Source organism: Artemia franciscana, chromosome 2 (assembly GCF_032884065.1).
Source record: "Artemia franciscana chromosome 2, ASM3288406v1, whole genome shotgun sequence".
NCBI classification, from domain to species: Eukaryota; Metazoa; Arthropoda; class Branchiopoda; order Anostraca; family Artemiidae; genus Artemia; species Artemia franciscana.
In genome coordinates this window covers 26,422,029-26,494,117 of record NC_088864.1, presented here as the reverse complement: position 1 = coordinate 26,494,117, position 72,089 = coordinate 26,422,029, and the positions used below count along the sequence as shown (strand labels likewise).

General features: G+C 35.1%; 1 protein-coding gene and 1 long non-coding RNA gene across 2 annotated transcripts; one reads left to right on the top strand and one right to left on the bottom strand.

Moving 5' to 3' along the window:
• Nucleotides 1-20,338: 20,338 nt before the first annotated feature.
• Nucleotides 20,339-27,546, top strand: LOC136039354 (toll-like receptor 7). The gene is made up of 2 exons (XM_065723019.1): nucleotides 20,339-23,517; nucleotides 26,793-27,546. The coding sequence occupies exons 1-2, from the start codon at nucleotides 20,443-20,445 to the stop codon at nucleotides 27,414-27,416; spliced, it is 3,699 nt and encodes a 1,232-aa protein (XP_065579091.1). The 5' UTR covers nucleotides 20,339-20,442; the 3' UTR covers nucleotides 27,417-27,546.
• LOC136039388 (uncharacterized) lies at nucleotides 25,084-54,286 on the bottom strand. The gene is made up of 3 exons (XR_010620433.1): nucleotides 54,114-54,286; nucleotides 26,841-26,958; nucleotides 25,084-25,518 (listed from the first exon to the last, which is right to left on the bottom strand). It is a non-coding gene; the product is annotated as an uncharacterized LOC136039388 (long non-coding RNA).
• Between the last annotated feature and the right edge of the window lie 17,803 nt (nucleotides 54,287-72,089).

Below are 72,089 nucleotides of genomic sequence, written 5' to 3'. Positions count from 1 at the left end.
AAAATTATTATATAGCCCATGCCCCATGACTATCCATACATGGACCCTTCTTGCCCCCCATACAAATGCTTCAGCTACTCCTCTGGATAGACGCAGAAACAGGCAAAAGGAAGCTGAGAGACACGGGTGCAGAGAGAGAAAGAGAGAGAAACACAAGCACAAAAGCCAGACACACAGGCTCGCAAACAGAAGCAGAGACAGGTGGACAGACGCTCAGACGCACAGGTACACAAAGAGAGAGAGAGAGAGAGAGAGAGAGAGAGAGAGAGAGAGAGAGAGAGAGAGAGAGAGAGAGAGAGAGAGAGAGAGAGAGACACAAACATAGTCTTACACACGGGCATGCAAATAGACGCAGAGATAGACAAATAGACGCTCAGACCCACAGGCAGAGAGATAGAAACAAAAACATACACAAGCAAACGAAGTCCGACACAAAGGCATGCAAACAGATGCAGAAAAAGGCAAAAGGACGCTGAGACATATAGGTACAGAAAAGGAGATAGAGAGAGAGAGAAAACACAAATACAAAAGTCAGATACACAGTCAAGCAAACAGAAGCAGAGAGAGGCAAACAGACGTTCAGACAGAGAGAGAGGGAGAGAAAGAGAGAAAGAGAGAGAGAGAGAGAGAGGAAGAGGGAGAGACAAAAACACATACAAACACACAAAGTTAGACAAAAAGGCATGCAAACAGAAACAAGGAGAGAGAGAGAAAGAGAGAGAGATGGATAGAGAGAAAAAACACAAACATAAACACAAACAAAAACTCAGACAAACAGAAATGCAAACAGACGCAGAGACAGGCAAATAGACGCTCAGAAAGAGAGAGAAAGGGAGAGAAAGAGACAAAAACACCCATAAACAGACACAAAGACATGGAAAGAGACGCAGAAACAGGTAAACGGACTCTATGATACACAGGCACAGAGAGAGAGAGACAGAGAACAAACAGACACAAAGACATGGAAAGAGACGCAGAAACAGGTAAACGGACTCTATGATACACAGGCACAGAGAGAGAGAGACAGAGAGCGATAGAGACAAACACACACACAGACGAAGTCTGACACACAGGCATGCAACAGATATAGAGACGGGCAAACAGACGCTTCGGCACATAGGTACAGCAAGAAAGTGAGCGACAAAAACAAACACAAAAAAAACTAAGCAGAGACAGGCAGACAGACGCTTAGACGCACAGGTACACAAAGAGAGAGAGAGAGGGGGGAAAGACAGTGAAAATATTTTATGCATATTCTAGGAATGATGCTAAAAAGTTACCCGAAAACGAAATAGTAATAGCATTTACTATATATCCTACTCCAACTGAGAGATCGATTGCACAATGACTTGGCACGCAATAGTGATGCGTAACACCATCTGGTTTGTGCCCAGAAAGAATCCATTGATTGCCTAGAATGCGTTTCTAAGAACATAATATCATCAATGACTTGTTGGCTCAGTCGAGTAACGTTTTGCTCTTCAACCATTGGAAACCATGGGTCTCACGCTTGATTCCTACACCAGGAATAAATTACATAAAATCAATGGAAAAACTATTTAGAAGCTAAAAAACGTTTCGTTGGAAAGGAAAACTTTTCGTCTATATCTACAACTCTACTTAACAATAATACCGTCTATGACACTGGTTAAATATTTGGCATTTTAAGATACCCATCACCGGAAGATGAAATTACGCCATGGTACGGGATGTCGCGGTATTTGTTGTATTTTTTCACTTTTAAAATAAACTTGGCATGTTTCCAGGTTTGTCGATATCTCAAAAGAACAAATATAAGGCCTGTAATAGGACGCATTGTATTGTTGCATTAACAATATGAATGATTACACAATTTGGGATAACGCATCATTCTTGAAATCCTCGGAAATCGGGAGAGGGCTCTGACAGCATTCAAAGGGCATATACCAGTAATGTTTATCGGGACGGGTTTACTGTATCAATATGAAAATTCCAGGGTATTATGATATTATGAATGGAATGTTCAATGGACCAAAAGGCAACATATACACGCTACTACTGTTATTAATACTACTGCTTCTATTGATACTACAACTACTAATAAAACGGTACTATTGCCACTAGATCTACTATTACCACTACTGCTATATTACTAGTACTATTAATGCTAAGTTTATGAAGGTGAAAGTTTGACAGATTATTGTGGGGAAATTTGAACTAAATAAAAACACTTTGTGTATGCAGATGGTCAAAAGGACAGATCTTAAGAATGGATTTGGGTATTAAGTAGGAACTGTCAGAAAATACTTAAAGGGGAAGATCAAATGACCAAAAGGCAATACATGCACGATACCACTAATATTGCTGTTATTTTAGAAGAAAGAGGGTTGTATTAAAGAAATAAATACATTAACAACAAAGCCGAAGTTTTTGGCCCTCAGTTGTTGGAAGCATTACCTCAGGCTGCTTCGACAGATGATGGGCTACATGAATTTCGCTGTGAACTAAAAGGACACTGTTTCTCTATATATGAACTTCAATCCCTACTTGGTGAATTTTCTCTGGGGCGATTGAGATATCTTTTTCTAAGGAGGGGGACAAGGAGGTAGAGCAGATGAATGAGTTTTCATTTTGTGTCTTTGACATCCAGTTAGCTCGTGTATTTGTTAATATTTACATTTAATTTATCTCTTTTTTATTTATTTATTTATTTTACTATTGTTTTTTAGGAGAGGGAGCGGTAAGGATGGCTGGTAGTGATTGTGTATATAGGGTTCTGTAAAGGGTGATGTCTACCCATACGAGTTTATAAACTTCGGGTTTTTTGTTAATGTCTTTATTTTTTTTAGCAAACCCTTTTCTTCTTCTTCTTATAGATTAGGGAGTTCTCAGCTAATGATTCACAAACAAAACGGAAAATTCGAGTCAATAATGCTAACCTCTCCCTTACCTTACCTCCCAATAGTGGTGATTCCTCCTTGATGCCAGCGCTAAATCTACGATGATTTCAACAACACGCCTATTGTGTATTACATCTGTCCGTGGAGGACCAGCTTCTAAGGTAACTCGCACAACTACTTGATTTACACTCACTAAAATATTTACGGAACTCTTTAAATAACTACAAACGATGTAATATAAGAAACAGCAATGAAAAGAAGTTGAAGAAGTGAACATAAAGAACCATAGAGTGAGGGTAACCCTCTTAAATGAAAAGGGGTTACAGGTAAAACACAACGAGTTAACTACTTTTGAGGATTCGCAGCTATTTGCTGTACTATTGAATTCTTTTTTATTTTCAAAGCGAATTCGTAGACACAAACGTTCGTCGGAGCAGTTTGCAGGCGGGCACCAGCCGACAGTTAACTCCGGATTGCATGAGACAATAAGGCAATAGACGCGACACTCTAAACATAGGGATATTGGGATAATTTACCTGCCTCACCAGCACTCCCGGAGCCCCTAGTCCACCACTGGACGACGGCCTCACTAAAATTACGGAAAATTAGATGGTCGACGGTGGCGCCCTAACCCATTTAGAGCGGGTGACCACCACGTTGTTTGTCCACACAGAGTACTTGAGTCCCAAGTTCATGCTAACTAACGGAGACCTTAGATTTTAAGGCAGAGCCTACCAGGCTATTAACCTGCCATTGAAATAATAGTTAACTCCCTTTGTCTTCCGGTTAAGATAAGAAAAATAAAGAAAGAATACCTTAGATAGCGCGTACGAGAACTCACCCAGGCGAGCTCTCGTAATATATCGGTTGTAAAAAAAGAGGTGAGCCTTTTTTAAAATTAATTTCGACAGCGGAAACTATTATTTAAAATGTACACCTCTAAAAATTTTGGTTGTACTCGTCGGTTATATAATAGACACTCAGGAAGTGAAGTTCGATTAGTGCTAATGAAATGGAACAAAATATGATGAATTTATAATAGTTTATAAACAAATTTGGGCTATACATTTGCACATTAGGGGGGGAGGGTAAAGTATAGCATATATTAAATACGTAAACTAACCATTGCTGTATTTAATATATGCCATGCTTTAGCCTCACCCCCTCCTAATGTGCAAATATATAGCCCAAATTTGTTCGCATAAACCAAACCAAAATACAAAATAAATACTTAAATTAAATATAGCTACAATTTATTTTGCAACCAAACCAAAGCTAATTGTGTGGTATAAAGAAATTGCTTGATCAGTTTCTTTTTTCATGCTCGTATCTTTCTCGAGTGTCTATTATATAACCGATAAGTACAATTTCGGTATTGAAATGAAAGGCGCTATTACTTTACAAGAACAGGGGTACACCGGGACTTTGTCGATGTCCCGCCGGGCCTGCAAGTAACAAAATAAAAATGGAATAATTAAACTTACATCCCGATATGGAATCGCGACAGGAATTATTAAAGCCCGTGGTACTAATTACACCCACAAAATATACGATTGGTACCCAAGTTGACTGAAACAACTAATCAAGTCTTCTAATAGAAAAACTTTAAAAAGTGATCAAAATGAGAACAATAACTTCTTTTCAAACTGAGGAGAAAATAAAAAACAGATTTTACGTCGCATCCTTGTAGTTATTAAGTAACCATATTCTTTGTAAACATTTGAAGGAATAAGAAACATATATTTTACGCTTGGTTGCATGTAATTCAAACAGCGTTCCCTGATGTTACTCAATCTCCTGTAAACAAGAGACCAAAGCATATTCCACTGATCTCCAGGTTCGCTAGAATTGATTAAATTAGAAAGTGGCTCTACGGATTCGTTTTACAAATCAGGAAAAATTTGGACATGTGTCCACCCCCCTACGGCCAGTTTTCTGCTTCGTTAATATTGTTCTGTCAAAACTTTATCATCCGCTAAAGTGAACTCCTAAACCTGATTGTGTTTAACCAACTGTAATACAAGAAAATTTGACAAGCGTTATATTTGAATAAAAATTTAAAATTCCTCTGATACTATCTTTGCTCTCCGACTTGAATCGTGAATATCCGAAGTAGTTAAGTAGGAGAATAGTTCATGGGCGCCTTCTGTTTTTGGGAGAGCAGAAATTTGGAAAGTTTTTCATTTTCCCCTGGTGCTAAAAACTATTGAGTGTTTTCGTGTGTTTTTAAGGCACTTGGTATTAACCAAGTGACATATAGCAATCGCAAATTCTGTCGGTCTGTCTGTCTGTCGGTCCCGGTTTTGCTACTTTCGGCACTTCCAGGTAAGCTAGGACGATGATTTTTGGCAGACGTATCAGGGACCAGACCAGATTAAATAAGAAATAGTTGTGTTCCCAATTTGAATATCTGGAGGGGGAGTGGGTTCCGGTTAATTCGGAGAAAATAGAAACAATGAAGTATTTTTCACTTACGAACGGTTTATCAGATCTTAATGAAATTTGATGTTTGGAAGGATATCGTGTTTCAGAGCTATTATTTTAAATCCTGACAGGATCTGGTGACATTGGGAGGGGGAGAAGTTGGTAGGGGGAAACCTAAAATCTTGGGAAACACTTAGAGTGGAGGGATCGGGATGAAGCTTGGTGGAAAAATAAGCACAAGTCTTAGATACATGATTGACATAGCCGGAACGAATCCACTCTCTTTGGGGTAGTTGGGGGGGGGATTCTGAAAAATTAGAAAACATGAGGTATTTTTAACTTAGGAACGGGTGATCGCATCTCAATGAAATTTGATATTTAGAAGGATATCGTATCTCAAAGCTCTTATTTTTTATCCCGACAGGATCTGGTGACATTGGGGGAGTTTGGGGGGACCTAAATCATGGAAAACGCTTAGATTGGAGGGATCAGGATGAAACTTGATGGGAAAAATAAGCAAAAGTCTTAGGTACGTGATTGAAATAATTGGAAGGGATCCGCTCTATTGGGGGGGGGGTTAATTCTGAAAAATTAGAAAAAATGACTTATTTTGAACTTACGAAGGAGTGATCGGATCTTCATGAAACATCATATTTAGAAAGACCTCGTAACTCAGATCTCTTATTTTAAGTCTCAACCGGATCCAGCGTCATTGCGGGGGGGGACCGAAATCTTAGAAAATACTTAAAGCGGAGAGATCAATATGAAACTGGATGGGAAGAATCAATACCTGTCTAAGATACGTGACTGACATAACCGGACCGGATCTGCTCTCTATGGTGGAGTTGGGGGGGGGGGGTGTAATTCGAAAAAATGAGGTATTTGTAACTTACAAACGGGTGACAGATCTTAATGAAATTTGATATTTAAAAGGATCTTGTGCTTTAAACCTCTTATTTGAAGTTCCGACCAGATCCTGTGACATTGAGGGGAGTTGGAGGGGGAAACCGGAATTCTTGGAAAACGTGAAAATTGGGGTATTTTTATCTAATGAACAGGTGATCGGATCTTAATGAAACTTGATATATATATATATATATATATATATATATATATATATATATATATATATATATATATATATATATATATATATATATATATATATATATATATATATATATATATATATATATATATATATATATATATATGTATATATATATATATATATATATATATATATATATATATATATATATATATATATATGTATATATATATCTTATGTCTCAGATGCCCCATTTTCGACTCGAATTGGATCCAGAGACATAGGGGGTTGCAGGAGGGAAACATAAATCTTGGAAAACGCTTAGAGTGGAGAAATCGGGATGAAACTTCATGGGAAGAATAAGCACAAGTTCTAGATACGTGGTTGACATAATTGCAACGAATCCGTTCTCTTTGGAGGAGCTGGGGGGTGTTAATTTGGAAAAATTGAAGTTTTTTAACTTAAGAACGAGTGACTGGATCTTAATGAAATTTGATTTTTAGAAGGAATTCATGTCTCAGAGCTCTTATTTCAAATCCCGACCAGATCTGTTGACATTGGGGGGAGTTGGAGGGGAAATCGGAAATCTTGGAAAACACTTAGAGTGGAGGAATCCACTCTATGAAGCTTGGTGGATAGAATAAGCAAATGTTCTATATACGTGATCGACATAACCGTACTGCACTCGCTCTCTTTGGCGGAGTTGGGGGAAGGGGTTCAGTGATTTGGCGAGTTTGGTGCTTCTGGACGTGCTAGGACGATGGAAATTGGTAGGCGTGTCAGGGACCTGCACAAATTGACTTGATAAAGTCGTTTTCCTAGATTTGACCATCTGGGGGGCTAAAGAGAGAGGAAAAATAAAAAAAAATGAGGTATTTATAACTTACGAGTGGGTGGTCGGATCTTAATGAATTTTTATATTTAGAAAGACACCGTGACTCACAGCTCTTATTTCAAATCCCGACCGGCAATTAAGCCTCTGATTTTCCTTTTAAATCAATCTATTGATTCTTAGAATTTTGTTAAAGCTCATACCATATGAGCTCTTGGCTCTTAGCTCTTCAGAGAGTAGTAAATGTACTTCCTATTTCCTACGTATAGGTACCAACGGATATATTACGTTTCGAAGACAATTGAATGCAGAGAAAAATAGTTATGGACAAAAACCTAGACCCATTCACAATGATATGTTATTAATACCAAGATATAGATAGCGCTAATTTGAGTCAATCAGAATTTTCAGAGTTTACATCCAATCAGAAAATTCTATGAAAAATCTAATTGTCTCAAATTAGCGCTAAATAGAACTCTGCATTAGTAAAATCTCATTGTGAATGGGTCTTATGCATGATAATTAAAAAAAGAAGCATCTCTGAGGGAAGTAAAGAGCAAAGTTGAAACTTAAACGAACAAAAATTATTTCATAATAGTCATAATATCATATTCAAAATTATTTCAAAATTATATATTTCAAAATTATTTCATAATAATCATAACAGTCTAACACAGGCAACACTACAGGGCACTTCCTGTCGAAGGAGTTGCCGTAGAAACTTCAAACGGCTCATTCAATTGGAAATTGAAAGAGCTAGTACCCTTTTTCATAGTCATAGCCTTATCATAACTTTATCAAAGTGGTTTGAGGGCTACGAAACCCCTTCCACACCTGTCAATTCCCCAAGCAAATCCAATCAAAAATTTTGAGATAGTTATTTTGTTCAAGCTAGTTTAAAAGTTCGGAAATTATGTCTTTGAGGATGACAACCCCCCCCCCCCCCCCGCCGACCTCAGTGCAAGGGTTGTAATTTATGCTCTGGAGGCATATAAGGTTCTTATAGAAAGGCTGGACGCATAGACTTTGGTGGGGCTCATTGGATTAGTAATCAGAATTTCTAGTGTCCATTTTAAGATTCAAAGAGATCGGGGAACAGATTCCACCTCACACCTCATATTTTCTCGAAATGCATCTGATAGAAATTTTGAGATAGCCATTTTAGTCAAAATCATCCAAATATAATATAACAAGGCATTCGGAGTTGAAACAAACTCCCAGAGCCTGGGATCAAGGGCTGTAAGTTATGCCCCGGGGGCATTTTATGTTTCAATGAAAGGGGTAATTGTATAAATCTTAGAAGAAGATTATTTGGTTGAAAATTGGAAGTTCCAGGTTCCTTTTTAAGAGTCAGAAGTTTTTAAGGGAAATTACCCCCCCCCCTCAAACAACCTCCCTTTTGACCAAACGAATCTGATTGAAGTTGTGAAATAGCGATTTTGTTCAAAAAAGTCCAAAAACATACAACAATGGCTCTAGGATTGACATAACCCTCAAGTGTCCTGGGGACAGGGTTGTAAGGCATGCCCTGGGGATATATAAGATTTTATGGAATGGGTGGTCGTGTAAACTTCAAATGTGGCTCATTTGATTTCAAATTGGAAGTTATAGGGCTCTTTTTAAGAATCTTAATGAGGATCACACCATCAGATTTAGCGCATATAAGAATCATATCGTCGAAGTTTCAAGCTCCCAACTTCAAAAGTGTGGAATGTTGTACGTTTTGCCAGAAGAAACCCCATGGATGCGTGATAATTTAATATTTTTTCCAGGGGTGGTCACGTTGCCGTGAATGTCCAAAATCTGGTTAATGTTGAAAATCACTGGTGAATGTCCCCGAATTCCTTTTTGTCTGTTTGGATTCAATTACCTTTGCGAGTCAGCCTTTTCAGTCTTGTGTAAGCTATAGTAGTAAAAGTCAAAGTTAGGTTAAATTTGGCCATAAATATAAGAAATGGATTAAAAACCTAAGTTAACCCAACCTAACCAAACCTAATCTTACCTAACCTGTCATCATCAAACCTAGCATTAAACTGAAAAAGTTAGTCTGACTGGCAACACAGACTAAATCCAAGGAAAAAAAGGTATTTGAAACATTCATAAATTTTGGACCTATATTTGTTTTAAGAAAGCTTGGTTTTACATAACTTAAACAAACTTGTTTGAATAAAATTATTAATATCAAACAGTTCGTGGTAACGAACTGTAGTAAGGAGCGATCCGGCTCAATAGTAACCAAAACTCTAAAAAATTAAATTTTGGTATCAATAGCTACATCAAAAGAATCGCATTTTAATGCTGATTTTAAATATATAAGTTTCATCAAGTTTAGTCTTAGCCATCAAAAGCTACGAGCCTGAGAAAATTTGCCTTATTTAGGAAAATAGGGGGAAACACCCCCTAAAAGTCGTAGGATCTTAACGAACGACAATGACATCATCAGATTCAGCGTATCAGAGAACCCTACTGTAGAAGTTTCAAGCTCCTATCTACAAAAATGTGGAATTTTGCATTTTTTGCCAGAAGACAAATCATGGGTGCGTGTTTATTTGTTTTTTTTTTTTTTTTTTTTTCCCAGGGGTCATCGTATCGACCAAGTGGTCCTAGAATGTCGCAAGAGGGCTCATTCTAACGAAAATGAAAAGTTCTAGTGCCCTTTATAAGTGACCAAAAAATTGGAGGGCATCTAGGCCCCCTCCCACGCTCATTTTTTTCCCAAAGTCAACGGATCAAAATTTTGAGATAGCCATTTTGTTTAGCATAGTCGAAAATCATAATAACTATGTTTCTGGGGATGACTTACTCCCCCACAGTCCCTGGGGAAGGGGTTGCAAGTTACAAACTTCAACCAGTGTTTACATATAATAATGGTTATTGGGAAGTGTACAGACGTTTTCAGGGGGATTTTTTTTGGTTTTGGGGGTAGGGTTGAGGGAGAGGGCTATGTGGGAGGATCTTTCCTTGGAGAAATATGCCATGGGGGAAAAAATTCAATGAAAAGGGCGCAGGACGAATCTGGTCACGTTAGAAAAAAACGTCAAATTAAGAGCTTAATATACAATGCTGGGTGTTCGGAGCCTCTCTATTATGGAGTATAATTTGAAAATAACACAACTATACGAGCGATAAAACATATATACCACAACCATAGCTCAACTAACGAAAGAACTGCTAACAGATAACACAACTATAAAGCGAAAACAGGTGAAAACTAACGGGAAAATAAACGGACTAAGAGGTGGAAGGGGCCCAGAGAAAAAATATAATCCTTTTTCAATTTTGAGCCTAACTTCCGCAAAGGAGTAATAATGTCAGAAGCCCCGAAATACCGAATTATTTTCTTTTCAAACAGTTCGTGGTAAGGAACTGTAGTAAGGGGCGACCCGGCTCAATAGTAAACGAAACTCTAAAAAACGGAATTTTGATGCTAAAAGATACATCAAAAGAATCGATAAGTTTATAAGTTTCAATTAATTTAGTCTTTGTCATCAAAAGTTACGAGCCTGAGAAAATTTGCCCTATTTTGGAAAAAAGGGGGAAACATCCCCTAAAAGTCATAGAATCTTAACGAAAATCACACTATCGCATTCGGTATATCAGAGAACTCTATAGCAAAAATTTCAAGCTCCTATCAAAAAATGTGGAATTTTGTATTTTTTGCCAGAAGACAAATCACGGGTGCGTGTTTATTTGTTTGTTTGTTTTTGTTTTTTTTTTTTTCCCAGGGGTCATCTTATCGACCAAGTGGTCCTAGAATGTCGCGAGAGGGCTCATTCTAACGGAAATGAAAAGTTCTAGTGCCCTTTTTAAGTGACCAAAAAATTGGAGGGCAAATAGGCCCCCTCCCATGCTCATTTTTTTCCAAAAGTCAACAGATTAAAATTTTAAGATAGCCATTTTGTTCAGCATAGTCGACAACCATAATAACTATGTCTTTGGGAATGACTTACTCCCCCAAAATCCCTGAGGGAGGGGCTGCAAGCTACAAACTTTGACCAGTGTTTACATATAGTAATGGTTATTGGGAAGGGTACAGACGTTTTCATGGGGATTTTTTGGTTTGGGGGGTGGGGTTGATGGGAGAGGGCTTTGTGGGAGGATCTTTCCTTTGAGGAATATGTCATGGGGGAAGAAAAATTAAATGAAAAGGGCGCAGGATTTTCTAGCATTACTATAAAAAAAACAATGAAAAAATAAACATGAAAACATTTTTTCAAATGAAAGTAAGGAATAGCATTGAAATTTAAAACGAACAGAGATTATTACGAATATGAGGGGTTCTAAAAATACTTTAGCATAAAGAGCGAGGTATTTAGGAGGAGATAAATACCTCGCTCTTTATGCTAAAATATTTTTAGTGATTTCAACTATTTATTCTACGGCCTTTTTGATTCAGGGGTCATTCTTAAAGAATTGGGACAAAACTTACGATTTAGTGTAAAGAGCGAGGTATTAACGAGGGTACAAACCCCCTCGTACACATAATAAAAATATAAGAATATAAAAGTTTGTTACGTAAGTTAATTCTTAAGTTACGTATATTTTTTACTAATAAAAACGTTCGTTGAATATTAAAAGTTCTAGTAGCCTTTTTAAGTAACCGAAAAATTGGAGGGCAGCTAGGCCTCCTTCCCCACCCCTTATTTCTCAAAATCGTCTGATCAAAACTAAGAGAAAGCCATTTAGCCAAAAAAAAATTAATATACTAATTTCATTTCAATAATTTATGTGCGGAGAGCCAAAATCAAACATGCGTTAATTCAAAAACGTTCAGAAATTAAATAAAAAAAACTAGTTTTTTTAACTGAAAGTAAGGAGCGACATTAAAACTTAAAACGAACAGAAATTACTCCGTATATGAAATGGGTTGTCCCCTCCGCAGTCCCACGCTCTTTACCTAAAGTTTTTAATTGTTTTAAAAAGTAGAATTGTGGCAAAGAGTCAAACTTTAGCGTAAGGAGCGAGGGACTGCGGAGGGGACAACCCATTTCATATACGGAGTAATTTCTGTTCGTTTTAAGTTTTAATGTCGCTCCTTACTTTCGGTTAAAAAAACTAGTTTTTTTTATTTAATTAACACAATAATACAATAGCGCAAAAAACGTAGAAGAAAGATGAGTAATGCTTATTTTCTAAATTGGTTTCCTGTATTTTTAGATATCAGTCTTTTCATACAAATAATGTTTAAAATAAAGAAAGAGAAAATAATAGCAACACAATAGGCTGTAGCTCTGAGATTTTGATTCTTTTTCGAACATTATTCAAATTATGGTCATGTTTTTGCTCTGTATCTGGAGAACAGAGTGATGTTAAAAAACATCTTTACCAGTTTTGCAACTGGATTTAAACATTCAAAGAGAGAATTACTCATCTAGAGATTTGCCTTAGGATAATCGTCATTTCTAAGTAAATTAGTATGCTGGAAATATCAACTAGAATATTAAAAGTGCTATGTAAAAAAAAGGAACGATTGTAAACATACATCTCATTAATTTAAATTGTAACAGCGTACCTTCATCATAAAGACCATGCTTTTGTACCTTTAAGTTTCGAATTTGACAAAGAGTCACAATATTTTTTATTTGTGATTGCTGGTCATTTCTTCGGCTCAATTAAATATGTTGGAAGCTACAGTGATGACAGTGGTCAAATATGGCTCTGAAGCATGGACACTCCGAAAAGCAGATGAAAATTTACTAGATGTTTTCCAGAGAAATTGCCTACGGATTGTTCTGGGTACCCGGCTGACTGACCGTATTTCAAACAGTAGGTTGTACGAAAAGTGTGGTTCAATCCCGCTTTCTGGGGCTATAATGAAAGAAAGGTTGAGATGGCTAGGCCACGTTCTACGGATGAAGGATGACAGATTACCAAAGATTGTCCTTTTTGGCCAACCTTCTGGGGCTACACGGAAAGCAGGTCGTCCTTGTCTGGGTTGGGAGGATGTCATAAATAAGGATTTAAAGGAAATGGGAACTTCCTGGGAGGGTGTAAAGAGGGAGGCTTTAAATAGATTAGGTTGGAGGAGGAGCGTGCGTAGCTGTGTTGGCCTCAGGCGGCTTGGTGCTGCAGTGAGTTATTAGTAGTAGTAGTAGTAGTGAATTAATAACACTAGCACAGTAGATACTTAAAACTCCATTACTGGCATGAAAACTTCAAACGAATAGAAATTATTCTGCATCTGAGAGGGGACCTCAACCTTTTAGTACTCTGCTTTTTATGCTAGAGTACATTTATTGAAAGCATTTTAGGGCGCCAGTTGATATTTTTAGGAATGTTATTAACCTATTAAGTGATTAAAAAAATTAAATGGAAAGCTTAAAAATATGGGACTAAAAATGATTCGTTGAGGGCTAAGAAACCCTTCCCCAAAAAACGATCCGCTGACCTCTATCCTAATAGCTTATGTGTAACTAGGCAATACTCTTTTACCGTTAGTTTTACTGGATCCAATATTAGTAATAACCTTGTATGTTTTATAGACTACATTGATAGGTATCCAATAATGAAATAACTTATTTCATAAATTGAATAAGGAGTACCCATAAATACGAAGAATTTAGTATTTTCGGGGGGTCGAGGCCCCTCCTGCCTACATGGCAGCAAATTCAATTTTAAGAAATAGTGTTTTACCAAGTACCAATATTGTCTCTTTGACTTTGGACATTGACTTTGACATTGGATTTAGTTTAATACCCCACTCTATATTCCCGGGAAGTTCTAATTTCATACCCTAAGCCGTTCATGAGCTACTGCAGTTAGGCCATTTTGACTACATGGATATACTTAGTGTTTTCAGGTTTAGGTTACCACCCTCCTTCAATATTCCTTGAGATTTTCGACGTAATGCTCTTAGCCGTTCCTGAGATATTTTAGATATGTCCTATTTGAGGACCTGTAAGGACATAGAGCCTCTTGATTTAGTAAAAAATGTTCGAAAAGTTTCAACTTTTGGCTGTTCCTGAGATATTGCAGATATTGAACGAAATGTATAGTGAATATTTTTTTTCTATTATTTAAAACAACGAAAAACAAAATAAAAATCCTCATCAGAATCAAGATTACTGTAAAGAACTAACGAAAGCGAATTGATTGTTTATTATGTAATGGAATTTTCCTGGAAGGCTCAGCTCTTTTTCGGTTTTAAAGTTGTTAGAATTTAAGAGAAAATGTTTAAAATAAACTTTAATGTGAATGCGGTTTTATATATAATTTTGGGTTTCATTTGACTCGTTATGTTTGGATCGTTGTATTAGTTTGTATATGCTCGTCTTAGGTTTTATTATGCTCATCACTTTTTTTTAAATACTTCTTGTTTGAAAAACGCCTTTATAAAAATAAATGTTTACAAAATTCATTTTAATCTATTTATATTGAATGTTATGGTATAATTGTCATCAAGATCCCACCTTTTTTTGGAGATATTTTACCTTTTTTCTAAAACCGTACAAATTTGTGATTACTTTCGGTATGTAAACTTTACTTAATATTTACGTGGTTTAACAGTTCGTGGTAACGAACTGTAGTAAGGAGCGACCCGGCTCAATAGTAAACGAAACTCTAAATAACGGAATTTTGATGCTAAAATATACATCAAAAGAATCGGATTTTCATGCTGATTTTAAATATATAAGTTTCATCAAATTTGGTCTTTGTCATCAAAAGTTACGAGCCTCAGAAAATTTGTCTTATTTTAGAAAATAGGGCAAAACACCCCCTAAAAGTCACAGAATCTTAACGAAAATCACGCCATCGCATTCAGCGTATCAGAGAAACCTGTAGCAAAGTTTTCAAGCTCCTATCTACAAAAATGTGGAATTTCGTATTTTTGCCAGAAGACAAATCACGGGTGCGTGTTTATTTGTTTGTTTTTTTGTTGTTTTTTTTCCCCAGGGGTCATTGTATCGACCAAGTGGTCCTAGAATGTTGCAAGAGGGCTCATTCTAACGGAAATGAAAAGTTCTAGTGCCCTTTTTAAGTGACCAAAAAAACTGGAGGGCACCTAGGCCCCCTCCCACGCTCATTTTTTCTCCAAAGTCAACAGATCAAAATTTTGAGATAGCCATTTTGTTCCGCATAGTCAATAACCGTAATAACTATGTATTTGGGGATGATTTATTCCCCCACAATCCCTGGGGGAGGGGCTGCAAGGTACAAACTTCGACCAGTGTTAACATATAATAATGGTTATTGGGAAATGTACAGTCATTTTCAGGGGATTTTTTTTCGGTTTTGGGGGCGGGGTTGAGGGGAGGGGGCTGTGTGGGAGGATCTTTCCTTGGAGAAATATGTCATGGGGGAACAGAAATTCAATGAAAAGGGCACAGGATTTTCTAAAATTACTATAAAAAAAATGAAAAAATAAACATGGAAAAATTCTTTCAATTGAAAGTAAGGAGTACCATTGAAACTTAAAACGAACAGAGATTATTACGCATATGAGGGGTTCTAAAAATACTTTAGCATAAAGAGCGAGGTATTTAGGAGGAGATAAATACCTCGCTCTTTATGCTAAAGTATTTTTAGTAATTTCAACTATTTATTCTACGGCCTTTCTGATTTAGGGGTCATTCTTAAAGAATCGGCACAAAACTTACGATTTAGTGTAAAGAGCGAGGTATTAACGAGGGTACAAACCCCCTCATATACATAATAAAAATTTAAGAATATAAAAGTCTGTTACGTAAGTTAATTCTTAAGTTACGTATATTTTTACTAATAAAAAAATTCGTTAAAAATTAAAATTTATAGTTGCCTTTTTGTGTAACCGAAAAATTGCATGGCAACTAGGCCTCCTTTCCCATCCCATATTTCTCAAAATCGTCTGATCAGAACTAAGAGAAAGCCATTTAGCCAAAAAAGGAATTAAAATGTAAATTTCATTTTAATAATTTATGTGTGGAGAGCCAAAATCAAACATGCATTAATTCAAAAACGTTCAGAAATTACATAAAAAAACTAGTTTTTCTAACTGAAAGTAAGGAGCGACATTAAAACATAAAACGAACAGAAATTACTCCGTATATGAAATGGGTTGTCCCCTCCGCAATCCTTCGCTCTTTACGCTAAAGTTTGACTCTTTACCACAATTCTGCTTTTTAAGACAATTAAAAGCTTTAGCATAAAGAGCGAGGGATTGCGGAGGGGACAACCCATTTCATATACGGACTAATTTCTGTTCGTTTTAAGTTTTAATGTCGCTCCTTACTTTCAGTTAGAAAAACTAGTTTTTTTTTATGTAAAAAAGATAAAAAGACATGAAAGCTTTGTATTTATAAATGGAGGAAATGTTGATAGAAAATTTGTAACAAGATTTAACCAATATTTAAACAAAAAAAAAAAAAAAAATACTACACGCTATAATTACTTAATTTCACAGATATTTATTCTGAAAATTTTAACTTAACGGCTACCTCAAAGTTTCGATGCCTTTTTATTCTTTTTTTTTACCTGGCAAGCAACGTCAGCCTCTCTACTCTGTATGATTTTATTTCGAGCTGCAGTTTACGGGCGGAGGTTGATTTTAATGAACGGCGAAGTCAGACGATTATTATAAAAATTACGAAGAATTCTGGTAAAAGCGTTGGGTTAGTAAGATTTTAGAGATGGAAAAAGGGAGATGAAGGGCCAAGCCTTTTTTAAATCCTGTGTATAAAATTAATTAGATGGAAGGGGAATTTGAGATTGGGGAAAATATATAAGCCGGCATATTACATTAATTTTATACTACAGGATAAATCATAAAAATCCTGAAAGACGCCCCACATACTCGTAGCGCCTACACTTAAACAGGACCCCTAACTACGGACAGAAAACAATTCTACTATAAGTGGATGTCGGTTTGATATTTCTTTAGCTATTCCGTTTAATATATTCTGATAAGATTTTCCCAGTACAGCAAGCTTTGATGGTAAATTATTATTACTACAAGTTACTTCATGTATGTCGTCAAATATTTTTTTGTAGGAAGAGGGCGGGGGGGGGGCAAGCCCAGAAGTAATTTACATGTAAGTGGGGGAGTGCGATTTGAATGAAGGATTTTTTTCTAACAAATCAACATTTTGGATGAATTTTCTCAACTTACCCCTTTTAGGTCTTTTAGAAGTAGTGTAAATGTTTCGTTTGTCAATCTCCCCTATGGATCCCCACAAATAAGTAATTATCAAGGGAAACAAACAACCACAAAACCGGCCCTCCTGTCTCCAATAAAATAGCATATCCACACACAAAAGTTATTATTTTTACAAATCGAATGATTTTATTTAGCACTTGATGCTTAAGATATAATTTAGGGCCATTAAAGTTATGATTATGAACGTAAGTTTATTTTAAATAATATTACATATTTTATTCGTTTAAATCTTTGAATTTAAATAGAAAACCATCGAGCGGAAAGCTTAAAGAACCTTTGGCACTTCCTTGGAAAATTGTGAAAACTGTGTCATATGTGCTTTCTCATTTTGCGTGTGCTCATGTAAGGTGAGTACCTCTGGCGGCACTAAACATTACGAGCAGCAATTCTTTAGGAGCTTGTGATCAACAGAGATTACTAATCAAACAGTTCGTGGTAACGAACTGTAGTAATGAGCGACCCGGCTCAATAGTAACCAAAACTCTAAAAAAGTGAATTTTGATATCAATAGCTACATCAAAAGAATCGCATTTTAATGCTGATTTTAAATATATAAGTTTCATCAAGTTTAATCTTACCCATCAAAAGTTACGAGCCTGAGAAAATTTGCTTTATTTAAGAAAATAGGGGGAAACACCCTCTAAAAGTCGTAGAATCTTGACACCATCAGATTCAGCGTATCAGAGAACCCTACTGTAGAAGTTTCAAGCTCCTATCTACAAAAATGTGGAATTTTGTGTATTGCCAGAAGACAAATCACGGGTGCCTGTTTATTTGTTTGTTTGTTTTTTTTCTTTTTTCTTTTTCCCAGGGGTCATCGTATCGACCAAGTGGTCCTAGAATTTCGCAAGAGGGCTCATTCTAACGGAAATGAAAAGTTCTAGTGCCCTTTTTAAGTGACCAAAAAAATTGGAGGGCACCTAGGCCCCCTCCCACGCTAATTTTTTCTCCAAAGTCAACAGATCAAAATTTTGAGATAGCCATTTTGTTCTGCATATTCAAAAACCATAATAACTATGTCTTTGGGAATGACTTACTCCCCCACAGTCCCTGGGGGAGGGCTGCAAGTTACAAACTTCGACCAGTGTTTACATATAATAATGGTTATTAGGAAGTGTACAGTCGTTTTCAGGGGATTTTTTTTTGGTTTTGGGAGTGGGTATGAGGGGAGGGGGCTATGTGGGTGGATCTTTGCTTGGAGAAATATATCATGGAGGAATAGAAATTCAATGAAAAGGGCGCAGGATTTTCTAAAATTACTAAAAAAAAACAATGAAAAAATAAACATGGAAAAGATTTTTTCAATTGAAAGTAAAGAGTAGTATTGAAACTTGAAACGAACAGAGATTATTACGCATATGAGGGGTTCTAAAAATACTTTAGCATAAAGAGCGAGGTATTTAGGAGGAGATAAATACCTCGCTCTTTATGCTATAGTATTTTTAGTAATTTCAACTATTTATTCTACGGCCTTTCTGATTCAGGGGTCATTCTTAAAGAATTGGGACAAAACTTACGATTTAGTATAAAGAACGAGGTATTAACGCGGGTACAAACCCCCTCATATACATAATAAGAATTAAAGAATATAAAAGTTTGTTACGTAAGTTAATTCTTAAGTTACGTATATTTTTTACTAATAAAAAAATTCGTGAAAAATTAAAGTTTATAGTTGCCTTTTTATGTAACCGAAAAATTGCATGGTAACTAGGCCTCCTTCCCCATCCCTTATTTCTCAAAATTGTCTGATCAAAACTAAGAGAAAGCCATTTAGCCAAAAAATGAATTAATACGCAAATTTCATTTTACGCTAAAGTTTGACTCTTTGCCACAATTCTACTTTTTAAAACAATTAAAAGCTTTGGCGTAAAGAGCGAGGGATTGCGGAGGGGACAACCCATTTCATATACGGAGTAATTTCTGTTCGTTTTAAGTTTTAATGTCGCTCCTTACTTTCAGCTAAAAAAATTGTTTTTTTTTAATTTAATTTCTGAACGTTTTTGAATTAATGCATGTTTGGTTTTGGCTCTCCGCACATAAATTATTAAAATGATATTTGTATATTAATTCTTGGCTATATGGCTTTCTCTTAGTTTTGACCAGACTATTTTGAGAAACAAGGGGTGGAGAAGAAGGCCTAGTTGCCCTCCAATTTCAACATTTTCTAATTTTTAGAGAGAAAGATGGGTTTATTAATATAAATAACAAAACAAAACAAGCAAATGGCCCGAAGCAAAGCTTGTTTGGGCTTACAACCCCAATACACATACAAATAAAACAATACGAAAAAGAAGAAAAAATAAAAAGAAAAGAAAAGGAAAAGAAAAAAGAAAGAAAGAAGAAGAAATAAAATCGATTACCCTGCATAATAAACTTTTATGTTTGCTAGATAACTAGTATGTTCTTAATTTTCCCAATTACCCCCTCCACCCGAGAGTGAAATTCTTAAGTATGCGACATCTAAATAAAATTACCACTACAGTCTTGCTCTAGCACGCAGACATAGAAACTTAATTTTTTATGGGGTGTGGGTGCTCCTTGTAAATACCAAGAACAGGCAAATTTTGCAAGAAAAGGATCAGATCTTAAACAAAATTAAAATCCTGACATTCTGGGATTGGATACATATCCAATGGTTTCCTTCCTTCCCAAGGATGTAGCTCCAACAGTTTTCTTGGGGGTAAGGGGTCCACATCCGGAGGGTCATGGGGCATGGGCTACATAATAATTTGTTCTAAAAATTATGTGGATAGGGTAACTGCCCCCATCCCCAAACGATACGATTTTTCCTTGCATATGCCCCTGTCCTTTTTATTGAAGAAACTATTTCCTTGAAAAACTTCTCTAAAGCGACAACAAACCTGGCAACATCACTGTTTAATTCATAAGCAAATCACATCTATTGCAAATCGCCTTCGAATATTATAATACTAGAAACGAGTAAGTCGCGTGCGAAAACGTTGGGCATGTGAGGCCGCGCCTTCATCCTTCCTCTTTCTTGATGCAATGTTCCAGCCTGGTTCCTCTCTTCAGTAGGCTTTGAGAGTCAGAAATGAATCGAGTGGAAAACACGATGGGTGTTTAATGGATAAAGAAAGTATATAGAGTTCTTTGAGGTGAAACAATGGTCAAGTTGTTAGCTTTTGTTCTTTTCAAACTTATAGATTTGGTTGTTAGTTTTAATAACGTTTGTGAATGGAAATCTTTTGAAGATAAAAATGGTGCTGAACTTTACTGTAGAATCCGGACTTTACAGCATTTAGATAATGCTGTTGAAAGAATTGGACTTAGTGCTCATAAAGCTTACCAAACTATCTCGATTTCCATCGAGTGTAGTGATGTTCTACTATTTGAAAGTGTAGTTACAAACAATGGTATTCGGCGATTACCAAAGCTTGAAGAAATTTCTATAACGGGTTGTAAAGTCAAAGAAGTGCAGCCAAACGCTTTTATGAACTTGCGTTATCTGAAAGTGATCCGAATCACCAGCAGATTAGAAAATTACAATTCTCTTGCATTAAAACTCGAGCCTCGTTCTTTTCAAGGCTTGACCCAGCTCCGTGAATTAGAAATCAGCGACTCAGGTCTGTCAGACTCAGCAAACAATCATTTTTGTGATGTTCACGCATTAACTAAACTAAACTTGACGAGCAATCGATTAACGAACATTACAGCCTTAAGGATCGATTGTCTTCAAGAACTGACATTTCTCGATTTATCAAAGAACAAAATCGATAGTGTAAGATCAAATTCATTTGTCAATGTAGCTCAGTTGAAAAGCTTGGACCTAAGCGAAAATATGATAAATAGTGTGGAAGATATGGCATTTTATGGTGCTTACAATTTAAAAACGTTGAACCTGTCATCGAATAATATAACCACTATATCTAACGAATTGTTTCATCATTTATTCGAACTTTCTTCCCTGGATTTGAGCCAAAACCAAATCCTGTTTATAAAAGGGAACACATTTATGAATCTAAGTAACCTACAATCGTTAAATATCTCCCTAAATAATTTGGATGAACTTGAGCATGGTATGTTATTTAACCTCGTGCGTCTTGTTGTCTTAGATTTACATTCTAATAAAATAAGATCACTGGAAGCAGATATTTTTAAAGATTTATCGAGTTTACAATCATTAGATTTATCTTCCAACAGGCTGTCAGCTTTAACTGATTCTACATTTTCCAGTCTTTTGAATTTACATACCTTAAATTTAAGAGATAATGACTTGACCACGATTAATTCGGCTCTTTTCCAAAGTCTGTTCAGTCTTGCATTCTTGTCAATTAACGAGAATCAAATATCGGACGTGTCAGTATCAGCATTTCGGAATTGTTCTGGTCTCCAGAATTTACACTTGAGTGGAAATAAACTTCAAAAATTTCCTTCGGCTATTTCTAATATTCCAACCTTGAGAAACTTAGACTTGAGTTCCAACCAAATAAGTGCCCTGGAGGACTTGCCGAGACTACCGACTCTTGTCGGTCTGAACTTGGATAACAATAGTATAATGAGCACTATACGCCGTCAAACCTTTGACGGCTATCAAAGTTTGATAGGTTTAAGTCTATCCTCAAATATGATTTCATATGTTGAGCCAGGGGCATTTGAGAGATGTCCGAATCTTCAAGTTTTACGACTCGACGAGAACAATATTAGTGACATTAATGGGATTCTTAGTGGACTTGTCAATTTACAGTGGCTAAATTTATCGTCAAATGCAGTATCAGTTTTTGATTATTCATTTATACCGCCTCAATTGGAATGGCTTGACATTCATAACAATTTAATTGAAGAACTTAGCAATTATTTTATGCTTGAGAATCAGATTAAATTGATGGCTTTAGATGCTTCTCAGAACAAAATCAAGGAAATATTTGCCGAGAGTATTCCTGATAGCATTGTATTTCTGCATTTGAGCAGTAATAGCATCCATTCGATAGCTCCAAACACTTTCCTTAGAAAAAGTAACCTGACAGTCATAGAATTGGAAAATAATCTGATTACTAAATTAGAGCCATCTAGTCTGTGGTTATCTAATATCGCAGAAGAAAAAGAATTGCCAAGAATAAGATTGGGTGGAAATCCTTTTTTATGTGATTGTACAATGGAGTGGTTGAGCAGAATTATCCAACCCCCTCCAAAATCTCGACTTCAACCCATTCTCGGAGATCCAGGTGATGTTTATTGTAATACTGTAAATATGAACATTTCTCGCCCTTTAGCTGAAATCAAATCCGAAGAATTTCTTTGTCCTTATAGTTCCCATTGTTTTGCTCTTTGTCATTGTTGCGATTTCGACGCCTGTGATTGTGAAATGGCTTGTCCTTCTGGCTGTTCTTGCTATCATGACGCTACCTGGTCCAATAATATTGTGGACTGTTCAGCATCATCCATTGAATTTCTTCCCTCTAATCTCCCAATGGATGTTACAGAAGTACGTCTGGATGGCAATAATTTTGCTGAGCTGAAAAGTCACAGCTTCATTGGTAAAAAGAACCTAAAATATCTGTTTATCAACTCTAGTAATGTTGAAATTATTCGAAATCGCACATTTCATGGACTTAATTTCCTTGAAGAGTTATATTTACAAAATAACTTTCTCAGTGAACTGAACGGCCTTGAATTTGGACATCTTCAGAGCTTAAAACTTTTAAACCTGCAAAACAACCGATTAGTAGCAATCGAACAATTCACTTTTGAGCAACTCCCCCTCTTAAAAGTTTTGAAACTTGACGGAAATCATTTAACCAGCTTTCCCCAGTATTATGGCCCCAATTTGATTTCTCTGTCTTTGGGGAATAATCGTCTAATTTGTGATTGCGAATACTTGCCTATTGTATCTGCTTGGCTAGATGAAAGGGCTGTTATCCTTTGGGACAGATCAACTATAGACTGTCAAACAGAAGATAATTTACATAAAAATATAACTGAGGCCACCAAAGAATGCAATATAGCTTCTGCAGAGACAGTAACCAAGGCAGAAACGCTTGAAGAAGACAGGAATTTGGGGATGATTTTCATTCTGTCAATTATCAGCATTGCAACGATCATAGCTGCAGCATTTCTAGCAATGCGACGTAGAGCATTGAAAAATTGGATTACCGGTATCAATTCCAAACATGCAAACTTTGAGGCACTGTTTGACGTTTGTGTTTTTCACAGTTTAAAAGAAGCTCCATTTGTCTCTCAGGTTAGTTTTTAATAATGACTAATTCTTAGCTCTTAAACTCTTGCATAAACCTATTGGATAATTATATAAACAATTGAACCATGGTCAGAAAAATAATTACTTCGATATTACTTTTTGTGAGTACATTTGTTAATTGGAAAAGCAAACGAATAGAAATTATTACGCATATGAGGGGGATTGCCCCTTCCCCAACACCTCACTCTTCATACTGAAGTGTTTAGTACTTTTAAAATAGCTCCTTAATGTTCTAATTAAACGAGCCTTGTGTTTCAGAGGTCGGTCTTTACAATTTGGGACAAAATTCAAACTTTAGCGTATAGAGCAATTTGTTAAGGAGGGGGCACCATGAAAAATTCCCTTAGCAGAAAGTTCTACCCCACCCGAAAAAAAGTAGGGTTTTACGCTGAATCTGATACTGTGATTTTCATTTAGATTCATTTACTTATATGGGATGCTTCTTCCATTTTTCAAAAATCGGGCAAGTTTTCTTAGGCTCGTAGCCTTTGATGGACAACAATAAACTGAACGAATCTGATATATTTGAAATCAGCATAATAGATAAATTATTTTGATATATCTATTGGTATCAAAATTCTAGAGTCTCGGTTACTACTGAGCAGCGTCACTCCTTAATTACCGTTCGTTTTGACGAACTGTTTCATCCGCGCATAGGTACAGAGACTTTTATAATCCAGTAAATATGTGTGCCTGTTTTTATTGTTGCACAAAGCTAAAATTTTAAGGGGATAAACTAGAGGATTTTCTGAGGGAAGGGATTTAAAATTTTAAGGAACTATAGTTTTAGGCAATAACTTCCCAATTTTTCCTTTTTCATTAGAGATTAATCCCCCCACCCTGTCTCCATGTGTGTATTGATATTCAGTAAGCCTTTTTTTTCTCTTTTTTGCGTCGACACAAAAATTTAGCACTTGCGGACTTCAATTGCATTTGTGCCTTGATTTATACTTGCAAGTTCAAATTTTAGTCATTTCTTAGTGGATGAACTCTTAAATTTTCTTACAAAGAACATTTTTCATAAGACATTTTTTTCATGGTCAAGTATTTTTTCTTCTAAGTTTAACCCTATAATCGTTCTTTTATGCTGTTATTTTTTTCTAATCTGCACTTTTTCATACAACTGGGCACGGTCTAACTAGACTAGTTATGGTTATTGCCGTCCTATAGTGTTTCAGAGGCTCTTTCATTTATTTATTTTTGAATCCATTAATATTTTGCCCAACTATTTCGGCACCTTTAACTTTAGGCTATTATTATAGTCTTTAGATTTATTTCGGCGTGTTATTTTATTTCTGATTCTTTGTTTACTAATTAACCTCTGAAAGTTAGTAATTTTTGTATATTTAAGAAGAATTTAAAGATTTGGTTGTTAGTACCTTCTTTTGCAACTTCTTGTTATAGTGGAATAGGTAGTTGGTACAAACTATTTTTACCAGGTCGCTCTGCACATACAATTTTAATACAAAGGGACACTATGGTGGGTCGGTAGGTCAGCAAGGCTTCCCTAGCTTTTCAGATTGGACAAAAAATAAATAGCAATACAGGAAATAGTATGAATGACAATATAATGAAAACTGACAATAATAGTATAATAGTAAACAGTATTTACATTAACAGTTTCACGTCATAGCGAACGTCTTAGTTTCGTGAAATATAATGTTGTGTCACCGTCTTCGTCAACACTCTTGCCTTTATAACCATGTCTGAACGCAGGAAGAAAGCACTCCTGATATTAATTAGAAAGTCCAGAAACATAAAAGTAAAATAGAAGTTTAAACATATAAATAGATATCACCTATCCCAGGAACCATTCTAATCTGTGCTCTTGTCATCTGACCTTTGTGGACCCGTGTTTTGACCTTTATTTTCGTGAAATATAGCGTTCTGTCACCGTCTTCTTGTACACTCTTGCCTTTATAATCATGTCTGCCAGCAGGGAGAAAGCACTCATGAGATTAATAAGAAAGTCCAGAAACATAAAATCTAAAAAGAAGTTTAAACATATAAATGGATTTCACCTATTCCATGAACCATTCTAATCGGTGCTTTCGTCATCGGACCTTTGCGGACCTATGTTTGCAACATCGGTGCTGTACTTAAGCATCCTTCAGTCATAATGTTAAAAAATAAGATGGAAAAAAAAATATTTGGGGTTACTTCAGTATAGGTAAGGATTAAACCCATAACAGTAATTTCTAAGTAAAATACGTTTATTTTTTTAATTTTCAACAAAAATGAATGACTATAAAACCGATCCAATTAGCATGAGAACTTTTTGACAAAAGCTGAGTACACAAAACGAAAACATAATCAGGTGGGGATGGTTCAAAGTCCGAAGTTTACGCTGAAGTATGACTTTTTGTCACAATCCTTTAAGAAAGACTGCTCAAGCAGAATGGCCGTGTAATTTGAGAGAGAAATGATTTAAAGAACTTTACGAGTTTAGCGTAAAGAGCAAGGGTTTAGGAAGTGGTAGTTCCTTTCATATATGGAATCATTTCTGTTTTTTTAAGTTTTAGTGTTGCTCTTTACTTTCAGTCGAAAAAGCTTACTCTTTTATTTATTGAATAGAGTGTAGCACTTTTCAACCATTTGGATTTCTACAGCAACATATACTAGTGCTATGATTGACAATATTGAAATTATTAGTAAACTACTCTCCACATTAATGTATCTCTGGTCTTTGTAGACAGTAATACAGGATTTGCGGATGTGGCTTGTAAAATATGACAAAAACCCTCAAAATACAGTAAACATTAAAGAATGCCGAATTTTGCCATTCGCCATGTAATCAACAGCAATGAATCATTATTATCATTAAAATAGATGTTTCATTTTTTAAACGGCTTATATTTTCCAACACTCTCCTTATTTATCTTCGGTTTAAATTTAATAGACTATTTCCAATATCAGTTATAAAAGATGCTAACTTTCTTTGACAAATTTTCCTTTACAAAACTGAAAAGAATTTTCGATAGTTTCTGCGTGTGTAGATGTAATAATTAACACATCCTGTTCCTCTAAATTACTCTAAAAAAAAAGAAAAAAAAGAAAGAAAAGAAACATAACATGCATTCACTTTGGAATAGTTTTGAAGGCAATAAAAAGTGATAGAAACTTGGCTCAATCTTAGAAATTATTTGAACTTTATTCGCTGATTTAAAAAAATACAACTGGGATCTGTTATTCGTCTCTGAAAGAATTCTGTAGCAATTCTTTTTTTCTTTCACAAGGTAAGCGTCTTTTTCTTTTTTCAGATCCTGTCACCTGAGTTAGAAAGTGGAGCTCTGCAACTCCGTACTTACTTCCAGTATAGAGATGGTGGGGCTAGTCCTGAAGAGTCCTTGAACATTGCTGTTGCCACATCTAGAAGAATTCTTGTTCTTGCGTCCAAAGCATTTGTGGCCACTGAGTGGCAGCGTCCTGGAATAAGAAAGTTAATTACTATTTCTGCTAGGTCGAAACCAGTAATCCTTCTTGTTCTCGAAAAAGATGTTGAGAGTGAGCTCAAGTCTGAAATAGGCAGCGTTGTCATTGTACGTTGGAATGACCAGAGATTCTTACGAACTCTTAGAAGGTGCCTTCCTTCTCCAAAAATTAATGAGAACAACGAGGAGAAATGGAATAATACGCTTCCAGCATATTCAAATTCGGCGCGTAGGTACACTTCCACTCCTTTAAAATATTTAAACCCAGAGAACAATGAGCATACTTATAGTTGCATAGACATTTCAAGTAGTGACTCAAGCCATATATATACAACATTAGATCCAATTACGATAGTACAACCTTTTTGCGCCCAATGTACTTTGGAGCGTTACAGGCCCATCACAGTTACGGATGCAAATGCCCTTACTGGGGGTAGGACCTATCATGTTTAAGTGAATTTTGTTATTCCATGTATTTCAATTGCTATTCAACTGTGATAATATTAATGATTCAGCAAAATAACTATGGTGTTTTTATCTGCTTGTTTCCTAGTCAATTAATAAATTGATTTTTTACTGTCTATTGGTGTGTAGTAATTTCTTCCACGAAATAACTGCTTAGTTTCCAGATGCAAAACGTGTGCAGGCAAGACAAAGGGATGTATCTCTCCCATGCCCCACCCATAACCTGAGATTGTTACAACTTTTTATTGGTTCCCTAAACTCATTCCATAATTAGCCTGCTCTTTGCATTTTTTTTTTCAAATTCTAGAGCCTGCTCATCCCGAATAAAATTCTTAGCGTGAGTCTACCCAGAGTCAAACATTTTATATAATCAAAATTGTTTTACTTTTATCTATTATCAAGCATTGGGAGGTTTCATAATATAAAGTCCAAAATCTTACAATATCACACAGATAATTCTGAAATTAATGACTAAAAACATAACTTAACATCAGCGAAGATGTAGTACTCCCAGCTACACAGAAAAATTAATTCCGTCATGGAACGGATTGGAATTTACAACTGTTTCAATGTATGAGGTGTATGAGGCGTTTCAATGTATGACGTGTATGCCCCTCTCAGTATGAGAGGGGCATGTAAAAGGTAAGGGAGTGCATAAGATAATAATGTGACCTTTGACATTTTACTGCTTGGTCATTCCTCCCCCCCCCCTACCCCGATATTTTCAAAATGACTCAACCTTTGGATCTGAACTCTTCTATTTCCTCTATCCTTTAAGATTGGTAAAGAGGAATGGGGCGGAGGTAAGAGATCGAAAACATCAAGAAAAGACAAGACCAACAGTTTCATTGAAAAATTGTTGGTCCTAGATAACTATAACACAGTTTATCGTGTATCCTCAAAACCTCACAATTGCAAAGATGGTATCAAAAGACAGATTTTGGTTCACTGTACATCACTCCAGGAACTTGAAAGCAGAGGGAGCACACGTGGTGCTATAATTTATAGATTAAAAGTAGGCTAATAAATAATTGGGATTGCGCTTATCATGAACCCCATTAAGAAAGGGACTGCCATTGGATCCTTGCCGAATATCACTAAGCACAATAAATTCAAAGCGTTATTAGACGTATCTAGAACTGTCATGTGTGAAACAGAAGATCTTTTAACTGAACTCCTAAGACCCATAATCATCAAATAAAGCCCCATAGTCATCAAATGTTAATCAAAATACCATCAACTTTGAAATGATATCCAAAGAATTCGGCTATTACGGCTTTTTGTCATTGTCTCGATGCAAAATGGTAATTCAGAACAAACAGAACCCCTGGTTTTCTGACTCAATTGATTTTTCGGATACCAGGGTACCTGCATCAACAATTTTAAAGACCCATACTGGGAATACCATTGATCTCCTGCAGTTTCATCAAGGCAAATAGAATAAATTGACTTTCCAAATTATGTGCCCAAATAAACAACCAATAAAAAATTATTCCATGCTTATACTAAAATATCTATTTATTTTAAGCTGTTATAGCGTTATATCCGTAAACAAACAAATCGAAATAATATTAAAAGAAAATAACTCTGTGAAGCGGAAAAGGTGTTTATTTCGTAAATTAGGGAAAGGAAGAAAAGTATAGCGATTATTGTTAAATGGCGCTCAATACATTTTTTTTCTTTCTTTTTTTACCACAATGCCTTTCCATTTAAAATTGAATGAAAAGACAAAAAAAAAGATAGAAAGAACCTAATGAAAATAGCGATACTATGATACAAATGAATACAAAATGTTTTAAATTCATATCCGGGATTAGTTTTCAACAGAAAAACAAAAAACAAATCTGTATCCATTTATATTGCACTCTCATTGTCTTTGCTAAAATGCTATATATCATTTTTTTTTTGAAAATAAGACAACTAATGTCACTCCATAAGAAACATTAAATGCAAAATATAAAAGTAATTCACATATACTTTATTCTTTTATGCGGTGTTTTATTTTTAACTCATATCAAAGTGAATTTTATAATATATTAAACTCCTGCTAAACATATTAAACACACTTTTTGTTGGATTGTGCTTTAATGGTTTCTTGTTAAATAACTTTAACGATGTTAAAAGATAATCAAAGATACTATGAGGTGCTGTAAACGAGTTTCAGAAATGCCTTTTACACATTAAAATGTCTTCTAATTATGATTTCTCTCTACGGAAACGGCATTTGACTGTTTTGATGAAGAAATTTTAATAAATTGAGCATCAAGCAGTTTTGTTTTCAGCAGTCTGCATGTATAAATAAGCGAGTGAAGTCACCATTCCTAAAAAATTGGCAGTATTTCCTGAAAGCACTTTCAGGAATATCACCATTACTGAAAGTAAGTATATCAACATTATTTTTTTCCAGAGTAATAGTAAAAACTTGATAGATGGAAAAATATTGATAATAGGATAGTGTTTTATACTCAGAGAAAGGTTGAGATGGCTAGGCCACGTTCTGCGGATGAAGGATGGCAGATTGCCGAAGATAGTCCTTTTTGGCCAACCGTCTGGGGCTACACAACAAGCAGGTCGTCCTCGTCTGGGTTGGGAGGATGTCATAAATAAAGATTTAAATGAAATTGGGAACTTTCTGGGAGGGTGTAAAGAGGAAGGCATTGAATAGATTAGGTTGAAGGAGGAGCGTGTGTAGCTGTGTCGGCCTCAGGTGACTTGGTACTGCAGTGAGTTATTAATATTAGTAGTAGCAGTAGTTGTTATACTCAGAGCAAACTTTCAAGAAATGCAGCTACAAATGTTGGTTTTCCCGCAAATCAGCCCTTTTCTTTAAATTGAATGAAAAGTCAGCCTACACTTCTGAATCTTATTTTCTAGCTAGACCATCCCTTTAAACCTACTTCCCCCACTTTTAATATAAAAACCTCCCCGTTTTTAACAGAATTCTGTAATAGTTTTTGGGGGAATTTCCTTTCTACTCTTGGAACAACACTATCTTCTTTGTGTTAGATTAAATAAAAAAAAAACAAGTTTTTTTAAATGAAAGTAAGGAGCGACATTGAAACTTAAAACGAACAGAAATTACTCCGTATATGAAAGGGGCTTTTCCTCCTCGACACCCCGCTCCTTACGCTAAAGTTTTTTATTGTTTTAAAAAGTAGAGTTGCGAGAAAGAATCAAACTTTAGCGCAAGGAGCGGGGTGTCGAGGAGGAAAAGCCCCTTTCATATACGGAGTAATTTTTGTTCGTTTTAAGTTTCAATGTCGCTCCTTACTTTCATTTAAAAAAACTTGTTTTTTTTATTTAATTTCTGAAAGTTTTTGAATTAATGCATGTCTGATTTTGGCTCTCCGTACATAAATTACTAAAATGAAATTTGCATATTAATTCTTTTTTTGGCTAAATGGCTTTCTCTTAGTTTTGATCAGACGATTTTGAGAAATAAGGGGTGGGGAAGGAGGTCTAGTTGCCCTCCAATTTTTCGGTTACTCAAAAAGGCAACTAGATCTTTTAATTTTTAACGAACGTTTTTATTAGTAAAAAAAAAAACGTAACTTAAGAATTAACTTACGTAACAAACGTACATAACTTACGTTACGTTTTATCCCAATTCTTTAAGAATGACCCCTGAATCAGAAAGGCCGTAGAATAAGTAGTTGAAATTATTTAAAAAAATTTTAGCATAAAGAGCGAAGTATTTATCTCCTCCTAAATACCTCGCTCTTTATGCGAGGTATTTAGGTATTAAAAATACTTATAAAGTATTTTTAGAACCCTTCATATGCGTAATAATCTCTGTTCGTTTTAATTTTTAATGCTTCTCCTTACTTTCAATTGAAAAAACTTTTCCATGTTTATATTTTCATTGTTTTTTTTTTATAGTAATGCTAGAAAGTCCTGCGCCCTTTTCATTGAATTTTTTTCTTCCCCCATGAAATACTCCTCCAAGGAAAGATCCTCCCATATAGCCCCCTCCCCTGAACCCCACACCCAAACCAAAAAAATCCCCCTGATAACGTCGGTACACTTCCCAGTAACCATTACTGTATGTAAACATTGGTCAAAGTTTGTAACTTGCAGCCCCTCGCCCAGGGACTGTGGGGGTAAGTCATCCCCAAAGACATAGTTATTATGGTTTTCAACTATGCGGAACAAAATGGCTATATCAAAATTTTGATCCGTTGACTTTGGGAAAAGAATGAGCGTGGGAGGGGACCTAGGTGCCCTCCAATTTTTTTGGTCACTTAAAAAGGACACTAGAACTTTTCATTTCCGTTAGAATGAGCCCTCTTGCAACACTCTAGGACCACTTGGTTGATACGATGACCCCTGGGAAAAAAAAACAAAACAAATAAACACGCACCCGTGATTTGTCTTCTGGCAAAAAATACGAAATTCCACATTTTTGTAGATTGGACCTTGGAATTTTTTCTATAGGGTTCTATGATACGCTGAATGCGATGGTGTAATTTTCGTTAAGATCCTATGACTTTTAGGGGGTGTTACCCCCTATTTTCCAAAATAAGGCAAATTTTCTCAGGCTCGTAACTTTTGATGACAAAGACTAAATTTGATGAAATTTATATATTTAAAATCAGCATAAAAACCCGATTCTTTTGATATATCTTTTAGTATCGAAATTCCGTTTTTTAGAGTTTCGTTTACTATTGAGCCTGGTCGCTCCTTACTACAGTTCGTTACCACGAACTGTTTGATTGAAGAGCTTTCGCGAATAGTCTAGCGAGGCCGGATTAGCTTTCCATTTGATATTCACGATTATCGGAAAGCTGCCAGACGCGAGAAAGAAAGAATTTACAACACTTGAAAAACAAACTTCTGAAAACACGAATTTCCTTTTTTCTCAAAGTCATTTGAAAATTGGCCCTACTTCTATTGTCCTAATCAGCTTATCCCTATAAACTGCAATTAGTAATTGGGATATCGGCAATGGATTTTGCAAAGTTTTCAAAATAGTTTTTATTTTATGAAGTAACTGTCGAAGTTGAAAGTATTCCCGGCCAATAATTTTAGTACCGAATTCGAAGTATTGCAACTATTTCATTACTAATACAACTCGTCTTTGCATTCATCAAACTATTGACTTTAAGACATCCTGCAAGAATCACTGTTTTCTTTATTTTGTAAGCCCATCAAACATTTTGTGGTAACGAGCTGTAATTAAGCAGCAACTCGCCCCAATAGGAACCGAAACTCTAAAAATAGGAATTTTGATAACAGTTGATACATATAAAGAGTTTACTTTTTATAGTAATTCCAAATACGCAAAATTCATTAAATTTAATGTTAGTTATCAGAAATTACGAGCCTTAGAAAATTAGCCTAATTTTTGAAAAAGGTAGGAGAAAACAACAAAAATAATGCAATCTTAATGAAAATTAAAATGAAACAATTTTTTTCAACTGAAAGTAAGGAGCAACATAAACGAACAGTAACTATTACTTATATGAGGGTTTTGCCCCTTTCTCAATAGCTCGCTCTTTACGCTGAAGTTTGACTTTTTGTTCCAATTATTTCAGAATAATTATTAAAATCGCAAGGTTAAAAAAACTTTAGTATGAAGAGTAAGAGGTATTGAAGAGGGAAGCTCCCTCACATACGTAATAATTTCTGTTCATTTTAGGTTTTAACATTGCTTCTTACTTCCAACTGAAAAAACTTGTTTTTTAATTTTATTTCAGACCATTTTTTAAATAATACCGTGAAATCCAGCTCCCCCTCTATGGAAAATTCCCTTCCCCCACGAAAAATTTCTCCACGGAAATATCCTCCCACGTAACTCCCCTCCAGAACCCCTCTGGCGAAAAATGTCTGTATACTTCACAACAACCAATACTATATGTAAACAATGGGCAAAGTCCATAGTTTGCAGCCCTTCCCTGGGGATAGTGGGGGTCAAGTCATCCTCAAAGACATAGTTACTAGGTTGTTCGACTATGCTAAATAAAAAGGCTTTCTCAAAATTTGATTGGGTGACTTCTGGAAAAAAAAGAGACGCAGAGGGGGCTTGCGGCCGTCCCATATTTCTGGTCACTTAAAAAAGCTCTAGAGCTTTTTTCCAAGAAAATGAGCCCTCTCTCGATCCTATACAACTATTCAATATCACCCCTGTGAAAAAAAAAGAAAAATATAAATAAACACGCATCCTTGATCTTTCTTCTCGCATAAAATACAAAATTCCACATCGTTATATATAGGAGCTTGAAAACTTTACAACAGGGTTCTCATATGATGAATCTGGTGGTGTGACTTTCATGAAGATCACCTGATGTTTTGGGGATGTAAGCCCCCTTTTTGAAAATTTGGGGAAATTTTCTCAGGCTCGTAGCTTTTTATCAGTATTATTAAACTTGATGAATTTTATATACTTTGAATAGGCATCAGCATTCGAGTTTTTTTATGTATCTATTAATACCAAGACTCTGTTTCTGAGAGTTTTGCATCGCTCCTGTCTTTAGTTCGTCACCACAAACTGTTTCATCACACTGTATCAGAGAACCTTACTGTAGAGGTTTGAAGGAAGTTTTACATTAGAGGGGGGGACATAGGGATTTTTGTTGGCAAGATTGAAAAAACGGTCATAAATTAAACAAAAACAAGTTTTTTTTCCACTGAAAATAAAGCGCAATATTAAATTTAAAACCAACAGCTATTATTCAGTATATAAGGGGTTATCCCTTCATCAACCATCGCTCTTACGCTGAAGTTTGGATTTTTGTCGCAATCCTTTAAGAAAGATTGCTCAAACACAAGGACTTTGGACTTCGAATGAGCAGTATTTTAAAGAACTTTAAGGCTTTTGCGTAAAGAGCGAGGGTTGATGAAGGGGTAGCCATCCTCGCTTATGCAATAATTTCTGCTCATCTTTAATTGATGTTGGCCCTTAATTTCAGTTGATTTTTTTAGTGTTTAATTACGTCATGAAATGAACAGTGTTTTTAGATTACAATAAATCATAAAAAAAAACTTCAGTATAAAAAATTGACATTTTGAAATAATATACTAGTGTGTTTTCTTAACTCATTAAGTGCCAACTCAGTTGCAGAATCTTATCTTGGAAGGTCAATTTACGGGGGGAGGGTGCTTTAAAAAAAGGCCAAAAAGGTGAATTATATGGAAAGTTAAGAATCTTGACGCTTCATTGAATTTAAACAAAATAAGTTTTTTTTCAAATGGAAGTAAAGATAACAATTAAAGCTTGCAATTAAAAGTAATTGTCTTATAAATGAAGGAGGAGTCTCCCACTAAGCCACCTGCACATCTTCTTACAAATAATAAAAATTGACTTTCGAAAATGATATTTTTCTAGAGATCTAAGATACGACAAAACATGTCGAATTTCAAAAACGTAGCTCCTAATTTCCAAGAGCTAAAGTACAAGGAAAATACAAAAAAATGAGATGATTTATATGAAGAATCATGCTTGGTTTAAATGGGGTAAACCCTCTTTAAATAAATACAGGTTATTGAATAAAACGATTCCGTAAGTTCACAGTGCCTTGAAGTTTATGACATGAAATTGGTTCGAAATAAATAGGAGCTATTTTGATATAAACACACTTTCTGAGCTGTCTCAAAGCCTCTCTGGCAAATACTAAACCCTACTCCCTAAATTGTGACCCTGTATCATTTGAACTTAAAGTCCCTTTATAATATCAAACAGTTCACTTCCATATTATAACTAAACTCTTCATTTCCGTATTATAACTAAACTATTCGTTTCCGTATTTCTAGCCGAAAAGAGAGCATTTTGCATCATTTATATGATTAATAAATTCAGAATATGTCAATAACTCTAAATGATTCTCTACTGGCATCTTTATTATATTTTTGTTCATTATAGCACTTTGGAGCAAAGCTGAAAAAACATTTTTCAGTTGATATCTGATTTAGGAAACTTGCTTAGTTGTGATTTTATGCAAGGAATATGAACTCGTAAAACATAAGGATAAGATCAATTTTGACGTTGGTGAATTTGTATGGGAGAGCAGGAAGGCAAATTTTCCTCATTGAAAAATCAGCTCATTAGATACAAAGCGAAATCTGTCAGTTTTAAAATTGATTTCTTTTCTTGGTTAACGCCTCATGTGTCAGCAATATATGGGTTCTATGACAGGTATGAAATTAGGGGGGAAAACCACTATTCGGGGCTCATATAACCTGGTCTCTAAGGAAGGTACTGAGAGAAAAAAGACTAGTGCATTAAAATCATCCCTGACTTAAAATAAAAAACCTTTAGGTAAAATCGATGTTATAAAACCTTCTTTTGTATATATGTATAAAAAAAGACAAAATGCATAAGAATGTTCAACGAATTTGAAAAAATAAGTATGGTCAATGAAGATAAGGTCACTGTCATTTGTATAATAAATGGTTCAAAATAAAAAAAATAAGGCAATTTAACCAATGGTGTCCATTAGCAGAGAGGGTATTTTGTTTTAGGTTGTGTTTCCCCTGTAGAGTTTGGAAATACGTTTCCTTAGTATTTTATTCAAAAATTCCTGTTTTTTGGGTATTTTCATTGAAAAAATAAAATTCCTCCCTCTCCCCTAACTTTTGAAAAATGCCTTCTAAAGACCAAAACATCATTTGCACTTCACTGAAAACAGAATAAATTTCGTGAGTTTTCTCTTTTATAACATTAATATTTTCAAAATTATTGAGACTTTCAGGAATGAATACCAATACATATATCAATTCTTCAATTTAAATTCATTTGTTCTTTTCAGTAATCTTGGTTATTATTATGATATTTTAGTTAATGGTATGACAAATACAAAAACATAGTCCAAATTAATTATGGTTTTCAGTAATGCGCAAATGGCGGTCTAGTCTTCATATGACATAGGAAGCGTGAGCCCTACCCCTGTTTGTGGTAGTTTATATCCATTTTTAGCTTCACCTGGTTATTCATTGTGAATTTATTTCATTTAAATATTGATAATGATTCATGGTCATGTTTAACTTGAATTATTATTGCTTTATTTCTACTAGCCTTTGGTTTAATATAGCTTTTCACATTTGTTTTAAAAACCTCTTTTGTGGAAAGTGTTTTTTTTCAAACTAATTAGCATAAAAAGCAGACTCTCCTTTTGTAGGATTAGTTACCACATAACTTTCTGGAACCTCGTTTGGCCTGTAAATCCATTCTTAAACTTCCATTGACGTGGACTTAACAACTTTCCGGGATTTTGTCAAGCATCAGCTCTTGATCAAATGCAGTAAAAAAAAAAAAAACAAGCATATTTTATCAGCTCTTGATCAAATGCAGTAAAAAAAAACAAGCATATTTTTTCGACTGAAAGTAAGGAGCAACATTAAAACTTAAAAAGAACAAAAATCAGTATATGAGGGGGCTATCCCTCCTAATTCCTTCACTCTTCACACTAAGGGTTTTTTTAGTACTTTAAAAAAGCTTCACATTCCAATTAGACGGCTCTTGTGTTTCAAGAGTCGCTCTTAAAGAATTGATACAAAAAATTAAGCTTTAGCATAAAAGCGATATAAAAGATATATGATAATAAATATATATGAGAACTCCCTCATATATCAAATAATTTCTACTTGTTTTGGATTTTAATTGGGGCCCAACCGATGGTGATTTTTGAGGTCCGATACCGATATATCGGTATCATACCAATATATTGGTATGACACTGATATGATACCAATATAATTTGTCGATAAAGTCTCAGCCAAAAAAAACTCTTTCGTAAAGATTAAACCCTGCATTTTCGGCCCATTATCATATTCTCATGTTTCTCCCTCGTCATTACGCACCTAAGAACAGCCTCAATAATTCACTGTGGATTCCAAATAATACAAGAAAGATTTATTTAGGGTAGACTCCGAAAAACAATTAAACAGAATAAAGTTACACGTACGTTCTTAATGTCACCATACAATTCGAATATTGCTCCACCAGGTGTGTATTGACAATAAATATGTTTTGACTTCATTTGATTCACCTCAGCCACTCTCTCTACCACCACTGGATCTAGGAGTGTCGGGGTCCCAGTCCCCTCAAATATTTTTATGGCACTCTCTTTCCTTGTTTTTTTTTATTCTTTTTTTTTTGGATTAAATTGTTGGCGCCCTTGTCGCATTGCCCCCCTCCCCCTTAAGATTTTGCTCTAGATCCTCCCTTGCTCTGCACCCTGGACATACTTAGCTGATAGCTCTGCCCCAATGGACTGTACAAACCAAAATTACGCAAAGAAAAGCTACGTAAAAAAAAAAGCCGATATCGGATATTTTTCCGATGTCCAAAAATGACTTTGATCTCCACATAAGTCTTATAATATGAGCCGGCTTATATATTGGTTTGACCATAGTTTTATTACTGCTTCTTACTTTCAGTTGAAATAGCATGTTTTATTTATATAATATATATAAAAAAACGTTTTTTTAACGGAAATTAAGGAGCGACATTAAAACTTAAAACGAACAGAAATTACTTCGTATATAAAAGGAGATGCTTCCTCATTAACGCCCCGCTCTTTACGCTAAAGTTTTTTACTGTTTTAAAAAGTAGAGTTACAGAGTCAAAATTTAGCGTAAAGAGCGGGGCGTTGATGAGAAAGAGTTTGACTCTTTCTCTTAACTCTACTTTTAAAAACAATAAAAAACTTTAGCGTAAAGAGCGGGGCGTTGATGAGGAAGCATCTCCTTTCATATACGAAGTAATTTCTGTTCGTTTTAAGTTTTAATGTCGCTCCTTACTTTCCGTTAAAAACACTTTTTTTTTATTTACTTTCTGAATGTATTTGAATCAATGCATGTTTTGATTTTGGCTCTCCGCAGATGAATAATTAAAACAAAATTTGCATATTTATTTTTTTTGCTAAATGGCTTTCTCATAGTTTGATCGAATGATTTTGAGAAAAAAAGGAGCAGGGGAGGAGACCTAGTAGCCTTCCGATTTTTGGTTACTTAAAAAGGCAACTAGAACTTTTAATTTTTTTTCGAATGTTTCTATTAGTAAAAGATATACGTAACTTACAAATTAGCTTACGTAGCGAACTTCTGTATTCTCATGTTTTTATTACGTATACAAAGGGGTTTACCCCCTCGTCAGAACCTCGCTCTTTACACTAAAGCTTAAATTTTGTTCCAGTTTCTTAAGAATGACCCCTGAATCACAAAATCCGTAGAATAAATAGTTGAAATTACTAAAAATACTTTGGCTTTAAAAAGTGCGATGAATTAGGAGGAGGTGAGCCCATCATATGCGTACTAATTTCTGTTCGTTTTAAATTTTAATGCTTCTCCTTACTTTCAGTTGAAAAAACTTTTTCATATTTATTTTTTCATTGTATTTTTTAAATAATGCTAGATAATCCTGCGCTCCCTTCATGAAAATTCTCTTCCCCCATGACAAATTCTTCCAAGGAAAGTTCCCCCAACATATTCCCCTATTCTCAACTCCTCCCCCTACCTAAAAATCCCCCTGAAAAGTCTGTACACTTCCAAATAACCATTACTATACGTAAGCACTGGTCAAAGTTTGTAACTTGTGGCCCCTCCTACGGGGACTCTGGGGGAGTAAGTCTTCCCCAAAGACATAGTTAGAAGTTTTTGGACTACGCTGAATAAAATGGCTATCTCAGAATTTTGATCTGGTGACTTTGGGAAAATGATTAGCGTGGGAGGGGCCTAGGTGCCCTCCAGCTTTTTTGGTGACTGAAAAAGAGCACTAGAACTTTTCATTTCCATTAGAATGAGCCCTCTTGCAAGATTCTAGGACCACAGGGTCGATACGACCACCCCTGGAAAAAAAGAACAAGCAAATAAACACGTATCCGTGATCTGTCTTCTGGCAAAAAATACAAAATTCCACATTTTTGTAGATAGGAGCTTGAAACTTCTACAATATAGTTCTCTGATATGCTGAATCTGGTGGTGTGATTTTCGATAAGATTCTATGACTTTTAGGGGTTGTTTTCACCTATTTTCTAAAATAAGGCAAATTTTCTCAGGCTCGTAACTTTTGATGGGTAAGACTAAACTTCATTAAATTTATATATTTAAAATCAGCATTAAAATGCAATTCTTATGATGTAGCTATTGATATCAAAATTCCTTTTTTTAGAGTTTGGTTACTATTGAGCCGGGTCGCTCCTTACTACAGTTCGTTACCACGAACTGTTTGATTTCTGGTCGTTTTTTCATAATGCCGAAAATATGCCCCCCCCCTCCCTACGAATAATCCTTCCGCCACTAAGAATATCCTCAATGAAAAGTTCCTCTCATGTAAAATTCTCCCGGACAATTCCATCTTCAATAATTCCCACTGAATAATTCCATGTAGACAGTTCCAACAAGAGAATTTTTTAGCTTACTTTCATTTGAAAATATACTTGTTTCTTGTTTAATTTCTTACCATTTTTATCCTGACCAAAATCTCCCCCTTCGTGGAATTTTTTTTCCCGGAAGCCCCCCCCCTCCCAACTGGAAAGTTTCTCACATGAGAAAATACCTCGTGAAGAATTTATCCCACAGAAAATCCCTCCCTCGCGGAAGAAGAAAAACAGAAAACTCCGATCTCGCTGACGATAATTCCCCTCGAACATTTCCACATGCAAAATTCAGTCACCAATGAGAGAGTAAGACAAATAAAAAGGATTTCATGTCAGACTTCTTTCAAATTCTCCCAGCGTAAATTTCCCCCGTGGAAACTTCCTTCTGCACGGAATGCTCTCCCAGTGGAAAATACCCCACAGAAAATCCCCCTTTCCTAGAAATGTCTGTACCCATCTCAGTAACAAATGCCTTATGTAAACAATAGGTAAATTTCATAGCTCACAACCCTTTCCCCTGAGTCTGTGAGGGGTCATGTCATCCCCAGAGATATAGTTTTATACCTTTCAAATATATTGAATAAGATGGTTGTTCAACCCGTCCCCCTACTAGAAAGTTGCTTCCGCTGAAAATTCTTTCTGAAGAATTTATCCCGTGGAAAACTCCTCCATGGCAAATTTTTCCCGTAAAAAATGCCCCCTTCTAAGAAAAAATATTCTAGGTGACTCCAACCCGGTAAACATTTTCCCCCTGACAATTCCCTTTAATATCTCAACATGTACAATTGAGTCAGCAAAGAGAAAGTAAGACTAATAAATAGAAAGTCGCATATAAATTCTGACAAATTCCCCCAGTGTAAAATTTTCCCTGTAAGGTTTACCACTCCCCCTTCTCCATGGAAAATTTTATCCGTGGAAAATCCCACCAGAAGAAAATTCATCCCTCCCCCTTTACCTGAAAAATTTATTCATACTTCCCAATAACAAATACTATACGTAAACAATGGGCAAATTTTATAACTTAAAGACCTTTCCCCAGAGGCTGTGAAGGGTCATGGGCGTTCTCGAATGGCATAGCTATTTGGCCTTTTAGCTATGCTGAGTAAAATGACTCTCTCAAAATTTCTATCGGGGGACCTTGAGGAAAAGAACTGGTGGAAGGGGGTCTAGTTGCTCATCAGTTTTTTTTCACTAAAGAAGGGCACTAGAACTTTAAGTTTCTGTTCGAATGAGCCCTTTCAGGATATTTTAGGACTATCGGTTTGATGCGATCATCCCTGGGGAAAAAGACAACAAAAAACAAAACAAACAAACTAAAAACAAATAAACACACATCCGTGATCTTTCTTTTGGCAAAAAATACAAAATTCCACATTTTTGCAGAAGGGAGCTTGAAATTTCTACAATAGGGTTCTCGGATATGCTGAATCTGATTATGTGATTTTCATTAAGATCCCTTGACTTTTAGAGAGTTTTTCCTTTTTAGAAAATTTGTCAAATTTTCTCAGGTGCGTAGCTTTTGATGGGTAACACTAAACTTAGTGAATTGAATATATTTGTGATCAGCATAAAAAGCCAATTCTTTTGGTGCATTCATTAATATCAAAATTCTTTTTGAGTTTTGGTTACTATTGAACGGCTTCACTCCCTAGTTACAGTTCGTTGCCACGAACGGTTTGAAAAACCTATATAGTTGATGAAATGACTAGTTTTATCATCTTACTGTGACACATATAAAGCTCTTGAATGCCCATCCTACAGGGAAATTTAATTCGTAAGCATGAATTCCTGAGAACAAGAGAAGTAATTTTTCTTTCTGCATACCCAGCGTTAAGGGGTCAACCTTTAGCTGGGGGTTACCTGCAATCAGCAATTCAGATTCATAATTGATTGTGCGAAAGGCAAACAAAGCGGCATTTTATTTATTTTTGAACAACCTAAAACGATTTCTGAAAGATACGGGTCGGAAGAGGGTGGATTACCTATTGATTTTTCAACTCATAAATCCACCTTTGTGATTTTAAAATAAACATCTTCGAAGACCTGAATTATAATCGTTTTTTGTTCCTAATTGTTGTTTTACTAGGAGGATAATTGTTTTCGAAGTTAAAAGTTATGCAAGTGCTCCAGGTTGTGCTTCTCTCGGATGGCGGACCATGATGCTTATGGATTTTCAAAAAAGTTAGTCTAATTAAAGAGTAAAACTTTAACCCGTTTTGCTTAACAGTAATGAAGTCTGTGAATCCATAGAAATGAGCTAGTTAACATATTTGAACTACGGTTAGCTTAATCTGATAGAGCAGAGGAGAGACGTAATTGAACCATCACATTGACGACAATTTTGATTGTGACATAGCCATTAGGGAGTCGTGGAGCTTGTACCCTCTCGAAATGGTAAAACTCACATCAAATAAAGGCCTATGATACAAGTTCAATAAAGTTTTCAATGTTATGTCTCTACCTACAAAATGACTCTGACCCAGGGGCACCAATAGAAGGGGGGCGATTAAGCCTACCATATTTTCTCCTCGCCCAAAAGATTTTCAAAATATTTGTTTTGGTATTTTCATTGAAAAAATTTAGCAATACAACACATTTCCCCCTTTGATTATGAATTTCTTTTTCATCTTCATCATAGGGATTGAGAAAATCCTTACCCGCCCCTAAGTTTCCTTGAATTGGTGCCCCTGCTCCAGCTAACCTTGGAAATGAATCATGTGTTTTGGGATTTTATGTAGAAAGCAACAAACCTTTTATAAAATCCTTAAAGAAAGCAAAAACACCATTCCTTTAAGTATTAAATGGAAAAAGCAAGTTTTTTATAACTTAAAGTAAGGGGTGACATTAAAACTGAAAACGAACAGAAATTACTCCGTATATGCAATCGGTTGTCCCCTCCGCAATCCCTCGCTCTTTACGCTAAAGCTTTTAATTGTTTTAAAAAGTAGAATTGTGGCAAAGAGTCAAACTTTAGCGTAAAGAGAGAGGGATTGCGGAGGGGACAACCGATTGCAAATACGGAGTAATTTCTGTTCGTTTTAAGTTTTAATGTCGCTCCTTATTTTCAGTTAAAAAAACTAGTTTTTTTTATTTAATTTCTGAACGTTTTTGAATTAATGCATGTTTTATTTTGGCTTTCCGCACATAAATTATTAAAATGAAATTTGTTTATTAATTCTTTTTCTTTTGGCTAAATGGCTTCCTCTTAGTTTTGATCAGACGATTTTGAGAAATAAGGGGTGGGGAAGGAGGCCCATTTGTCCTCCAATTTTTCGGTTACTTAAAAGGCAACTAGAACTTTTAATTTTTAACGAACGTTTTTATTAGTAAAAAATATGCGTAATTTAAGAATTAACTTACGTAACAAACTTTTATATTCTTATATTTTTATTATGTATACGAGGGGGTTTGTATCCTCGTTAATACCTCGCTCTTTAAACTAAATCGTAAGTTTTGTCTCAATTCTTTAAGAATGACCCCTGAATCAAAAAGGCCGTAGAATAAATAGTTGAAATTACTAAAAATACTTTAGCATAAAGGGCGAGGTATTTATCTCCTCCTAAATACCTCACTCTTTATGCTAAATTATTTTTAGAACCCCTCATATGCGTAATAATCTCTGGTCGTTTTAAGTTTCAATGCTACTCCTTACTTTCAATTGAAAAAACGTTTTCGTGTTTATTTTTTCATTCTTTTTATAGTAATGCTAGAAAATCCTGCGCCCTTTTCATTGAATTTTTCTTCCCCCATGACATATTCCTCCAAGGAAAGTTCCTCCCACATAGCCCCCTCCCTGCAACCCCACCCCCAAACCTAAAAAATCCCCCTGAAAAAGTCTGTACACTTCCCAATAACCATTACTATTTGTAAACACTGGTCAAAGTTTGTAACTTGCAGCCCCTCCTCCAGGGATTGTGGGGGAGTAAGTCATTACCAAAGACATAGTTATTATGGTTTTCGACTATGCGGAACAAAATGGCTATCTCAAAGTTTTGATCCGTTGACTTTGGGAAAAAATGAGCGAGGGAGGGGGCCTAGGTGCCCTCCAATTTCTTTGATTACTTAAAAAGGGCACTAGAACTTTTCATTTCCGTTGGAATGAGCCCTCTTGCGACACTTGGACCACTTGGTCGATACGATGACCCCTGGGGAAAAGAAAAAAAAATAAATACATAAACACACACCCGTGATTTGGCAAAAAATACGAAATTCCACATTTTTGTAGATAGGAGCTTGAAATTTGTGTTACAGGGTTCTCTGATACGCCGAATGCGATGGTGTGACTTTCGTTAAGATTCTATGACTTTTAGGGGATGTTTCCCCCTATTTTCCAAAATAGGGCAAATTTTCTCAGGCTCGAAAACTTTTGATGACAAAGAATAAATTTAATGAAACTTATATATTTAGAATCAGCATGAAAATTTAATTCTTTTGATGTATCTCTTAGCATCAAAATTCCGTTTTTTAGAGTTTCGTTTACTATTGAGCTGGGTCGCTCCTTACTACAGTTCGTTACCACGAACTGTTTGATGTGCTGTCCCCTCCATAACACCCAGCTGTTTACGCTAAAGTTTGACTCTTTCTCACAAGTCTACTTTTAACTTTAGCGTAAAGAGCGGGGCGTTAAGAAGAGGACAGCCCCTTTCATGTACGGAATAATTTCTGGTTGTTTGAAGTTTTAATGTGGTCCCTTACTTTCAGTTAAAAAAAAACTTGTTTTTTTTTTAATTCTTGAACGTTTCTGAATTAATGCAGGTTTTGAAAAGTGCTCACCGTACGTGAGCAATTAAACGAAATTTGCGTATTAATTTTACTTTTTTTAAACTAATAATAAACTAAGTTTGATTTTAGTTCCAGTTATGTAAGGATGGCCCCTGTATCACAAAGGCTGTTTAATTAGAATAGTAACCTGTTTTAAAAGTAAAAAAAAACTTTAGAGTAAGAGCGAGCTATTGAGGAGAGGCATCCCCCCTCATATACGTAATATTGTCTATTTATTTTAAGTTTTAATGCTGTTCCTTACTTACAGTTGAAAAAACTTGTTTTTTCATTTAATTTCCGGTCATTTTTTAAATAATGTTGGGAAATCCGGTTTCCCTTTATGAAAACTTCCCTTCCCCCATGAATTCCTCTATGGAAAAAGCCTCCCACGTAACCTTCACCCCCCGAACCCCCCACGCTCCTGAAAAAATCAGCAATGAAAACGTCGGTATACTTCTTGATAATATACACTATATTTAAACAGCGGGCATAGTTCACAACTTGTAACCCTTCCCCTGGAGACTGCGGGGGATTAGGTCATCTTTAAAGACATAGTTATTATATTTTGACTATGCTGAACGGGATAGCTATCTCAAATTTTTATTCGGATGACTTTGGGAAACAAGCGAGTGTGGGAGGGGGCCTAGTTGCCCTCCAATTTTTGGTCACTTGAAAAAGGCACTAGAGCTTTTAATTTCCGTTTGAATGAGCCTTCTCGCGGTATTCTAGAACCACTAGGTCGATAAGATAGCCCCTGGGAAGTTAAAAAAAAAATAAACACGCATTTGTAATTATTATTTGTAATTATTATTATTATTCATTTTATTTGTAATAAAATGCAAAATTCCACGTTTTTGCAGATAGTCGCTTGAAACGTCTGTACTAAATTCTCTGATACGCTGAATCGAATGGTGTGATTTTCATTAAAATTCTATGACATTTAGGGGATGTTTCTCCTTTTTTTCAAAAATCAGGCAAATATTCTCAGGCTTGTAACTTTAAAAAACTTACATATTTGAAGTGAGCATAAAAATTCGATTCTTTTGATGTATCTATTAGTATCGAATTCCGTTTTTTAGAGTTTCGGTCGCTATTGAGGTGGTTCGTTACCACGACAGGTTTGATCCTCTAAATATACTAATTAATTATTCATTTCACTACTCTTTTTAGAAGGAATAGATATTACCATTGTAATTATATCCCACCCCATAATAGTGCCGCAGATAGCCTCATTCTGAGCACATAAGTTTGATTAATTGGTGAATTTGTGCTAGTTTACGGGCTTGTTTTTATTAGCAGCGCGTTCAGTGTTTAAAAATAAAACTATTTTCAAAACGAAATACCACAAGATCAACAATCTCTTGTATATAGCCTGGGATATATTTCGATTTTTTTTTTTCTGAGACCCCTATAACTCGGACTAAGTCTAATCTCGGAACAATGTTTTAACTTGTATTTATCTTTCCTAAACATGGACAGCAGGCACATGATCTTAGGCGTGATGAGACTGTTATCAAACCGTTCGTGGTAACGAACTGTAGTAAGGAGCGACCCTGCTCAATAGTCACCAAAACTCTAAAAAATTGAATTTTGATATCAGTAGCTACATCAAAAGAATCAAATTTTAATGCTGATTTTAAATATATAAGTTTAATCAAGTTTAGTCTTACCCATCAAAAGTTACGAGCCTGAGAAAATTTGCCTTATTTAAGAAAATAGGGGGAAACACCCCCTAAAAGACGTAGAATCTTAACGAAAATGACACCGTCAGATTCAGCGTATCCGAGAACCCTACTTTAGAAGTTTCAAGCTCCTATCTACAAAAATGTGGAATTTCGTATTTTTTGCCAGAAGACAAATCACGGGTGCGTGTTTGTTTTTTGTTTGTTTTTTTTTTCTTTTTTCTTTTTCCCAGGGGTCATCGTATCGACCAAGTGGTCCTAGAATGTCGCAAGAGGGCTCATTCTAACGGAAATGAAAAGTTCTAGTGCCCTTTTTAAGTGACCAAAAAAATTGGAGGGCATCTAGGCCCCCTCCCACGCTAATTATTTTCCCAAAGTCAACGAATCAAAATTTTAAGATAGCCGTTTTGTTCAGCATAGTCGAAAACCATAATAACTATGTCTTTGGAGATGACTTACTCCCCCACAATCCCTGGAGGAGGGGCTGCAAGTTACAAACTTTGACCAGTATTTTCATATAGTAATGGTTATTGAGAAGTGTACAGACGTTTTCAGGGGGATTTTATTTTGTTTGGGGGTGGGGCTATGTTGGAGGATCTTTCCTTGGAGGAATCTGTCATATGGGAAGAAAAATTCAATGAAAAGGGCGCAGGGTTTTCTAGCATTACTATAAGAAAACAATGAAAAATAAATATGAAAACGTTTTTTCAAATGAAAGGAAGGGATAGCATTGAAACTTAAAACGAACAGAGATTATTACGCAAATGAGGGGTTCTAAAAATACTTTAGCATAAAGAACGAGGTATTTAGGAGGAGATAAATACCTCGCTCTTTATGCTAAAGTATTTTTAGTAATTTAAACTATTTATTCTACGGCCTTTCTGATTCAGGGGTCATTCTTAAAGAATTGGGACAAAAATTACGATTTATTGTAAAGAGCGAGGTATTAACGAGGGTACAAACCCCCTCGTATACATAATAAAAATATAAGATTATGAAAGTTTGTTACGTAAGTTAATTCTTAAATTACGTATATTTTTTACTAATAAAAACATTCGTTAAAAATTAAAAGTTCTAGTTGCATTCTTAAGTAACCGAAAAATTGGAGGGCAACTAGACCTCCTTCTCCACCCTTTATTTCTCAAAATCGTCTGATTGAAACTAAGAGAAAGCCATTTAGCCAAAAAAAGAATTAATATTCAAATTTCATTTTAATAATTTATGTGAGGAGAGCCAAAACCAAACATGCATTAATTCAAAAACGTTCAGAAATTAAATAAAAAAAAAATAATTTTTTTAGCTGAAAGTAAGGAGTGACATTAAAACTTAAAACGAACAGAAATTACTCCGTATATTAAATTGGTTGTCCCCTCCGCAATCTCTCGCTCTTTACGCTAAAGTTTGACTCTTTGCCACAATTCTATTTTTTAAAACAATTAAAAGCTTTAGCGTAAAGAGCGAGGGATTGCGGAGGGGACAACCCATTTCATATACGGATTAATTTCTGTTCGTTTTAAGTTTTAATGTCGCTCCTTACTTTCAGCTAAAAAAAAATAGTTTTTTTTATTTAATAGATAACAGGGATTAGCTGATAGCTGGGACTATCGACTGATTAAACTTTTAGAAAAAGTTTTAATATTTTCTGTTGAAGAAAGGGCATTATACTCCAAGATTAAGACCAAGCTTAAACGTGAACTATGTGAGGTTATGTTCCATTGTCGGTTATCAGTGAACTTAAAATAGTTAGCATCGTATAAGGATAAAATATTCAAGCTAATCAACTACATATTAAGATAACGTTGACAAACACAACAGTCAAACAAACCAATTTCGAGGTGATATAACAAGAATCCACATAATTTAAATGTTGAAGTGGTGATTAGCTGTCTAGCTACTGTATAACTTCTTACCATAGCTGATTTTTAACCAAAGCCAAAAAATATGCCGTCACTGGCATGTAGTTTATCGTCTTTGTCAAACTAGAAGCAACCCTGAAAATTCTTTAAAAAGAAATTTTCTAAAGGTTATGGAATAAGAAACTTGTTCCATCAGATAGAAAAAAGAATACTTCATGTCATTATAATTGCATCCCAGCCCCCTCCTCCCTAATCGGTCCAAATATGACTATAAGCTGTAGGTTATAAAAAATTTAACTAGTTTTGTTCTTTTTTGTTTTGAACTTGTTTTGAGCTAAATATTGTTTTGAGCAAATGGTCTAATACAGCTTATTAGCATAAAAGAGAACTTGTATGCTGAGATAGGTATCCTAAGCTTGAAGGAAATGTAAATATCAATAAAAAGAAATTTTCCAACGTAAGGCATCCAAAATTTTGCAATTTTAATGTTTATATCAAACAGTTCGTGGTAACCAACTGTAGTAAGGAGCGACCCGGCTCAATAATAACCAAAACTAAAAAAAAAACGAGTTTTAATACCAATAGCTACATCAAAAGAATCAAATTTTAATGCTAATTTTAAATATATAAGTTTCATCAAGTTTAGTCTTACCCATTAAAAGTTACGAGCCTGAGAAAATTTGCCTCATTTTAGAAAATAGGGGGAAACAACCCCTAAAAGTCATAGAGTCTTAACGGAAATCACACCATCAAGTTTACCGTATCAGAGAACCCTATTGTAGAAGTTTCAACCTCCTATCTACAAAAATGTGGAATTTTTTATATTTTGCCAGAAGGCAGATCACGGATGCGTGTTTATTTATTTTTTTTGTTATTTTTTCCAGGGGTGATCGTATCGATCCAGTAGTCCTAAAATCTTGCAAGAGGGCTCACTCTAACGGAAATAAAAAGTTCTAGTGTCCTTTTTATGTGACCAGAAAAATTGGAGGGCATCAAGGCCCCCTCCCACGCTAATTATTTTCCCAAAGTCACAAGATCAAAATTCTGAGATAGCCATTTCATTCAGCGTAGTCGAAAAACCTTATAACTATGTCTTTGGGGACGACTTACTCCCCCACAGTCCCTGTGGGAGGGGCTACAAGTTACAAACTTTGACCAGTGCTTACATATATTAATGGTTATTTGGAAGTGTACAGACATTTTCAGGGGGATTTTATGGTTGGGGGGGGGGGGTGAGAGAGGTGGATATGTTGGGGAAACTTTCCTTGGAGGAATATATCATGGGGGAAGAAACTTTCCATGAAGGGAGCGCAGAATTTTCTAGCATTATTAAAAAAAAAACAATGACAAAATAAATATGAAAAAGTTTTTTCTCTGAAAGTAAGGAACAGAATTAAAATTTAAACGAACATAAATTATTACGCATATGATGGGCTCACCTCTTCCTAGTACCTCGCTCTTTATGCTAAATTATTTTTAGTAATTTCAACTATTTATTCTACAGCTTTTGTGATTCAGGGGTGATTCTTAAGAAATTGGGACAAAATTTAAGCTTTAGTGTAAAGAGCGAGGTACTGAGGAGGGGGTGAACCCCTCATATACGTAATAAAACTTGAGAATACAGAAGTTCTTTATGCAAGCTAATTTATAAGGTACGTATATCTTTTACTAATAAAAACATTCGTAAAATATTAAAAGTTCTAGTAGCCTTTCTAAGTAACCAAAAACCAAAGGGCAACTAGGCCTCCTCCCCCGCTCCTTTTTTCTCAAAATCGTTCGATCAAAACTATGAGAAAGCAATTTAGCCAAAAAGAATAAATATGCAAATTTCGTTTTAATTATTCATCTGCGGAGAGCCAAAATCAAAACATGCATTGATTCAAAAACGTTCAGAAATTAAATAAAAAATTAAATTTTTTTTAACGGAAAGTAAGGAGTGACATTAAAAATCAAAACGAACAGAAATTACTTCGTATATGGAAAGAGATGCTTCCTCATCAACGCCCCGCTCTTTACGCTAAAGTTTGACTCTTTCTCTTAACTCTACTTTTTAAAACAGTAAAAAACTTTAGAGTAAAGAGCGGGGCGTTGACGAGGAAGCATCCCCTTTCATATACGAAGTAATTTCTGTTCGTTTTAAGTTTGAGTGTCGCTCCTTACTTTCCATTAAAAAAACTTGTTTTTTTTTTTATTTAATTATAAGAAAGGACAAACTAGATTTAGGAGCTCCATAGTCTAGGGCAGAATTCAGATACACCAAAAAGGAAACAAAATATGCTGCTGTCATTCTATTTGTATTTTAGTCCTCATCGTTAACAGAGCCAAACATAATATTTATTCTTAAAAAGAGTCATGATATAAATCTAGACTAAGCACTAAAGATTCTTCTTTCCAGCAGCATCGTTATTTTCAGCAGTTTGCTGCTTTTGTTGTTTTTTTAAGGTGACTTTGTTTTGAATTTTGAGCCGCTTATTGGTGAAAATAAGTAAAAACGTTACGGGAACCCACAAAAACAGCCAAGTCCCTCACAAAAACGTAGGCTGAAATACAGTTGCGCTAGAAACAACTCTTAAAACCAATAAAAACGATATATTCCGAATGTATTGGAATAAGGATTTTGTTGTTATAGTTTTTAGTTCCCGATCTAGATCCTTAAGGTGCATAACAAGTTTGCCTATTTTCGTTGTTTTTGATATCAAATTGTTGGATTTTAAATTTTTTTTCCAACTGTCGATAAATCATAAGTCTAAAAAACATTGAAGTCAACAAAATCATCAGACTTCTGTACATAACCCAGGGAACTAGGGTGCAGCAAAAGAGGAAGCAAATCTGAAAATTAATAAAGCAAAGTTTTCTAAATGTAAGAAAGTATTTTGTTAATATTCCAAAAGGCTTTCAATTCAAAATAGGGGCGAAATATAATAAAACTATATAAAAAAATTTACGATTAAAAAAAAAAACAAGATATAACACTAATGTAAATAATAAAAAAAATTTACTTATTTTGTGATTTTTGTTTCGAAATTATTTTAATGTTGAATTGGAACCAACTGCTAATAAAAAATAAATGCGAACGTAGAATGAACTCACAAAATAAGCAAAATTTTGCGTATAATTGAAGGCTATGTCTGGCCCTATTAGGGGTGGGATAGGATCTGATGCGCATTTTAGGGGTCGGAGCTATTACATTTGGAAAGAGCGTCAAATGGGGAATCAATTGGCAGATTTTGTTTTTATTTTCTATTTGATTTTTGCTCAGTAAGCAAACATAACCAGGGAGTGCCCACCTTACTATCCACCCTTGTGGATGTAAATGTGAACGTTTCGGATGAAATAACCTCTGTAAACATAAAAAAAAATCTCTAGAACAATTTAGCCTATCCAACAAAGCAATTCCTTTTAGATATGACATCTTCTGCATATATGTGACTATGCCTGCTCATTCAGAGCTGAGTAAGACACAGATGACCAAACATGTAGCCAAAATTAGTATATCTATGTAAAGCCAAGCTTTCATGCTTTCTAAACCTTTGCCGTATTGAAAAAAATATATAATATATATTTTTATTCACTAAAGAAAAGAATGTTCATGAACTTTAGTGTTTCTGATGCTTCTGGTCCAATTTCTATTTTATACAATTCCGGCGCCATTTTTGGGCAAATTCAGGTGGATATTTCCGTGGGGAGGGGGAGTTTTTCCATGGATGTGGAGTCAGATTTCCTGGTATTATTTACATAACGATCAGAAAATAAAATATAAAAAAAAACACTTTTTTTATTGAAAGTAAGTAGCAGCATTAAAACTTAAAATGAATAGAAATTATTAGATATATGTGGAGGGTTGGCCCCTCCTCAGCCTCCTGCAGTTTACGCTATAGTTTGAATTTTGTCTCAGTTCTTTAAGAACGACTCCTGAAACACAATGGTCACTTAATTCAGAACAATAAGAAGTTTTTTAAAAGCACTAAAAAACATTTGCGTAGAGAATGAAGAGTCGAGGACAGGGAAACCTCCCCTCGCATACATAATAATCTCTATTCGTTTTAAGTTTAAATGTTGCTCCTTACTTTCAGTTGTAAAAACTTGTTGTTGTTCTTTTTGTTTAGTGGTTTCAAAGACAAACTTCAGCGGTCACAAAATCCCTGCAATCCTTGATGTGAGAGGTAGATGAAATAAATCTGAAGTTTTAAAGTGTAAAACTTTTTGCTGACATGACTACTCTGCCAGAGGTGTTTTTTGATTTCCGCACTGATTTTCACACCAAAATTGTTGGCAAAGTCTGTGACTGTGAGGTAACAGTTAAATTGAAATTGTTTAATTAATTCAATAATAGAAACGGATAATTAAGTAAAATTGTATCCCGTGCCGAAAGGTCTTTCTGGAAGTCCAGGACTGTTTTCCTTGATATTTTCCTGGGCAATTTCTTTTACATACTTTTAAAGTGCATATTTTTCTCGAGCATTTGGTGTTTTCAATCAAGTCCTAATTAAAGATTTTTTTTCAACACCTAGCTGTAGCCCTAAGGGTCCAATGGGACTAGAACTGATAAATCTCTTAAACTTCACCTAAGTTTCTAGTTGTTACTCCATAGAACTTCTATAGAAAATAGTACTTCTGTGCATTTGAATATAAACTCAGTGCTGAAAACGTTTTTGCAAATTAGTGCACAAATTTTGCCGTTGCGGTGTATTTAAGCAATGAGTTAAAGCTGGCCATATATGCTGGAACGTACAGGATAAATGGGATTTAAGACCCTCTCCCGAGTCCCAAGCTTTCCTTTTTTCATTTGACTATTTTTCAAGCTCTTTTCAATAGGTTCATTCTCAGATATTCCTCCCCTCTCAAAAAAAAGTATTTTCATGTGTGTATATGTAGCTTGTGATATCAAAAGTACTTTTAAAATTCAATCAATGAGTAATGTTTGTATTTAAAACGAATTGGAGATATACTAAATAAAAAATGAGAAGACGCCCCTCCTTTTTTAACAATAGAACCTCGCTTTACATATAGTGAAGCACTGATAGGTAGCTCTTACTCCTTAAACCCTTAGTGGACTATATTCATTTTTAAAATAAATAAAAAATATATTAAAAATTTATATTGTTTTCCATAACATTCAAATGATACTTCGTTGTTATGAGCAAGGATACTAAGAGGAGTGGTAGCTTTCTTCTTACTTAAGAAAAATTAATATCCTCCTAAAGTTTAAACATCAATCTCTAATTTATTTAAAATACTTTCTGGATGATCACATAAATATTGGCGAATAGAAATAGTCTTACATCGAACGCTCCAAATTTGTTCCGAATAGGCATGAGGAAAGCCGCCATCTTTTAAAATTTGGAACTGACTCAACATATTTGGAAATCTATTTACAAGCTTCTATGTTTGTAGAACAAGGCTCATTTGAATCTAATGCCGTTTTGATGTTCCAAGTTTCTTAGCATAAGGCGAGGCGCAGAGGGGCTTTGATAAGGCTCATGGCAGAAAATAGAGGCAATGACAAGGCTCAGGTGCTTATGACAGTAAATATATTCCAAAGTCTTTTTACTTAAATTCGATTCAACTCTACTAAAAAAAGGGTACTTATCTGTTATAGTGACATCACTTAAAAAGTAAAATTAGGTTAACCCTAAGGAAACATACCTAAGTACGATGAAAATATAATACTTTAGAAGCAAACTTGGGCTATATATTTGCACATTAGGTGGGGGGAGGGGAAAAGCATGACGGATCTGCATGCAAAATGTGTTAGGTACCATTATTCTGCATATTATAAAGTAGGAATCGCTTTTAACTTTGCACTGTCAAAATACTTTGCCCCCACCTCAAGCCCCTAATGTGCAAATCTGTAGCCCAAATTACATATTTCCCATCTATTTTGTCACTTGTTTTTGTCTTTTATCACGCTAGGGTGAAAGAAACTAGCGAAAGAAACCGTTTCAACAGTACGTCAATGGATGAAAGAACTTAGTGGAGTCGCTATAACAGTAAAGTACCAAAAAGAGTTCTGGTGATACATTTTCACAGGTCAGATATTAAAGATCAAATACAGGTTTGGTCCATATTTTACCTCACCACTTTTATTTGTCCAAAGTCAATATCAAATGTAAGCTACAATTTTAATCAGATACCGGAAACAACTGAAAATTCCTCATGCAACACAAGATGACTTGAATTCTGTCCCGTCCAGCTGAGTAATCATTCACAATTAAGCATTGAAGTGAGCAAACCACTTTGTTCGGGTTTCCACTTTACCAAAGCAATTTGTTTCTTGTTTGTAACTACTTGAACGTGTCATATCTGTGAAGTAGTGTGTGTCATCTTGTGGGTGCTGAAGGAAGCTGCATTCCGAATGAGAGGATGGAGCCAAATTCAAATTATTATTTGTCGAACTTTACAAGTCTATATGTGTTTCTTTATTTACATTAGATTGAAAAACAAGTTTTTCATATGCAAGTAATGATCGATGTTCAAAAAAAAATCGACAAACAGAAGTTTGCCTGAATGGGAGGAAAGCTTTTGTTCTTCTCTCCATACTTTTGTTTTATATAATATTAAATAAAAAAAACTAATTTTTTTAGCTGAAAGTAAGGAGCGATATTAAAACTTAAAACGGACAGAAATTACTCCGTATATGAAATGGGTTGTCCCCTCCGCAATCCCTTGCTCTTTACGCTAAATTTTTTAATTGTTTTAAAAAGTAGAATTGTGGCAAAGAGTCAAACTTCAGCGTAAAGAGCGAGGGATTGCGGAGGGGACAACCCATTTCATATACGGAGTAATTTCTGTCCGTTTTAAGTTTTAATATCGCTCCTTACTTTCAGCTAAAAAAATTAGTTTTTTTTTATTTAATTTCTGAACGTTTTTGAATTGATGCATGTTTGGTTTTGGCTCTCCGCACATAAATTATTAAAATGAAATTTGTATATTAATTCTTTTTTTGGCTAAATGGCTTTCTCTTAGTTTTGATCAGACGATTTTGAGAAATAAGGCGTGGAGAAGGAGGCCTAGTTGCCCTCCAATTTTTCGGTTACTTAAAAAGGCAACTAGAACCTTTAATTTTTAACGAACGTTTTTATTAGTAAAAAATATACGTAACTTAAGAATTAACTTACGTAACAAAATTTCATAACCTTATGTTTTTATTATGTATACGAGGGGGTTTGTACCCTCGTTAATACCTCGCTCTTTACACTAAATCGTAAGTTTTGTCCCAATTCTTTAAGAATGACCCCTGAATCAAAAAGGCCGTAGAATAAATAGTTGAAATTACTAAAAATACTTTTGCATAAAGAGCAAGGTATTTATCTCCTCCTAAATACCTCGCTCTTTATGCTAAAGTATTTTTAGAACCCCTCATATGCGTAATAATCTCTGTTCGTTTTAAGTTTCAATGCTACTTCTTCCTTTCATTTGAAAAAACGTTTTCATGTTTATTTTTTATTGTTTTCTTATAGTAATGCTAGAAAATCCTGCGCCCTTTTCATTGAATTTTTCTTCCCCCATGACAGATTCCTCCAAGGGAAGATCCTCCAACATAGCCCCCTCTCCTCAGCCCCACCCCCAAACAAAATAAAATCCCCCTGAAAACGTCTTTACACTTCCCAATAACCATTATTATATGTAAACACTGGTCAAACTTTGTAACTTGCAACCTCTCCCCCAGGGATTTTGGGGGAGTAAGTCATTCCCAAAGACATAGTTATTATGGCTTTTGACTATGCTGAACAAAATGGCTATCTCAAAATTTTGATCCGTTCACTTTCGGAAAAAAATGAGCGTGGGAGGGGGCCTAGATGCCCTCCAATTTTTTTGGTCACTTATAAAGGGCACTAGAACTTTTCATTTCCGTTAGAATGAGCTCTCTTGCGAAATTCTAGGACCACTTGGTCGATACGATGACCCCTGGGGAAAAAAAAAAAAAAACAAAACAAAAAAAAACAAATAAACACGCATCCGTGATTTGTCTTCTGGTAAAAAATACAAAATTCCACATTTTTGTAGATAGGAGCTTAAAACTTCTACAGTAAGGTTCTCTGATACGCTGAATCTGATGGTGTCATTTTCGTTAAGATCCTATGACTTTTAGGGGTGTTTTCCCCTATTTTCCTAAATAAGGTAAATTTTCTCAGGCTCGTAACTTTTGATGGGTTAGACTAAACTTGATGAAACTTATATATTTAAAATCAGCATTAAAATGTGATTCTTTTGATGTAGCTATCGATATCAAAATTCCATTTTTTAGAGTTTTGGTTACTATTGAGCCGGGTCGCTCCTTACTACAGTTCGTTACCACGAACTGTTTGATACACTCAAAAAGTAATTTTAGGTGAATGTTAATGAAAAAACAACATATGATGAAAATATAATACTTTATTAACAAAATTGTGAAAACTACAACAAAGAATTATGGGAGGGGGGCCGCCCAGAGCGCACTACATTAAAAACGTAACCTAAACTAACCTAACCAAAATACCAACTATATTTTTAATGAAAGTATAGCTACAATGTATTTTCCAAGCAAGCCGAAGCTAATTGCCTGGTATTAACACCGTAAAAAGCAGGTAGTGTCTCATGTTCACGATATAAGTTCTCGAGTGCGTATTATATAACACGTAAGTACCCTTTTCTCTTTAAAAAAAAAGTAAATATAAAAAACAAGGCTTTGCAAATAAAAATAAGTAATGATATTTAAGCTAAGAATAAGCCGAATTATTCGTTAGATGAGAATGCCCTCCCTAAGTACTCCATTCTTTACGTTTAAGTTAGATTCTCTTATTTCTGGACTTTCAGGATGAATATCGACATTTCTCCCGAACACTGTGACAAAATTTGACGTTATTTGTCCGAGTGCTTAGTGAAAGAAAAGCTATCTTAATAATGTTAGAAGGCCCCCGTCACCCGACCACAAAAATTCCCCGAACCTTTCCTCAAATCTTTATTGTGCAATACTGCACTGCTAAATACAAATTAATCAACTTCCAAATGGTGAAATTCATTCAAATGAAAATAAGAAATAATTGTTTGCAATAACTGTAGGTACTTGTGTAGGTACTTTTGGTAAGCTTTATCCTGTTTTTGTTTCCTAAGTTAGACAACCATATATAATTAATATCAAAAACTAATTTTAGATTTTTAAGACTCAATATTGTTAGTTCAATGGGGGAGATGGCGGAGGGGGTACATCGACAAAGATTTGTCTCTAGTTTCCTTCCATCTATATTATTAATTTATTTTCTTCTAATTTAGCAGCTTTAGCCTGTAAAGATCCCATCAGTCCCCTTTATGCACAGAAGTAATATCGTACCATCTACATTACTTCATTGATCATTCTAAGCACTGAAATTAGAAATCGACATCCCAAAATTTGGACTTCAATTTCTTGGGTGCAGAAACTAGCAAACTGGTACCCCGACTATAGATTAATAGGAGCCCAATCCAGGTACCGACGATGTGATTTTAGCTTTCTTGGTTAATGAAAATTTTTTATTCTCATTGACTTGCCAGCAGCAACTTGAAACCTACAAGCAGGGGAAGGGGAGGGGTTAGAAGTACAAAAACTTTCGTCTAACAAGGGTAATTTTGATACTTGTTAATGAACAAAAAACAACCAAGAGTTGAAGTTAGATTATTCCTTATGAAATATAAGCTTCGTATAACCTTTAATTTATATAATAATATAATTTGGGCTATATATTTACACATTAGGGGTGGAAACTAAATATTCGGAAAGCGCCCCGAACCTAATCTAACCAACACCTCCGCACCTAATGTGCAAGTACATAGCCCAAATTATACCAGTCCAATGCATTCTATCACCTAAGACTTGTCTTTGTGGCTATGAAACCGGTTTTATGAGATCTAACCTAAGCATAATTCTTGAGCAAGTTTCGTTTGAAACAGTTCGTGGTAACAACTGTAATAAGGAGCGACCCCGCTCAATGGTAACCGAGACTCTAAAAAAGGAATTATGATACCAATAGATACATCAAAAGAATTTTCTTTTTATGCTTATTTAAATTTATAAGTTTCATCAAGTTTAGTCTTACCCGTCAAAAGTTACGAGACTGAGAAAATTTGCCTTATTTTAGAAAATAGAAGAAAACACCCCCTAAAGTCATATGATTTTAATGAAAAGCACACCATCAGATACAACATTTCAGAAATCCCTACTGTAGGAGTTTCAAGGTCCTATCTACAAAAATGTGGAATTTGTATTTTTTGCCAGAAGACAGATCACGGATGCGTGTTTATTTGTTCTTTTTTTTTTCCAGGGGTGATCACATCGACCCAGTGATCATAGAATGTCACAAGCGGTATCATTCTAACGAAAATTAAAAGTTCGAATACCCTTTTTAAGTGACCGAAAAATGGGGGGGCACCTAGGCCCCCTCCCACGCTAATTTTTTCCCAAAGTCATCGGTTCAAAACTTTGAAATAGCCATTTTTGTTCAGCATAGTCGAAAAACCTAATAACTATGTCTTTGGGGACAAATTAATCTCAGCAGCCCCCGGGGGAGGGGCTGCAAGTTACAAACTTTGACTATTGTTTACACATAGTAATGGTTATTGGGAAGTGTACAGACGTTTTCAGGGGGACTTTTTCGCGTTGGGGAGAAGGAGGGAGTGAAGTGGAAGGATCTTTCAATGGAGGAATTTATCATGAGGGAAGAGAGTTTCCATGAGGGGGCGCAGGATTTTCTAGCAATATTTAAAAAAACAATGAGAAAATAAATAAAAAAAGTTATTTTTTCATCTGGAAGTAAGGAGCAGCATTAACGAACAGAAATGATTTCGCATCTGTTCATCGAAACCAACAGAAATTATTGCGTATATAAGGAGGTTGGTCTCCTCCCCAGTGCCTCGCTCTTTACGCTAAATTATTTTTAGTAATTTCAACCATTTATTCTACGGCCTTTGTGATTCAGGGATCATTCTAAAAAAATTTGGACAAAATTCAAGCTTTAATGTAAAGAGCGAGGGGCGCGAACCCCCTCTTGTACGTAATAAAAATATATAAATATGGAAGTTCGTTACGTAAGCTAATTCGTAAGTAAATACGTTCTGAACCATACTGGCTATGCATGACGTATGAAAACAAAGAAAGGAAATAGTAAATTAAAAGAGAAAAAACAAATAGGTGAAAAACGAGGATTTTATCAACCAGTAGCAAAATATGAAAAACAAGCAAATATTTCGACAAGGACCTCCGCCAAGTCGTCCTCAGTGCTCAAAAAAAAGAAAGAGGAAAAAAAACAAAAAAGAAACAAAAAAAGAAATTTATTATGTTTTTTTTATCTCAATTGCCTCTTTAAAGAATGACAATTTTGATTCAGCTCTGGCCCAGCATATATACGAAAATCTTGACCATTTAGTTCTTTTTGAAGAGGCAACTTTAATATCTACCGTAAATGGCCTACCGCAATCTTTTAAAGAGGCAATTGAGATAAAGAAAAAAACAATTAAATAGAAATTTGGTTATAAATAGAGACACGGGAGATATTTCCTTAAGCCCAATTTATAATAATTTAATATTAAAAGACACTATGAATATTTTCGACCAGTCTAATTTAAGACAACCTGTCCGCATATCTAATGAAAACCGAAATTGTAGACAGGCGAAATCTGTTGCAAGGCAAAGGATGCTTATTCAATATATTTGGTAACTTCTCTTTCATTGATTTCAAGTTGGTTTTTGTTGTTTGATTCAGTGTCTTTTTTCCTCTCGTGCAGTTCACTTAAAAAGGTTAGATTTTGCCGTTGTTTCTTCTTTGTTTCTTTTTTCCTCTTTCTTTTTTTTGAGCACTGAGGACGACTTGGCAGAGGTCCTTGTCAAAATATTTGCTTGTTTTTCATATTTTACTACTGGCTGATAAAATCCTCGTTTTTCACCTATTTGTTTTTTCTCTTTTAATTTATTATTTCCTTTCTTTGTTTTCAATTCGTAAGTAATGTGTATTTATTACTAATACTGTTTTATTGTTTTTTAATATTTTAAAAACTAGAGTTGTGAGAAAGAGTCAGACTTTTGCGTAAAGAGTGGGGCGTTGAGGAGGAGACAACTCCTTTTATACACGGAATAATTTCTGTTTGTTTTAAGTTATAATGTTGCTCCTTACTTGCAGTTAAAAAACATGTTTTTTATTTAATAATTAGCAAGTACCGTAATTTATGCATTTTTTTAGTTTTAATGTCTCTCTTTGCTTGTGTCTAAAAACTGAATTTTAAGCATAATTTCTTCAAAGGGGACAAAAGCTTAAAATTTGTGTTCGAGTGAGCTGATCTTAGACGATTATCCCTGAAGAAACACAAAACAAAATTCCCATGAATGGTTTGATTTCCCAAAATACCATCAATTCTAAACAATATCTTGTAAATCTTATTTAACATTTTTGGTGATATCAGACTTTTCTTTTGTAAGTATTTGGAAAGCGTATTGGTAAAAATAGCCGAATCGTCCAGAGCTACGGGTACTCGTGGAAGAAGCTGCAATAGTCTCTTTGTTATAAAATATGCATTTATTGTACAAAGACTATATAAACTCAAGACAAGAACTTTTTCATTCTATATTCTGCTTAAACTAAACCATTGACATTTTCCGAGTTCTATTCCTCTGGCAATACAATTACTACATGAACCTTACTGAGCCCAGTACTCTACTTAGAATTTCCTGAGCCAATTATAAATTTCGATGGTAACATGGCCCATATCGTTTTGAAGTTAGATAGCATATTTCTTGTTCTAATAATTGTATTCAAAAGTTTACAAGCATTTAAACATTAATAAACAAAGCCATTTTTATTTATTTTTTTATATTTTTTTTTATATACTGTGGAGACGAAGGACAGAAATCAATATACCTTTCTCGTTCGTTAAAAGTTAGTAGGATAATATTAGCAGGTCGGTAATCTTAATATATTATCTGCAAAAAAAAAGTGTACATCAGAGGCACAAGTGTGCTCAAAGAATGATGGACCCTAAAATGGACCTTTAAGCCTGTGTGTCTCCGATATTTTTACAGTTCTTCAAAACACTTTCATGCCTTCCACATAACTCATCTATCTTGAATTCCTTCTCCTTCATCCTAAACTGTTTCCTCCAAACACACAAATTTCTGCCTACGTGCCTAAAGGTACGTTCATCACGCGTAGACCTACGTTTAACTTGCTGTATGTCTCTCCGGAAGTTTGGTCAAGACTTGAAGCACTTCTTTGCTTTATTAAATTACAAAACTAGTTTTTTAACTGAAAGTAAGGAGCGACATTAAAACTTAAAACGAACAGAAATTATTCCGTATATGAAAGGGACTGTTCCCTCCTCAACGCCTTGCTCTTTGCGCTAAGGTTTGACTCTTTCTCTCAACTTTACTTTTAAAACAGTAAAACATTTTAGCGTAAAGAGTAGAGCGTTAAGGAGGGAACAGCCCCTTTCATATACAGAGTAATTTCTACTCGTTTTAAGTTTTAATGTCGCTCCTTAATTTCTGTTAAAAAAAAAACTAGCTTTGTTATTTAATTTCAGATATGTTGTTGAATTAATGCATGTTTTGATTTTGACTCTCCGCACATGAATAATTAAAACGAAATTTGCATATTAATTAATTTTTTGGCTAAATGGCTTTCTCATAGTTTTGATCGGAAGATTTTGATAAAAAGAAGCGGGAGAGTAGGCCTAGTTACCTCAAAGTTTTTGGTTACTTAAAAAGGCAACAAGAACTTTTTATTTTTCTACGAACATTTTTATTAGTAAAAGATATACGTAACTTACAAATTAGTTAACGTAACGAACTTCTGTATTTTCGTATTTTTATTACGTATATGAGGGGGTTCACCCCCTCGTCAGTACCTTGCTCTTTACACTAAAGCTTAAATTTTGTTCCAATTTCTTAAAAATGACCCCTGAATCACAAAAGCCGTAGAATAAATAGTTGAAAATTACTAAAAATACTTTAGCGTAAAGAGTGAGGTATTAGGAGGAGGCGAGCATCCCATATGCGTAATAATTTCTGTTCGTTTTAAGTTTTAATGCTGCTTCTCACTTTCAGTTGAAAAAAATTTTCATATTTATTTTTTCATTGTTTTTGTTTAAATAATGCTAGAAAATCCTGCGCTCTCGTCATGGAAATTTTCTTCTCCCATGACAAATTCCTCCATAGAAATCCCTCTGAAAACGTCTGTACACTTCCTAATAACTATTAATACATGTAAGCACTGGTCAAAGTTTGCAACTTGTAGCCCCTCCCATGGGGACTGTGGAGGAGTAAGTCGTCCCCAAATACAAAATTGTAAGGTTTTTAGACTACGCTGAATAAAATGGCTATCTCAGAAATTTGATCCGGTCACTTTGGGAAAATAATTAGCGTGGGAGGGGGCCTAGGTGCCCTCCAATTTTTTGGTTACATAAAAAGGGCGCTTGAACTTTTCATTTCCGTTAGAATAAGCACTCTCGCAATGTTCTAGGACCACGGGGTCGATACGATCTGCCTTCTGGCAGAAACTACAAAGTTCCACATTTTTGTAGATAGGAGCTTGAAACTTCTACCATAAGGTTCTCTGATATGCTGAATCTGATGGTGTGATTTTCGTTAAGATTCTATGACTTTTAGGGGTTGTTTCCTTCTATTTTCTAAAATAAGGCACATTTTCTCAGGCTCGTAACTTTTGATGGGTAAAACTAACCTTGATGAAACGTATATATTTAAAATCAGCATTAGAGTTTTGGTTATTATTGAGCCGGGTCGCTCCTTACTACAGTTCGTTACCACGAACTGTTTGAAATCCAGTCACTCATCAAAAAGAATTCCAGATATCCGAATAGAGTCTGTGAATGAAGAGTGTGTGTCCGGAAAGAATTCCGGATATCCGAAAGAATGTGCGCTTTCTTTGCTTTAGTGCGTGCTAACGCTTGAACGTTTTGTTTATACAGAGAAATTATTACTGGACGAAGCGAAATCCCCATGAGGAATTTCCTATTTTGCTGCTTCTGATAGAATTTTCATCCAGGATAGCATCCTTTAATGTAGTTTGTCTCTTAGTCATAACTGTTTAACGTTGGGAAAGTAGGAAGAGAACCGAAAAGAGTGGAACATTTGCCAAGAGGTCAGACGTATAGCTGAAGTCACTTTACTTACTAGCGTTGAGCTATTTATGCTATTGTATTCCTTATGTAATTATCAGTAGCATATCCAGGATTCAAATGATACAATTTTAACATTTGAGTAAAGAAATAAAAACCATAAAATCATACAGATAATTGCTATTTATATTGGGACAGATGAGTCAGTTTAGCGAATTTACTCTTTCAAATCCATCTTTTTTATTGCCCTCACAAATATATTATTATTATTATAGAGGACCAGTAATTTCCAGGTCCTCTGACTATAAGGTGAAAAACATATACAAATCTTCAGATCTAAAAAAAACCTGTATATTATGCCCAATCTGCAGTTATAATGAAGGGATGGCTGACACCTTTATAGCATTAGCATCAGTGCTATAAGCATTAGAAATAATAATAAGTAGTGCCAGTAATAAGTACATTAGTAGCCATGACGTTAGCTAGATACCTTAATACTGGTATTTCTTATGCGTTCATTTCTTCAGTTTTGTTGACATTCCTATCAGCAACACTCGAATCAATCTCAGGAAATGCATAATTATTGGTATTTTTATAGCGCAAGGGATGGCAAAGAAATTGAGCTTAATAATCAGTTCAATATTTCATTTCCTTGTTAACTATGTTTTCAGTGGAGCATGACAGTCATTATTTAACTACCCACAAATACTTGTGATCGGCATATGTTCGCCAAAACTGGCAAAAGGACCGTAATTATTCAATTTGAAGGAAAGCCGACAAACCTTCAAATCAACGTGTAATCTGTGTTTATGTAGTTATCCATTGTTAAGGAGGATCTTTAAGTTTTGTGAAAATAAAAGAGGGTAAAAAATGCATAACTGATCTTGAAGAACCTTCTGTTTTGTATTGTCTTGCTTTGTAAAAGTAAACTATAGATTATATGTAAATTAAGCTATGAAATTCGAACGGTGAGCATATGCTAGTTTATCCCTAAACGACATACCCATCTAAAACCGAAACACATTCGCGCAAGAGCCTGGTTTTTTAGTAATTGCTGACCATAAGTAGGTCGTAAGTTGTGCATGCTATCTTGTTTGAAACAGTACCAATTAAGGAGAATATTCCAACACAGCTTGACATATAAGAAACTCCACACGAGTGGCTCAATGCACATGCAAACCAGCACAGGGTAACTTGGCAGCAGCAACCCCATAAACACCATTGAACACAAGACAACTCAATGTTATTAATGTTAACACTGACAACAAAATGTTGAGCACCTCAATACAACTTGAGCACTTATAAGAAGTAGGGAGATGTGTTTGCCCCTTCCTTGGTTTCCTCAGGAAGCCAAAATGTGTAAAAAAAAAAACAAAAAAAACTGGACACGCTTCATAACACCCGCAAAGATTTGGCACTTTATGGTAAACCAAAAAAATATTCTCTTTGCACAAACAATTCAACAGAAGCCACTCAAAATTAACATCCCTATACAGGAAAACTAACACAATGACCCAATAACCAGTGCTTCCTCTTTTTGATTTCGATTTTCTCGATTTTTATATCAATTTTCCCAAATTTTCTCTATCTCTAGGTCTGATTTCTCCCATTTTTATCCCTAGAAAATGAGATATTTTGCCTTATATTTCCATACAATATACACAAAAAACATAGCACAGCATCAAATTGTTATTTTTACTTCAGAAAATGATGTACATAACGTCTTTTACACTACCAAGAACACATAAAACAGTTTAATTAAGTGTCATCTCCAGCACTAGCGTTTGTCTTCTTCTTGAAGCCAGCAACAGCTTTTGGTATGCTGACAGTTGATGAATTTTTATCTTCGTTTTTCGACCAGTAATTGACTCAAATAAGAGAGACTAGTGGGACATTCTCGACACTATTTTGGATGTCTGTTTTGATTAATTTCAGGAGACAAAACGAATGCTCAGCTGGTACATTGCTAAAAGGTAAAGAGAAGATCAGTGATATGCACTTCTGCAATTCCAATTACTCGATTTCGCCACTACAAGGATTCAGACTAAATAACTTCATCCAGTACTGCTCTACTGAGAGGTGTTCGATTTGGGCATCTCCGAAATGAAGCTCTGACGTTCTATGGAACTGAATTAACTGGTGGTGTAGTACCAAAGAACATTTTGTCTCAAAATCTTTGTAGCTTTCTGTTTATCCAGAGTGATGCCTGCTAGGGTCTGGTCTTTTGGAAACAATTTTCTTAGGAGAGGGACCAAGCTGTCTGCAAGACTTAATGGCAGATTACGTTCTGCCAAAAACATGCAGATGCACTGTTCAATTTCTTTGGAAATACTGCCCACACAGTCCGAAGTTTTCAATGCTGCCACTGCCAACCTTTGTCTCAATTTCATTGCTTTTATATGCTGCTTGGTCAGAGCATGCCTGGTCAGCTCTAATTTCCCACAGTATCCACAGACTCTTGGTTGGCGTTCTTAAAATCCTTACTCTACCCCAGATTTCCCTGAAAATCCTTACTTTACCACAGATTTTCCTTTATCCCTAGATCCAAAATAAATATCCCTAAAAGAAGTGATTTCTCCCTAAAATAGGGCAATCTCCTTAGAAGTGGAAGCCCTGCCAACAGCATAACTTAGGAAACGCCAATATACATATTAAGACAAATTGGGTTTCTTGAAAAAAATATAATTTATTTTTTTGTGAAATATACAACTACAAAATGGAAGTAAGCCAATTGCTGACTATTAACCAGATGAATTCAAACTTTATTTGTAGTCAACAGATTTTAACAAAATTATACTTGAGAAAAAAAATACCTGTTTTTCTCCTTCTGTCTTCTTTTTTTTTTTTTTATGTGTTTGTGCTGTTGCATTGGTGATTTCTCTTTTCATATATATATATATATATATATATATATATATATATATATATATATATATATATATATATATATATATATATATATATATATATATATATATATATATAATGCAACATAACAGGGTAATTTCGAATACATCTTTTTTATATATCCAAACAAATTTCGTTCTTAGAATTTTCACTAGATAGTATTTTGGCCTATTTGGGCCCGCAATTATTGCTTGGTGACGCAAAAGGCATACAGAAAGTGGTCATGGGACGCTTGATTTTTTGCTAAGTCTTATAGCCTTACCTTGTAATTCAAATTGACTCGTTCCAGGCATTTTGAGTATAGTGGTTGCGATCACCCGCGAAAAAAGGAAGAGAAAGCCACACATTTATAACTATCCCTCCCGGAAAAAATACTGGATGTCGTAATTTCGCTGACATGGGATCAAAACTTGTGTTGGGGGATTTCAGACCTATCTAATTAATGATTCAGTTTTATTCGTGATCAAACATCTTTCGGAGTCTACGGTTTCTTTTTTTTTCTAAAACTAGGTAAACCTGCTTATTCTAGTCGCTCTTCATTGGTATTAAATAAAAGAAATATCTACTGAAAGTAAAGAGCAATATCAAAATTTAAATAGAACAGAAATTGTTCCGTTTATGAAGGGGGCTGCCTTCACCTGAATGCTCAATTATTCATGGTAAAGTTTTTTTTACTACTTTAAAAAAAGGCTCTGATTCTAATTAAACGGTCCTTGTGTTTCAGAAGTCAACCTTAGACAATTGGGACTAAAGGTGAAATTTTAGCCAAAAAAGTGAGTATTGAGTAGAGGACAGCCCCCCTCATATACATAATAGCTTTGTTTGTTTAAATTTTTAATGTTGATTTTTAATTCCAGTAGAAATTAATTTTTCTCTTTTTTGTTTAATTTCAAATGGTTTTTCATACAATGCCACAAAATCTCCTCCATGGAGACACACAAAAACTCCTCCAATGAAATTTACGCCCATGTAATATCCTTTACTCCTGAAAATCACCCCCAGACAATTCCATCCTCGCTGCGAATTCCCCCAAGAAAATTTCTTGCGGACGAATTCGCCTGAAAAATACTCCATAGCTTACTTTCATTTGACAAAAATATTTTTTTGATTAACTTCTGATTGTTTTTTAGGTCTTGGGGAGATCTCCCCTACGTGAAACAACCCATCTCTAATGGAAAGTTTCTTACGCGGAAATTTTTTCCGTGGAGAATTTATCCTGATGAAAATTCCCCCATGGAGATTTATTCCGTGGAAAATATCCCCCCATGTAAAATACTCGTAGAGAATTCCGGCTCCGCCTATAGTTTCGCCTGGACTATTTCGTCAGAGTATCTCCACATGTGAAATAGAGTTGCCAGCTAGAAAGTAAGACAAATAAAATGAATTGTATACACAAAAATTGTAAACTTGTTTGCGCAGAGATTCGTCCTTTGTTCAGCTACACGCTAAAAATTATATGGTGGAAACGCTGTTCAGTTTCATGATGAAGATAGAAATGTAACAACCTACGTTAGATATCCGAATTTTAAGACTTTCAAGATAATTTTCTATGAGATTAAATTGTTCATTGAAATCAATTCACAGGTTATACATACAAAACAACAACTGTGAGCAGGTAGGGTCTTTTTCTACAATGGATTTATGAGCTACAAACTCTGCAGTGGATTAACAGTGCCGGTTCTAGATCTTGCTCTTCTATACTCGACGTAGATAACTTCGAAGACCGCACTGTCTTTCCATGACGAAAAAGTAACAGTTCAAAATAGGAATGAAACCTTTTAATCGTCAGGAAACAAACATAACATTTTTAACTGAATATTTTGGACACATATACAGTGTCCATTATCAACAGTAAAACTAGCAGTTTTACATCTACAGTTCTACTGCTGAAGATGGACACTGTATATGTGATCGAAATATTCAGTTAAAAAATTTTATATTTGTTTCACTGTCGATTAAAAGGTTTCATTCCTATTTTTAAACTGTTATTTTTTTGCTCTTCTGAAAAAAAAATGTGATAATAGAGTAGAAATAATTGCACTTTATCCCAGGTCCAACGCGTGTTCGCTGATTTTATTTATTAGAATACGCAGTAACCAAGCCGTCCATATGACAAATGTCATGATAGAATCCGAATTTGGTATACTTTTCTGCATACTATCTCAAAATAAGGATTCATAATACAAAATGACAACAATACTTTCTCCATTGGATACTAGCAATTCCTTCGAGAGCGGATTTGACTATCTTCATCATAAAATGGTACTTGAGCGCTTTTGTGATAAAATGCAATCTATGTTGAAACAAAATCAAGTTTAGAAAAAAGTTATGAATTTTTTCACCTGATGATTCGTAAGCTACAAAACAGAAAGAAGATCATGTAAAGAAACCGGATTTAGATTGACGCACAATGATGTTAGACTAATTGAATTTTGATTTGAAACCATTACTTTTGTCCATAGTTCAACATATTTGTATTTTTTTTTTACTATTCACATAAGAAATAACGTAGATTCAACAAAAGAAGCCGCCTCTGACCTTACTGGTAAGTGTCCTATTACAATGCCCCCTATTTTTAGCAAGATATATGAGTTTTATCACTGGGTGGCTGAAAACTTTTATTCTGGATAAAATCGACCCTAAGCAATTTGGGGATGTTCCCGAAATTTTGAGAAGCCTTTATTCAGTAATTTTGCTTAGTATGATTTTAAAGCATCTAGATGAATTGGTAGGCTGGGTCAACCTCATCGTGATTGAACTAAAAGCATTCGATTTGATCTGTCTTAGTACCCTTATCTGCAAGCTATTGAAAAATTTTAATGTTGGTGCATATTTAGTAATAACGATAGCAAATTTTCTTTCGGATAGAAGTAAAAAAACTAAGCACAAATTAGCTTGTTCTGATCCCCAGTAATTCTACCGCGGAGCTCCCCAAGGAACTATATTAGACCCTCTCCTTTTTTGGTTTTGGTAAATGAGTTGGGAAATTGATGAGTCGGTTCGCTTTAAGGTCGTTGATGATCTATCCGTATTAGAGCTAAGCGAAAGCAGTGTTTCAAGCAAGGCAGATAGAATCATGGTGGGCTTATCAAGCCAAGCTAAAAAGGGCAAAACGGTCGTCAATAACGAAAAATCACTTGTATTAACTTTTCTTTTCTGAAGGACAACCCATTTTGCTCTACAGAATGTTTCAAGTTGCGGGATCAAGGATATCAAACTTTTAGAAATATATCTTATAGATGACCTGAAGTAGGAAAAACAGACAAAGGAGATGATTAAGCGGGAAAACCTGGGTATCTTATATTTGAACATCCTTGCTCGTCATGGTGTCCTAACTCCCAACCCATTACGCATGTTCCTTGTGTTTATCCGACCGTTGGTAGAATATGCAGGCCCCATTTGGCATTATAGTCTGATTTCGGACCAGAGGGACCAACTGGAAAGGATCCAATATTGAGCTCTTCTGATAGTCCGTAAATCTCCATTTTTCCCTTATAACTCTTTCGACGCACCGTGATGGATGTTTTAAGTTTGGTCGTGGTATTTTGGCAAATCCGTGGCTTTGTAAAATATGCCCCCCCCCCCCGAACATCTCCCTTCACGCCAACGGCTCCCGCGATAAGTAGCTGATCTGGTACCTAAAATTCAGCTTGTAGCAGGACACCATATGCGTTACATAAATATTTTTTTCCCTCGTACACCAAGGTTTTTAATTCTGCACTCACTCGTCAATAAATGTACATATATATTTCTTTTAGTTCATTATTCTTTTTATTCTCTATCGAATTAAATTTATTTATTTTTTTAACTTGAACTTCGTATTTTTTCAGAAAGTTGGATATTTAAATGTCTTAGGTTTTAGTTTGACTCTTGTGTTATTTCAAGGTAGAATATGAGTTTGCATGGCGATGGCTATGGCTGTGATTTTTATATGTTTAGTGCATTATCTTTTATTGTGATAGGAACTGCCACTGAACGACGTGACCGTGTAAGGTATTTGACAATAAAATTGTTAAATAACAAACTGATCCAAAAGGAAACTAAAAACAATCATCATTTTTACAAATTAATAGCTATCTCACTCTTCTCGTAACTGGGTACTCTGCAGCGCTGATTTAGTAGAGAGTGAGGTGTTTTCTATATTTGTTTGTTTTTCTTACCTTATCATATATGACTGATGAACTAAGAAAATTGAGAAAGGCCTCATTCCAACAAAATTTTTAAGATGTAGCCTAATATCGTTATGACTCGAGGGTGTCCCACTTTCAAGACTTTGTAACTCCATGCAGCCAATATTGCTTAGGATGAAAATTGCAAGACAGTTGCTCAATCAATTCGGTCACAAGGTTAAAAAATACACCTCTAGATACAACAGAATCCGTTCAGCCTGCTGGGGTAAGAGTTCTAAAGATTGGATGTCCATAGATTGTGGCCGTACTTGATCCAGGCCAAACTAAAACGGATTATAGTACTTGTAACCAATAAAACCAGCTTAGTGATACATCCTACGGTACTAAGATTCTTACAGTACTAGATTATTATGAGACATTTTTTATTTTACCATAATACACCAAGGATAAAGTTTACTACTACTATTCATAAGAACTCACTGTAGCACCAAGCAACTTGGTGCCAACACAGCTGAGCAATCCTCCATCCCAGTTTATTCTAAGCCTCTTTACCCCTCCCAAGAATTTCTAACTTCCTTTAAATCATTTCTTATGACCTCTTTTCATCCCATTCGGGGACGTCCTACTAATCGTTTGGCCCCAGATGGGTGGTCAAAAAGGACAATCTTTGGGAATCTGTCATCCTTCATTCGCAAAATGTTCCCTAGTCATCTCAACCCTTCTCTCATTCTGGTCCTAAAATGTACCATAGCCATTTTTGGCATAGCTTACTGATTGAAATTCGGTCAGTCAATCAGATACCTTAAACTATCCGTAGGCAATTTCTCCAGAAAACATCTAACAAAACCTCCTCCATCTTTTGAAGCGCTGGATAAAATTTTGCAACTGAAAAGGATATTTCTCATTTTTCTTTCACAAATTCTAGAAGCCTGTGACAGCACTGATCTTTCTCATTTTTTTTTCAGTAGCATTAGTGGGATGATCTTTAAATGTGAATTTGGAAAAGTCTCTGATAGGGTGCTTTTTAGCCCCTTGGTCATTAACTCAGTGGCTTTAATTAGAGGGGTGATATAATAACCCTATATTTTTTCATCCAACGATTTAGAAAATAGATTTCACACCACCACCCTAATTTTTGTGGATTGACGCTACTGCGTTAAATTAGAATATATAATCCTTTCTGTTTTGGTATTAATTTTAGAAAATGCCTGTGAAAAAGAGGTTCTTGATGGAAAGTATAGAGCTACGCTTAAACCTTAGATGAGAAGAAATTAAGTCATGGGATAATTTCACCTTAAAACTAACACAAATTACTATCAATCAATAAATTGAACCCGAAAAGAAAGAAATTTTAATCACATCAAACAAATCGAACACACTTTTCTGTAGAATATAGATGAATCAAAGAATCCCAAAAACAAACTGACTTTGAAACGAACAATCCAGTCAAACTTAAAACAACAAGAAATTACCACATGTAGCAGTAGGACTAACACCCTCTAAGCCCTTTAAAGGCTTGAGCATCACTTGCGTTTTACTGACTTTTGAGCAGCGTATTTTTATTTATCATAATACCAATAGCACCACAACAATAACAAAATAATATCACAAGGTTAATCAAGTTTTAGAAATAAGTGATTATGCCACTTCTCCTCTATCCTAAACCCTCTAAACGGCTTGGGTAATATTTCAATACTTTGACGTGAATAAATTCGAATTCTGATGGAAGCTTAAAGAGCAAAAATGGTTTGGTGAATCAGAGAGCCATTTTATATACCCCCCTAAGAAAATGGAAGTCCCTTGCCTCTACTCTTCTTTCTCCTATATAACCTGAAAATTTTAACTCTAACCCCCAAAATATTCCCAAGATATAATAAATATGGTGTTTTTGCCCTGATTTAATATTTCTGTCTATTCCAGAGCCACAGTTCAGC

What these genes read in the sequence shown, in the direction of transcription:
- LOC136039354 (XM_065723019.1), top strand. Translation starts at nt 20,443, where the DNA reads ATGGTCAAGTTGTTAGCTTTTGTTCTTTTCAAACTTATAGATTTGGTT. An exon ending in AAGCTCCATTTGTCTCTCAG is followed by an intron (nt 23,518 to 26,792) that starts GTTAGTTTTTAA and finishes TTCTTTTTTCAG; the next exon opens with ATCCTGTCACCTGAGTTAGA.